This window comes from Pararge aegeria, chromosome 19, assembly GCF_905163445.1.
Source record: "Pararge aegeria chromosome 19, ilParAegt1.1, whole genome shotgun sequence".
Taxonomy (NCBI): domain Eukaryota; kingdom Metazoa; phylum Arthropoda; class Insecta; order Lepidoptera; family Nymphalidae; genus Pararge; species Pararge aegeria.
The window spans coordinates 16,850,935-16,923,023 of NC_053198.1; the positions used below are offsets into that span (position 1 = coordinate 16,850,935).

At 39.9% G+C, this 72,089-nt stretch overlaps 3 protein-coding genes and 1 pseudogene across 3 annotated transcripts; 3 read left to right on the plus strand and 1 right to left on the minus strand.

The window, feature by feature from the left end:
• The first annotated feature begins 19,967 nt into the window (after positions 1-19,967).
• LOC120632257 (protein serrate) lies at positions 19,968-53,590 on the plus strand. The gene is made up of 11 exons (XM_039902079.1): positions 19,968-20,319; positions 20,464-20,518; positions 20,586-20,837; positions 27,016-27,076; positions 28,666-29,494; positions 33,966-34,098; positions 43,717-43,812; positions 43,881-44,339; positions 50,892-51,115; positions 51,201-51,527; positions 52,906-53,590. Exons 1-11 carry the CDS (start codon positions 20,002-20,004, stop codon positions 53,410-53,412), a joined length of 3,261 nt encoding a protein of 1,086 aa, XP_039758013.1. The 5' UTR covers positions 19,968-20,001; the 3' UTR covers positions 53,413-53,590.
• Positions 53,591-54,352: 762 nt separating this feature from the next.
• On the plus strand, positions 54,353-54,504 carry LOC120632456 (annotated as a pseudogene).
• Positions 54,505-64,736: 10,232 nt separating this feature from the next.
• On the plus strand, positions 64,737-66,536 carry LOC120631952. The gene is made up of 2 exons (XM_039901662.1): positions 64,737-65,310; positions 65,855-66,536. The coding sequence occupies exons 1-2, from the start codon at positions 64,963-64,965 to the stop codon at positions 66,431-66,433; spliced, it is 927 nt and encodes a 308-aa protein (XP_039757596.1). The 5' UTR covers positions 64,737-64,962; the 3' UTR covers positions 66,434-66,536.
• A 10-nt stretch (positions 66,537-66,546) lies between these two features.
• LOC120631949 (protein ANTAGONIST OF LIKE HETEROCHROMATIN PROTEIN 1-like) lies at positions 66,547-68,082 on the minus strand. Its single transcript, XM_039901659.1, has 2 exons — positions 67,623-68,082; positions 66,547-67,458 (listed from the first exon to the last, which is right to left on the minus strand). Exons 1-2 carry the CDS (start codon positions 68,070-68,072, stop codon positions 66,637-66,639), a joined length of 1,272 nt encoding a protein of 423 aa, XP_039757593.1. The 5' UTR covers positions 68,073-68,082; the 3' UTR covers positions 66,547-66,636.
• Positions 68,083-72,089: the final 4,007 nt, after the last annotated feature.

A 72,089-nucleotide genomic window follows, 5' to 3' on the forward strand; every position in this document is an offset into this window, starting at 1 on the left:
CATCGTAATTATTAATAATTATTATTTAAAAAACATTACAAGTAGAGGTTTTTAGGATTTAGTAATTTAGCAGATTCATAAAATAACTGAAGGATATTTGGCTGACTTTACTTATTGTTTAAATCTACATTTTTGTAATAACTATTGTAGAGCAAGATCGCCAAGTCTTCTCTGTCTGCCTGTTCTCTCTGTTTTATATGTATAATATATATAATGTACGAGTTTCGGTAGTTTTAAATGACAAGGATTTCGTCGTATTATTGAATGAATTTAGAATATAACTTACAAACGTTAATCAAAATGTTGTCGAAGAGATTAAAAGGCGGAGTCTTAATGCATTCATTAATTATTAAATTGCCAGCAAAATTATTTATAAATAAAGTTCGATATTTTATATTTTAAGTAGGGTATTAATAAGCTATCTATTAGAAGCGACGACTTCTTGTTCTAACACTAATACAGTCCTAATTCTTATAATTCTCATAATACTCTCTTTACCACGAGCAATAAAATTCGACAAATATATCTATGTAGCCGCTGTCGATGTGCGTACTCCGAGGACATGATAAAATGTATCAAACTTCCTCGCGACAAATGAATCCTACGAAAATAAACGAGCGGAGAGTAGTAATGGACTCGTGAGTAGGGACTCTGCGCGCGGGAGGCGCCGCGGCAGCCGCCAGTCCCGGCCCGAGCCCCGCGCCGGCCACACGTGCGTGCCGCGAGCGACCCCAATACGGACAGTGCCGTGCAGACGACCGGCGCCCCCCGCCCCGCCCGCGCGCCATGCGGGCCCGCCGCTGAGCCCATGCGCGCGCGCGCCGCGCCGCCGCCGCTGCTGCTCGCGCTCGCCCTCGCCTGCTGCCTGCAAGTACGTGCCGCAGGCATCCGCCCGCCGCCACCGTCAGCCTATGTCTGACCGAAAAACCAAATAATCATTAAATAAAAACCGAAAATGTGAATTAAATCCGGTTTGGTGACGCTTAAATCGGATTTTTGGTTTTAAATACGTTAAGTCCTGAGTTTCTCCGGCTTTCCTTTTGCTATTTTTCCCCTTTGACTCTGTGAGACACAAAGTTTTTGAGAGAGAACATAGACAATGTCAGGCCTGAACATGGTCCAGCGCACTACCGTGGGCCTCCAATAGTAGAAAAACATAATTAATGTAGACAGGCAAGCAAACTAGATATAACTGTGACTGCTAAGTGCCACTTAAAGATGTTCAGCTTAAATTAATAAATTAGCATTAACAAGACTAGCGACATTCTAGTTTTAACACACCTTAATGTGAATCTATTCCGATCGATAATATTAGGGTTTAAAATGTCAGCCAGTATGTCTCGCATAACGTCTCTAATCTGTTCATTATAAATAAGAGATTGAGTTAAAGTATAGAAATTTTACTCTACTGTAACTCCCACCTATTTGACGAACCAAGTGCAGAAGGCGGATGGTCACCATAACACCAAATATTGGTGTTATTACTGATCTTGTTATTGTGAGTGTTGCGAAGAAGTTAAGTGGTTGAGATAATATACAAACGGTCAACACGGCCGAACTGGTTCGAGTGATGATGATAGGTAGATATTATGTAACTCAGGAAAATATTTATTTTCTCGGAATAAAGTTCTATAAAAATAAAGTCACTGAAAACGTGACACAAACATAACTTCATTTTTTTTAGCCAGCTGCCACAACAAAGTTAGTGTCATATTCATGGTAGATGCTGTTAAATTGTAACATTACGATTTTAAAAGTGAGACTGGTGAAGACAAAAAGTTTTGAATTAAATTAATTAACCTACGAGTATTGCAAGCTAGGAAGTTAAGAAACATTCAAAATTAGTTTTTTTTCATTATTGTGTGGTGACAGTGATAGCTACAACCGTTTACTTAACTATGAAAATACTAGAGTTCTAAATGCTCCCTGATCAGCCATCCATCGAATGTGGTCACTTTAAAGTAAAAAGTTCCATAGAGCAGAGTATTTTTCGTAAGTTTTATGCTATAAGTTTGATAATAATTGTAATAATAAAAGCCTTTATGAACTATCTCATGAATTACATTTCATCTTATTTCTACTTAGTACTACGTCATTAGTTTGGCAACCATTTTTCTTTCCTTAGATGGCTAGCCCATTTTCATCTCAGTTGTTTGATTCAGTATTTTATATTTTTCTTGGTTTGTTTTCTATTTGCATTAACCTAACTTAGGCTTACAAGTTTTTGTTAAGTATACTTATTTCCATTTTGAGTTTGCAAACTACTACGGATTTAATATTTTTGTTTTTAACCGAGTTTTTGATGACATATTTTGGATCAAAATCTAAAATCCTTTCCATCCTATAGTCATTCTATTTTGGATTTATTTCTATGATGAGTAATATGTAAGATGCAATTTAGGGCATTCTTCTTAATTAATTCATTTGCACTCTGAAAAGCTTACATAACATGCTTGTATAAATGACAATAAATAGTAGTTAGAAGCGGACCTCACTGTTTTACCTTTCATATACATAATTTTATGTACTTTTTGACAATATTTTATAACTATTTCAATAAAGCAACAAGAAATGCTGACACAACAACAACAAATGTTGAAACAAAAGTTGAAGCTTTTGATGTAAAGATGCTCTTGATAGATCTCAGCAAGTCTTTTGTACACCTCGGTTCTTTTCAATTCATAAGTATAGAAGACGAATGTGTCACCGAGACGACCTCCATTTCTTTTAACAAATCTCAAGTGGAATAATTCTAATCTAATAAGAAATATATGTTACCTTTCCAGCGGTGAATTCGAAATGGTTAAATAGTTTTGTTATTTCCTTCATATTGTGTTGATTTCCCGTTAACTATAAATAAGTAAAAGGATTGATTTGAACGTCAACAGAAAAAGAACTTTAAGAAGTAGAATAAGTAAAAGAACTTTAAGTCAAAAGGCGGCCTTATCGCTTATTTGTTATCTCTGCCAGGCAACCTAACAATAAGGAAAACAAAAACAAAGCAAAATGTTTGTAATAATCAAAATACATAATTCAAGTTCAAATTCAAAATTCATTTCAAAAATGGACTCTATCAATATAATAATAAATTTTTATATTTATAAACGCATACATAATAAAACAAATACCTGAAATATATGACCGAGAATAAACCACTAATAGTCGTCATTATTACGCTAAACAATAACTTTAAAATATATTTTTTAACATATCCATGTTACGAGTGTTAATTAGGAATGCATTCCACAGTTAACTACCTTGTATAGTAAATGTGAGCTTGTAAAACTTTACTCTTAGACACAAAGTACCATGTAAGCCAAGTTCAGAAAATCGAGCTGATGCCGCAGCAGCCGTATGCTGCGCATATCCGAGAATTATTTTGAACCACTTTTGGAGCCTTTGATAGCTGATCTATGTAACATAAACACGTGTTTAGTTTATTTTTATAAAAGTATTTAGATTTACTAAAGAACCTCAGTAATAAAAAAAGCTCAAGCGGTTGTAGAAATATAAATGTCCAAAAGTCAGCTATTTGATCAATGAGTGACATATTACAGATCGACAATCTGACTGATTGTCAATCTTCCTGATGACATACAAAGTAGGAATTTGTCATTCAACTGGGTAATTTTATGATTTGAATTATTTTTCAAGCAATTTTATTGAAGTGAAACTTCTTTATCGGGGTTGGAAAAAAATTTAGTGTAACATTTTTCGGTTACGCGTGACATTTTTTCGTTACGCGCCATATTTTTCTTGTCACTTTTCACTTTCAATTGTCAAAGTCTAAAATCTGAAACATGACTGTACAATGACAGTGAAGTAAATATTACTAACTTCAAATGCATCGCAAAATTTAAACGGCTGAATACGAGAGGAGGTGTAGGAATATATCATAATTCTAATGATTTTGTCAACATTGTAACTTCCACAATTGATTTTTCTGTTCTTTCTCCTAACTTTCATGGGTCAAGCTTCAGCATTTGGTGATTTATGTATGGCTCAATGGCAAGTGGAAAATGGGATGAAAATTTTGATCGTTGCACTATCTGTATCTCCTAATCAGAAGTTGGACGATATTATTAATATTCTTCATCATTCATTGTAGTCATACACAACTGGAGGTGCCTCTTTACTCGGTAACAATAATGATAAAACACCGATGATTTTAAGTGTGGACAATTGATAGAGTTTTTACTCGGTTACTAAATTTTGTGGAATGTAAACAATATATTACATACTAGCAGTTGCCCGCGACTTCGTCTGCGTTTGATTTTGTTTTTTGATGAGGCATTCAATTAAGTTTTAGTTCTAAAAAAATTTAAAGTATCGCTAAGCCTTAAATGAGGGGTTTGCTGCTGTCCGCTCAGGAGTTCTGTCCTCTATCTCCAACCACATTCATCAGATCTACACAAATTATGTCATTTTACTTTATTACTACTAAGATTATTACAGCTTTAATTTAATCGTAATATTATTATTATGGCTTATGGTAACTGAAATATGAAATATAAATATAAATAAATAAATATACTACGACAATACACACATCGCGATCTAGCCCTAAAGTAAGCTTGTGTTATGCGTACTAAGATGACTGAAGAATATTTTTATGAATAGGTAATATAAATAAAATACTTATAATATACATATAAACACCCAGACACTGAAAAACACTTATGTTTATCACACAAACATTTTCTCGTTGTGGGAATCGAACCCACGGCCTTGGACTCAGAAAGCAGGGTCGCTGCCCACTGCGCCAGTCGGCCGTCAAATATTGTTTACATTCCATAAAAACTCCAGCAATTTTAGTGCCGGATCTTGTTGTTAATGTTTGAGGACTTTTTTTTAATAATATATAAAATTCAAATAATCTTTCAAAAATTCAACTAGCTTCAAAGATTTTTCTGATGCAGATCGGTTTTTTATCATTATTGCAACCGAGTAAAGAGGCACGAAGAGGGAGGAGGAAGAAAAAAATTAATAATATCGTCCAACTTCTGATTTGGAGATATATAAAGTGCAACAATCAAAATATTCATCCTATTTTCCATTTGGCATTGAGCCATACATAAGTCAGGAGAAAGAACAGAAAAATCTATCGATGAAGTTACAATGTTAACAACGTCATTAGTATTATGATATAAGCTTACGTCTTCAGCCGTTTAAATTTTGCAATGCATTTGAAGTTCGAATAAACTCGAATCAACCGTGGTTGGGACAAGAAAAAGACGGCGCGTAACGAAAAAATGTGACGCGTAACTGAAAAACTAAACTAATTTCTTTCTTTTACTTTATTCATAATAGTTTGAAAGAAATCTGACCGTTTAAAGTGGGTCAAAATCGCGCCCAAAGAAGTCGGTTACAAACAAACATACAAGTGAAGCTAATATAAAGCGTGTAATAGAAGAATCAATTTGAATAATTTAAAAAGGCATTTGCAGTTATATAATCAAAATTAATATTTATAAAACTATTTATTTCGATAAAAGTTTATATCATGATAGGAATTTCAACATCTTACGAATACCTATACCTGTGTTTTGAACGAAATTATAGGAAAAGCAGTTATTGTGACTTAACCATAATAGTTTGACATATAGCCTCGTGGATTCTTTTGTAGATAATCATGATTACATAATTATCTACAAAAGAATCCAAAACTCTAAACATGTAGTACATTATTTTAATTTATCATCAATCATTTTCGCGGCGTTCGCCAGTAAAACTCTAAGTCGGTATGACATCTTTAGAAAACATGGTTATATTTCAGCCAATTTACAGAAAACCATAGTAAAATATACACTAAAACCATTTATACATCCATCCTCACAAACTTTCGCATTTATAATATTAGTAAGATGGTACACATGCATTCGATCGTTGTACCATATGCCTTGCGACTTGCTGGTATCTGCGAAGAGTTATGTCCTTCATCTTCGACAATATTTATCAGATCTTCATAAAAATAAGACAAAACATGCTTAATAATATACACTTTCATATATAAAAAGAATGATTAAAATTCGTTCAAATATAACGGAGCTATGTAGTAAAATTGATAAAAAATTTCATCCCGTTTCCCGGAAGAAACTTATTGTTTATCGAGATAAAAAGCATATACCAAATTGTATTTCAATCCGTTCAGTAGTTTTCACGAGATGCCCAGACAGACAGACAGACAGACAGATAGACAAAAATTATATAAAAATCTTTTTGGACTCAGTATCATAATTTTATTCAGTATTATAATTTGTGTTTAATTTTGCCCAAACTTTATGTAGATCTGAATGTGGTTGGAGATAGAGGACAGAAATCCTTAGCGGACGGCAGTAAACCCCTCATTTAAGGCTTAGCGATACTGAATACTTTAATTTATTTTAGAACTACATTTAAATTGAACGCCACATCAAAAAACAAAAATCAAACGCAGACGAAGTCGTGGGCAACAGCTAATTATTATATAATTTGCGATTTATTGCAAATTTTTAATAAATATAATATTTATATATTATATTTTTATATATATAACTATGAACGTACGGCGGACATCTCCCGTTACGTCTGACTCCGACTTACATGCGTTCCGCGATTGTTCTTATTTATTTTATAAATGGAAAGGGTGTCTGTTGCGTTCTTCTATTGCGAGGAAATAGAGCAACGATTTTTCGTAAGTGTGAATGAATGTATACACGTATATTATACACTACGGAAAAAAAAGGTGTGTGTACTTATATACACGCGTTAGAAGTTATACTTGTTTGGTGTAACAAAATAAAATCTTCAAAAATTTAACATTTCGCCGTATTCTACGTTTGTAGAAAAAACTAAACTAACAATAGAAAAAAGATATTTCATACATTGAAAGTTTATTATATCGCTCTATCTTGTTAAATAAAGTTTATTCAAATATCACAAATAAAAAATCTACATACTCGTAATTACAGAAATAGACATGATAAACATAATTAAATTTGGAATACTCTTAGACTCATTATCGGACAACCAACATTAAAATTTGAGATTTATGTACAAATGAATCAATTGGATCACCCGAATGTGCCCGCAGACTTTGACAATTGATAGTGAACACTGTCAAACTTTATAGCTAACTCCAGGGTGTCGATTTTTTGTGACAATATGCGCGCGCATCGTAGCAATTTACTCTCATCATTTTTCCCTAACGCGCCAAAATAATTATAACTTCAAAAAGTTATAGAGATATAAACATAATAGAGGAATATAGGGGGTACAATTTGGTGTACACAGTTCATAGTTTATGGACTGGAAAGTGTCATAGGCTACTTTCATAAATGCATTGTTCTTATGGGATAAATCTAAAGCGCAGTTCTATTAGTACTTTTTCATGCTAAAACGGCAGAAAAGATTTTGACTTAATTTGATATCAGGTATCTCAGGTCTATCAACTTTTTAGATCAATAATCTAAAGCCTAGCTAATCTCGCATTTACATTTAAAAACAAGTTTGTCAAATTAATCTTTCATTAGAATGTATCGTTGCAATTTAAACCTCAAAAGTTTTCGATTCCATTATGGAAATTGAAAATTAATCGATTATAAGTATTATGGGCTCATCATGCAGAGCTTTCTACAGCAGATACATGGAATTTAGAAGACCTTAACGGGTTTGATGTTGAGCGAAATTAATAATCATTATAATAAATGTTAAGTTATCATCATCGTCATTATCACCGTAATTAATGCTCTACAGCTGGGAGTATTCGGAGAGAGGGATATATATTTTACGCTCTTCGTGCAAACTAATTAAATACTTGATTGAGCTTTGGTGCCATCTGATTTCTGGAATAAAACATTGTGAAATAAGTGTCATTACGTACCTTATGAGTATTGCATCGTTTTCGTAATTAAGCTTTATTTGTTATACTCCGCGAATAGCAGGACAATCTGAATGTGTTATTTATAATTTCTTCAATCCTTATATTCCGGAGGAATGATGTTGACCTCCGGAGATGTTGACTTTACAAAGAATAATTGTTAAGAGCGAAACGTGCGTAGAGGGTACATTGCCGAAGATCTGTTTGGTGTGGAGTACAAGGATTGAAGAAATTATAAATTACATCATACAGATACTCCTGCTTTTCGCGGAGCTGAATTTTAATAATATATCATGGAATTCCGCAAAGTAACGCCTGCTTCTACCCAATACATTGTCTACTGCTTCTTGAAAACCTTTTTTGTAATGTTCACGCTATCTAATAATAACTATCCTTTGTGCCACCAATGTGGCCTTGTCTTGTCACTCTTATATGGTTAAATCTTGCGAAGCGTTCAAAACATTTGATAGCAGTAATTGAATCTTATCTTATATCTTTAAACGAGCAATTCTTGTATATATATAATTGGAATCTCGGAATCGGCTCCAACGATTTTCATGAAATTTAGTAGATAGGTGGTTTGGGGGCGATAAATCGATCTAGCTAGGATTCATTTATATTGGACATATGACTATTTTTTTAACTCGACTCATTCGCGGACGAAGTCACGCGGGTGCGCTAGTTACCTAATTAAAATAAAATGCTCCACATAGCATCTCGTTTAAGGTAACACTGGGCAGCGTATTTCTGTACTTCTACTATTCTTTCCCAATTTTACTTAATACGTACAGCTAATCTGTATGTTTTTCTTGACCTTGCCTCGTAAAATATTGTAATTGTTGTACAGACTGGTTCTTGCCCCCATGCCTGGAGTGTTTTCAATAGCAACGGCTTTATATCCACCAATTGGCCAGTTTGTCAACAACTTTTAACCAACGTCAATTCAAATGTGTAACGAATTAATACTACATACGGACTGTATTAGGAAAACTTCTTTTTGTTTAATGTGAGGTGGAAACCAACGTGGATTGAACAGAAATAACTTAATCAACTATTGATTTTAATCAAATGACCGCGTAAGCATTTCTTTGATTTGAAAGCTGCGCTTGTGTGCGCGCCGCGTGTCGTTTCAAGCTATTCTCAATAGAACCTTCGCACGAGACAAGCAGTAAGAGTCGCCGATGCTACTGCGGGTCAACGACGCGCGGGCGCAGCCACGGGCATACATTAGCATGCATTACCGCTCCGATCCAATACCTTACGCATTTGACCGAATGATCCAACAAAATCATATTTTTGTGCTGTGTCTTTTATTTAATAGTGAATTAAAAGAATCAACTCAATTCATATCATAAAACTATACTCGTTACCTAATAATTATTTGGACTTATAATTGAAATAATTAATGTTAGTTGAATTCAGTTAGAAAAACGGGCACCGCTTAGGGGGAAAATCTTCAGCCTCTCATCGGAGGTACCCAGTTCGATCCCCGGCACGCACCCTAATTTTTCGGAGGTATGTGCGTTTTAAGCAATTAAATATAACTTGATTTAACGGTAAAGGCAACAATTGTGATGATACCAGTATCCTGAGCGTGACGTATGCTATTTATACAAAAAATATCGTCAATATCTTTAGCTGCCAAGCAGTGAAGAAGCAGTCATATTTTGATGACTCCAGTGTGCTTATCCAGGACAATAAGTGTTCATTGCCATTCTTCAGAATGCTATTTCTGTGAAAAAAACTTTATCAAAATCAGTGCAACTGTTTAACCGAACATAGGTAGCAACAAAACAGACAGACTTGCATATATACTGGTACATCGATGTTCAAAAGCTTTTCAATTCACAATTGGACTTCAAGAGGGCAAGAATACCTATGAATTAGTTCGAGGAGAGGAACCTGAGAGGACATTAACACGGTGCCGTGTCAAAAAAGGTATTCCCTGGTTACATTGCTACGTCGGAAAACATTCAAGGGCGGGAGGGAGCGGGGTGACCGGCGATGGCGCTTCTGTCGGAGAAAGTCCATTAGCACTTCCTACGAACGCTAATTAACCGCGCGTCGCGTTGCGTCGGCTCCGCGAAGTCCTGCAAAGTTATTGTAGCTGATTGTCGCTCGACGTGTTATATTTGCTAGCGGTTCTTCCCAAAACGTCGCGAAGGCATTTAAATGAACTCGCGGCTCTCCATGCGCCGCCGACGACTTCCGGCGCACCAGCCCGCTGCTGGGGCGCCACCGCTTCCGCTCCCAGGCTCCTCGCGGCCACCCGGCCTGCCCATAAACAGTCCAAGCATTTACTCGCTTTACAGTAAATACTTATACGGACCTAGCGCGCGACACTATTAAACATCGCCTTCAAATAACCCCTCACCTTTAGTATAAAATGTTTGAAGTGAAACCTCTTTAGAATCTTTGTTATTTGAGGCAATGAATTTGAACTAGTTTATTTACCATGGAAACAAATTTGCAAATTATTTTAAAATATTAAATATTTTTTAAGCTTGGTTAAAAATAATAAACTTTACACTCATCCTAATACCAGGAGTATTAAGATAAATTTTAGGTTTATTATTTTATAAAATAGTCCCTACTAGAAGACTACTTTTTAGGAGTTTTAGTAGCTTTGTGTGTGAATTTCACACCAGGATTTACTTTTTTACTGTTGAGTTTGGGAATATTGTACGACTCATGATGCGAAGCATCACAGAGTGCTTTACGATCGAAAAATTTTTTTCGCCTCATTTCAGCGACTATTTTTATTATTATAGCCTTGTTAGTTCACGGAATCAAGATATTTTACTCGACTTTTGTCGAGATAATTTAATGGAGATTTATTCCATACTTTTAAAAAATTGATTTACTGCAATAGAATTGGAAAAAAACACCAAAATAGGTCAAAAAAATTTCCTGTCCGTCATGTGTGAAACCCGAAAACACTCTTAACTTGTGAAAAAATCCATTATTTTTATTTTTTCAGGCAGCGTTGCAGTTTTGAAATTAGTTATTTTAGCATCAATCAAAGCGTGTCACGAGTTTTAATCCTGAGTTACCTAAGCGCTTCTAGGTAGCTACTCGAATGCTTGCGTATCTTTACCAGTCATGATAACAGTTTGAGACGTAAAGATTTGTGTGAAAACTTCATAATTCTAATATCGGTAGTGATATCCGCGCCAGCTACCCCCTCACTGCGTCAGCAGCTCGATGCCGCGTCGCTGCCGCGTGGCCGCCGCGTGGGAACGTGCCGCATGCATAAGCGAGCGCGCACGCCGTCGCTAAGTCGAGGCTGCTATGCGCGCCTTATACAACCCGCGCAAAAACTGTGCGACACAGACCCTAAAGGAAACCCCTTAATTGAGAGAATTGAGCTTTGAACACATGTAATACTGAATGTAAAGCGAAAGCAGCTAAATAATAGCCAAAATAGAAGCCAATAGAACTGCTATATTTACGCCATTTTATGTTCATAACTGCATTCCTTTTTCATAAGAGTTTCACTTAATATACATTTAATTAGACATATCGTGACACGGAGGTTGCGTTAATGTGTAAAATTTTGTTGGCACATCATGTTTAACTATTAATACAAAATGTAACGTTTATGCCAATGTCACTTTTGTTTACTTCAAAACGTATACTACAGGGCGCAGGGTAAATAATTGTGACTAACACATGATTGCAAGAAAACTATGATTCGGGTATAATCTGTAGCACAAGATTTGCTCGCTCGCATCGCTCGAGGAGTCGTTTTCGAGTATTGAACTCTGTTTCGCCAAAGTAAAATGGACCTGATGGCAGTCGCTTTAGAGTCATAAATCGTGTTCTTCTGATGTTTATAATCCAACGCTATGTTAAAAGACAAAAGAATTGCAGGCAGAATATGAGCTTTAACACAATCTTAACAAAATCCATTATACTATGATGTCAAGTATTTCCATACTCGAGAACGACGCGATTGCGAGCTAGCAAATCTTCAACCTACTAAGGCTACTGTCACTTTGGGATTAGTCTTTCCAAAAGTATGCAAACAAAGCAGCCACCGGGCTCTGCTTAGAACCAGTATCGAACCAAAGCACCGTCGACTGAACCAACAACAAGATATGCTAGAACTGCTGGAGTCTTGAGTGACTCTCGAATACAGTCCATCTCACTGGGTCGGAATATCACAGGGACAAATTCAAATAATGATCGTAGTGCGTGCCTGTTATTTTATTAGGAAGATGTTGGAGAGTAAACATCTTGCCGCATCAACCCTAAATCCATTCAAACAGATCGTTTTCAAAACTTCAAACACATAGTAGTATTGTTGTTTAATCTGTCACTTATTGAAGAATTCGCTGTGGTGATCCATTTCAAAGGGACTTTCAACTATGTGTAGTTCACTCGCCGCATGTAATCTGCTTATAATTGCAGGTCGGTCTGCCGCTAACGGGCAGTCAGACTCATTTTTTGTTGCAATAAACGATTTGACTTACGCTATTATGTGTGCCACATAATAGCGTAAGTCAAATCACGCCATGTCACAAATTGCTACGAGATTATTAACTGCAGCGGTTGTTTTTAATCATAAACCTACACTTACGATTTAGTCTCTTAAAACTAACGATGTGCTACTGAAGTTTTAGTAGTTATAACTGTTGTATTTCAAAATTAACTGATATTTCATTGATCGATATCAACTCTAGTGCCACGTGGAAAATTCCCTTACACTTGCCTTCAAATTCAAATTCAAAATTCAAAAATATTTTATTCATGTACACCTTATTACCACAGGAACTTATGCAGCGTTACATACTCGTATAACATGTTACCACTAATTTTAGGTGATGGAGATTACTACATTCGCCAAACGCGCCTTGGTCTAAGAAGAGCCCACAACAATTTAGCCAGGTTTTTTTTTGTTTGACCATCTGACAACCACCCAAGCCTTTTGAAGTTATACTTCTTTTGGCGCGTTAGGGAAAAATTATGAGTGTAAATTTGTAAGATGCGCGCGCACACCGTCACAAATAACTGACACCCTGAAGTTCGTTATAGTCAACATTTTACAATCGTTTATCGGTCATTTTAGTTCGATATAGTTAACATTTTAGTTTTATTATAGCCAAGACTATAATAAAACTTTCAATGAATTAAATACCTTTTTCTATTTTTGTAAGTGTAATTTTTTCTACAAACGTAGAATAAGGCGAAATGTAAAATTTTTGAAAAGATTTTTATCTTGTTACGCCAAAGTATAACTTCTTACGCGTGTACATAAGTACACACACGTTTTTATTTTATTACATAATACTACTACGACTAGGTTGTTAAACTTATTTAAATGCTTCAATCTGAATAATGCTTTCGATGAACCTACTAGAATCACAGCAACTTCAGCATCTTGTTTAGATAAATTTTTTTTTAACTGTGATATCTTAGGTAAATCGATATTAAACAATTTAAGGTCAGATCATTGTGGCCAACAAATTACTGTTGTTGGTACAAATAGAAATAAAAATATTGCTAAGTGCAGGCCGATAACTCAGAGTAAACTGACGCGATTTAAAGGTGAAATATCAGCCAAAATTCCTGCTCTCTTTTTTGAAAACTGTCATCCCGACAATCTTTATCGTACGCTCTTCAGTGAAATAGAAAATAATAAAACATTTAATAAAGTATTTAATATTAAATACATAGATTTTAATAAAAAAATGAGGTTTAGTGATTGGGCGACTATAGGCATTCACAAAAGCAGGGATAAGTTGTATGAGCTATATGATGAAAAACAATACAACTTTCCTTGAATATGTAAAAAGTTACTCCAAAACATTTAAAAATGTTTGTAGACAAGCTAAGTCGCTATACATTAAAGATCGGATAGTAAAATCTGAAAACAAAATACAAACAACCTGGAAAATTGTTAATAATGAATCTGTTAAAACTAAATCTCGAGATGGAAATTTTGAATTAATTATTAATAATAATATGGTAACTACTGATACAGAAGTTGCAAGTAATGGTTTGAAAACTTTTTTCAGAATGTTCCTATTTTGTTAACAGATTCACTAAAATCCTCGCCTACTGCAGCTCAGAATTTATTAAGAGGTAACATTAATGAGTGCTACGTTTTATTTCATTTTAAACCTATCATTAAAAACTTCAAGTTGTTAAAGTTAAAGGAAACAGGTGATATAATGGGGAATGTCGGTAATTGTAAAATCTCATATTATTGACGTCATTGCTCCTCTTTTAGCCATAATTTTCAATGAATGTGTTGATTTAGGTACTTTCCCAAACCTAATGAAACATAGTAAACTCATTCCTCTATTTAAATCTGGTAATAAAAATGATATAAACAATTACCAGCTCTTAGTAAGATATTTGAAAAAAATATATTAAATCAACTTTAATATCACTTTAATGTAAATAGTGTAGTAAGTACTACACCCTGAGCAGTATGGCTTTACTAAAGGATGTAGGATAGCGGACGCGGGCGCTAAACTTATATAACATATTTATGATGCCTGGGAATGTTCACAGAACGCCATGGGGTTTTTTTGTTATTTATCTAAAGCTTTCGATTGTGTTGATCATAAACCTTGCTTCTTAAGCTAAGCCACTATGGTATCCAAAACGTTGCACTAAATTTGGTTGCCTCTTATCTCAGCAATAGAACCCAAAGAGTTTACATAAATGATGCAAAGTCTCAGGGTTCAAATACCTCAATGTGTGTCCCACAAGGCTCGATTTTGGGTTCCTTTCTATTTTTAGTGTATATAAATGATCTACCGTACCATGTCAGTGGAACATGCGACACTGTATTGTTTGCAGATGATACATCTCTAATTTTTAAGACTGATCGGAGTAAAGATAACTCTGACGAAGTAAACCGTGTTATGTGCCAACTGTGTAACAACTTACTTTTAAATGCAAAAAAACAAAGTGTGTCGAATTTATCTTACCAAATGTAAAGAAAATTGATAAAAATATAATGATAAATGGTGAATCACTAAAAATAGAGACATCCACAATTTTTCTGGGCGTGACCTTGGATAATAAGCTACAGTGGGGTGCCCCTATAGATTCACTAGCGGGTAAACAAAGCTCGGCTGCCTACGCAGTTAGAAAAATTAGACAGATTACTGACGTTGAAATAGCTAGGCTTGTTTATTTTGCGTACTTTCATAGTGTTATGTCCTATGGAATCTTGTTAGGGGGTAAAGCAGCTGATATCGAAACTATATTTATGTTGCAGAAAATAGCTGTACGGTCAATATATAAACTTAAATCACGCGAATCCCTCCGTGAGAAGTTTAAAGAAATAGGCATACTTACTGTAGCTTCACAATATATTTATAACAATATAGTATTTGTAAGACAACATATTAGTCTTTATAAACAAAAAGTGGACATAAACAGTCGACTTACAAGAAATGGTCATAAATTAGTGTCATCTGCATATCGTCTGCGTAAGGTACAGGGATCATTTGTGGGATTGAGTATACGCTTTTATAATATGATTCCTAAGGTGATTTAGGACCTGCCAATGCATAAGTTTAAGGAATTTGTTAAAACACATTTATTACAGCGAGGTTACTATACAATTGATGAATTTCTTAATGACAAGGTTGCTTGGAAGCATCCGGCTCCGCTTTCAGCTCTCACAAGATAGAAAAATGAATGTTAAAATGTAAAATGTAAATTGTTGATGTTGGAAAAGAGCAACTGCTGAGTTTCTTGTCGGCTTCTTCTCGGTAGAATCTGCCTTCTTGGAAGGCAGATTGACTCTAGTCAATACAAACAGACAGACTTGACGTTTCAAAAGTGCTTATATTAGGCCTACTTGAAATAAATGAATTTTGAATTTGAATACATTTATTGCAGTACTAGCGGACCCGCGCGACCTCGTCCGCGAATGAGTCGACTTAAAAAAATAGTCGTATGTTGTCGCGGACTGTTTTATAGAACTTTAAAGAAACAACAATTCTGACAATTCCGATATACTTACTACATACTTCCAAATTTAAAAGCTTTATAATATTTCAACTATGCCTATCCAAAAAACCACGTCCATCTAAAACTCCGTTGCGCCGATTTTGAAAGACAATTGCGGAAAAAATAGTGATGCTATCCTGTAGAAGCTGTTTACTTTTCCGGGATTAAAAAAAGCCTATGAGCTATTCCAGACTATATTGTAGGTGGTTGGGACAAGAAAAAGACGGCGCGTAACGAAAAAATGTGAGGCGTAACTGAAAAATGTTACACTAAATTTTTTTCCAACCCCGATAAATAAGTTTCACTTCAAAATTAAATAAAAATCTGTTTTGGACTCAGTATCGATTATAAAGCATCCCCCGGTCAACCAAATCGGTTCATTCGTTGTGGCGATAAAGCGTAACAAATATCCATACATACATCCATCCATCCATCCATCCATGCATCTATCTTTACAAACTTTCGCATTTATAATATTAGTAGGGATTACATGTATAATAAAAAAGCTGGGGTATGAATTGCTCTAACTTCATAGCTCAACATTAACTAGACTGTGAGATGGTGATAACAAAAAAAACCTGACTATGTTTGTTGTGGGCTCTTCTTAGACCAGGGCGCGTTTGGAACCCTCCGTTATCACCATTTCCCGCAGTTATCACCATTACTAACATTAGTGTAACATGTTAAATGTATGAATGCTTCATAAGTGCCTGTAATAAGGTCTACATGAATTAAATATTTTTGAATTTTGGTAAAATTCGAAATCTGGGGTCTTCGTTGGTTAACAGCACAATCGACTTATAAGCCTGGTCGCATTATTAAGCCTTCCGCCATCTTTAAATCATAAAATCTTATAAAAATATAATAACAGCTTAACGAAGCATGCAGCGCGTTGAAGTCTTTTGTTCCCCGCGCGGCCGCGCCCTGAGGACGCCTCTCGCACGCTCTACGCTCATGCACTAATTAAAGGAGCTGGCCATCGACATCTGGTGTAGCTGTAGACAACAACTGACGATAGATATACACAATGTGAACATTTCAATCCGCTTACAGACGGTAGGACCCGACTCACGCGTGGCCAATTTTTATATTTCTTTGTTAAGCTGTAATAACAGATATATTGTTACAATATTGGGTTAGGCTCACATAAATAAAATACAGTGCAAATATTTAAGAGTTATTTATCTACTTTGTACTTCGAGATTTATTTTAGTTAAAGGTAAACGTTTATAGCAGGTACTTATAATTTATCATAGTACCTGCCGAGTTAATCGGTTTGAATCTATCTATATATATAAAAGAGAAAGTGTGTGGGTATGTTCCGTATAGGCTCCGAAACGGCTGGCCCGATTTCAATGAAACTTTCAGGGACTTTCCGGATTGACCTGGCGAGTAATCCTGTAAAGTTTGGTGACGATCGGAGCACTCCTATATTTGAACCGTCAAACTGTCACATACAGCTTTTATTTACTATGATGATATTCTATTGTTGGGTGTACGTGGGTGTAGATAATGATCTTCACCCGCTCGAGAAGAGAATGAAAACGGAGAGAAATAAATGATTTAATATATTATGAGACTTAAATTAAAAATTTAATGATGTAAGTTTATTGTTTAAATGAAATAAAGCAAAATCTAGCCCGGCGAAGCGGGCTGGGAACGCTAGTAGTTTTATAAAGTTTAATTATCATGCCTTAACTTTAACCGTTATTATTATTTGGTCACAATGGTGCTTATAACAGCTTCTAGCAACTAGGTTTAATGTAAATGTGTTAATACTCATCTCCAATCTCGTTAGCAACTTGTGGTTTGTAAGAAAGTACGTTTCAATGACTCGCAATTAAACTAGTTGTTCGTTTTACTTTCCTTTATAAACAATTACTTCTTCTCATAATACGGTGTAAGAGAACAGAATGACCTTTTAAACTTCTACCAACTGTACTTTTAAATTTTAACCATGCTTGTTTTTCCACCATCACCTGTTAATTCTCCCTTATTTCACTTTTTTTCCCACCGTCATTGACATTCCTCCTACCAAGACCTACAATTTTCGTTCAGGAATCGGGAATACTCAACAACTGATGTCGTATCGATATTATTTATTTAATCCTAACTGATTCTTAGTGCCGTTTATTACAATTTGTTTGTTTGGATATTTTATTTATTTATATCTTTTCCAAATGTTAGTCCATATTATATTAATATACTTTTTGATGATTTAAACTGTCTACCTATTTAGATACATGAGAGACAGCTGGTCACAGACGGATAAACCCGACTCGCACTTGACCCATTTTCATTATATTTTGTTAAAGCGTGGTAGACATACACTGTGAATATTTTAGCCTCCTCTAGGGTTACCTAAGGGTTCATGACATACAGTTACTGACAGATGGACGAACGGACGGACAGCGGAGTCATAGTAAGAGGGTCCCGTTGGCACCCTTTGGACCACTTTGAAGTATTCTTCAGGTTTTCCCAACAGGTTCGAAGGTAATACTTGGTCGAGAAATGTTTCTTTTATCTAAAAAAACTATTTTAACGATATTGCAACTTCCAAGACACAATAATAAACATATATACTAACAATGTATACTCATTCTGTACAAAAAAAGAGTGTGTGTACTTATGTACACGCATTAGAAGTTACACTTCTTTGGCGTATGGAAAAAAAACAACTAAAATGTAGTGATTAACGATAAATATTAAAATTAATCAAAAAGATTTTATTTAAATAAAAAAGGTTTTATTTGAAATATATTAATAAATATTTCAAAAAAACTATTTTATATTCGTAGATTCTTCTCGTAGTGACTGAATAGGTACGTGAGTAACAAGAGGTTTGTGGTAGCTAAAATATGATATAAATGGTCTCGTAGAAACTGTGTAAATACACCATCAATAGTGGTGCCATGCCGTGTTGTTGAAACTGAAGAGTCATTATCTATACTTATAATAAAACTGTAACTGCAAGATTTCTGTACATTTAATATATTTTAAAAATGTTGACCGGGGGATGCTTTATAATCGACACCAAAATCGAGTCCAAAATAGATTTTTATTTAATTTTTTCTATCTGTCTGTCTGTCCGGGCATCACGTGGAAACTACTGAACGGATTTAAATACAATTTGGTATAGTGGTAGCTGATATTCCGGGTCAACATATAGGCTACTTTTTATCCCGATAAATAAAAAGTTTCCTGCGGGAAATGGGATAAAAGTTTTTATCAATTTTACTTCATAGCACCGTTAAATTTGAACCGATTTTAATAATTCTTTTTTTATTTGAAAGTGTTTATTATTATGCATGTATTGTCTAATTTTTAACTCTTCGCAGATACCAGCAAGTCGCAAGGCTTATGGTACAACGATCGAATGCATGCGTACCACCTTACTAATATTATAAATGCGAAAGTTTGTGAGGATGGATGTATGGATGGATGGTTTTAGTGTATATTTTCTGTAAATTGGTTAAAATACTGACTTAGAGTTTTACTGGCGTACGTCGCGAAAATGATTGATGATACATAAATATAATGTACTACATGTTTACAGTAAACGTGATTATCTACAAAAATATCCACGAGGCTATATGTCTAACTGTTATGGTTAAGTCACAATACCTACTTTCTTATAATTTTTCTTTCAAAACACTGGTATAATTGTAATACGTTGACATTCCTACCATGATATTAATCCTTATACAAATAAAGGTTTATAAATATTAATTTTGATTATATACCTGCAAATTCCTTTTTAAATTATTCAAATTGAACCTATCGCTTAGAAGTTGCGACGGGTATAGAAACGCAAAAAGCAAGCTAAATGCTGCAGCGGGCCGCCCGGAATTTTCTTGTAAATTTGACATGAAAACATTTCTTCTTATTTAACTACATTTGGTTATTTCACACCAAAGAATTCAATTCTTGAGATTTTCTTGAGGAAAACTTAAAGCAACTGGAGACATCGTTTATGAAAATATTAAATTAAATAGGGCCGAGATGATTTATGAAAGAGTGTAAATCATCAACGTTTAAAAGAAAGAGGAGTGGACAAGGTATACTTCCCTGTGATACCCCCTCTGGTATCGCAGGGGAGTATACCTTGAGGGGGTCAGCCCTGAATTGGCCTTTACATTAAACTGAAAATTCTTAATGGTGACACTATGATTCTATTTCATTTCAATTGCGACTGTCCGCAGGGCGCGGCGGGGGCGGGCGTGTTCGAGCTGCAGGTGCTGGAGTTCTCCAACTACCGGCTGCAGCTGGCGTCGGGCGCGTGCTGCGCGGGCGCGGCCGCGCGCGCCGCGTGCGCGCAGCCGTGCCGCACGCGCTTTGCGCTGTGCCTCAAGGAGTACCAGTCGGCCGCCGCGCCCGGCGCCTGCTCCTTCGGCCGCGCCGCCTCGCCCGTGCTGGGCACCGACTCGTTCACGCTGGCCGCGCCGTTGCACACGCTGGCGCTGCCCTTCTCCTTTCGCTGGACCGTGAGTACGCCTCTCACTGGAAACAATCCTCTAAATCAGTCATAGTCAGTTAAATCTAGCATCAATCGAGATTCTCCACTGTTGTTGCGGTAAGTATGTCAACCGTCTTTCGAGCGATCTAATATGGGTTCTGTTTGTCCGCAGCGATCGTTCACACTAATCCTGCAAGCCTACGACGACTATAACTACACGGAGCCAGGTGAGTGTGGCGGCGAGGCCGGGACGAGGCGCAAGCGGCGCGGTTCTACAGCGGCTGTGTGTTGCAGAGAGCGGGCTGATCGAGGAGGCGTGGTGGTCGGGCATCGTAGAGCCGGGCGCGGAGTGGCACGCGCTGCGGCACGCGGGCGCGGCCGCGTCCGTGGCGTACCGCGTGCGTGTCACGTGCCAGCCCAACTACTACAACGCCACGTGCACCACGTTCTGCCGCGCGCGCGACGACAAGTTCGGCCACTACGCCTGCAGCGCGCAGGGCGGCAAGCGCTGCCTGCCCGGCTGGCAGGGCGACAACTGCGAGAAGCGTACGTACCGCAGTACCCTGCAGCCCCCGTCCTACTGATTCTAAAGCATATTAAATAACGATATCAAGCTGGCATCATGGCTTAATCGAATAAAAAAATATCCCAACCAATAAAATTTGACCATCGGCCTAACGCTCAAGGTCTGAGAAGAACGCCGCCATTTTTAACAGTTGAGAGAGATAATTCTGAGATCTACAGATCTATCAAAAAAAAGTGTGTGTGTGCAATTCACGCACGGTAGAAGTTTAACTTCTGAAAAGTCCCTGATTAAAAAACTTATTGTAGAAATGAACAGTCACTTCATGTAAACTGTATATTTATAAGTACACTAGCTGTTGCCCGCGAGTTCGTCCGCTTTTGTTTTTGTTTATCGAAAGACATGTGCCTCATAAATGTGGCAGCACTTTATGTATTTAGGATAGCTAAGCTTGGTGTAGAATCGTCAAACATTTTCGTTCCCTCTCCCAAGAAAACTGAGCTTAATTTCGGAATAAAAAAGCATTCTATATTACTTCTAATACTTTCAGGAATATGTGTACAAAGTTTCGTGATGATCGGTTAGTAGTTTTTGTATGAAAGCGTAACAAACAAACTTACATTCACATTTATAATATTAGTAGGGATAGGGGTTGGGATAGCTAGATAGCTAGCTTATATGACACGTTTGTCGATTTACCATAGCAGTGCCATCTATTGATTACTTACTCAATCCAGTCGAAAAGTATCGATATCTGTTAGAATCTTTTGAAGTTAACAGATAATTGTGACTGTCAATTAATTATAGACAAATAATTTGCAATAAAATAAAATTGTGACTATAATTAAAGATCTAAGCTTACCTATCTCTTAAGTTGGACCAGACTGCTCACGGTGTGCCAATTTAATTTAAATCGATTAAGTAGTTTAGGAGTCCATCGCGGACAAATATCGTGACAGGAGATTTATATATATTAAGATAAAACTATACATATATATATACTAAAAGATATTTTGTAAAATACATTTTTCAAAAGAAGTATATTTGATAGTAATTTTCTGTTAATTCATTATATACATAATATAATAAGTATTCTATATTACTTCTAACACTTCCAAAAATATGTGTACAAAAGTTCATGAGGATTGGTTTAGTAGTTTTTGCGTGAAAGCGTAAAAACAAATTTACATTCACATTTAGTAGGGAAGTAGGGATAGGGATTTATTTATTAGGTACACCAACAGATTATACACTGACACAAACTTAAGAAACTAACTTAAGGAACTACAAAATTAAGAAACATAAAGTTGTAGTGTAAACCCAATTAATGGCAAACAGGCATGCGTCTGAAAAAAAAAACAAGTGCGGGTTCGCAAGTTTACAATAATATTATTGTTGTAACGAAGGAAACACTGTATGATGAAGTTGAAAACAGAAACCAAAACATAACTTAAATTTAAACAAAACAGAAATGTACGAGGCAATTATCAACTAGCTGTACTATATTGTTGCAGAATTTTATTGTATTGCTGAAGGGAACATGAGTGGATGTCGGCACGAGTAGCTTGGAATAGCTTGCTGTGCTCCCAGCAGATCCTAGCCCGGATACTGTGAGCGCCTAAATTCGTTTTATACAACTTGCCAACGAACGGTTTGAAGTTACCGAGGCGCGCATTTTTACGCAGAACAGTAAATTTAATTTTGGTTAAAATATTTGGACGGTTGATTTTATTATTTAAAATTTTGTAGAAAAATACTTGATCGGATACTCATGTTAATTTAAAAATGTTTAATCTTTCGTTAACACATGCATCAGCCCATGGAGTCCGAAAACGTCTAATGTGTTCTATCTCATTCTCTCGCCGGCTGAATCCTATACAATTATGTGTGTCTCTATGGACTTATTTTAGCGTTTCATCAAGTTTTAAATCACAACGATTCTAAAGAAGTTTAACTTCAAAAAAATTGGTTGTCTGTAAAGTCGGCTTACTGACGATAGTTGAATGTGACAACGTCGTAAGAAAATACTGATGGAATGGTTGCATTTTCCAAAAGAAAATTTTAATTTTATTTCTTTGCTATAAACAATTGACACCACATTCACTTTTCACTGCACTTCATCCTTGCCGAAAACATGTAAATGTATTATTGTATAGAAGCTGTCCACGCGGACGCATCGCTCACTCAAGTAGGAGAGAGACAGATGTCGAACGCGGAGGCCGACTGTGCCTCTTTGTCGCTCGTTCCGCGCTCTCGCTTGCACTTCAAGCCTTGAATGGAACTCCTCAGAGCGAGGTAACGCCGCATACGTCATGTTTTTTCGTGCGTGCAGCCGGCTCCATCGAATTATAAGACGTTGTCACGTCAAAAACTAAAGCGGCGCTAGTGTCGACAAGTACACATTAGCTCCGTGTAAAATAAAAATTAAGAATATAGTACATCGGAAATTTAACATATACATGTTTTGTTTTAACTCATAATAGTGCAAAGTAATCGTGAAAGTGTTTGTGAGAACAGTTATAAAGAAATTCCCGCATAAAACTGTATTAAAATCACTAATGGATATTAGCGCTTTTACAAATCAGTAACTCAAAAAAGCGAAGGAATAATCGACCGGAACACAGTGCTGTGCATATTTTATATTTTCTAGTTAGGCCCACTAAAAAAGATTTGGTTAAAAAGTGATAATAACTTCTCAGTAGTGTTTAACATGACCATATTATTCTACCTGGGTGGGTATAAAAATAATTACTGGCTGCGTCGTACAATCACACCTACTAATTCACCGATCCGGTAAGCATTCGGTGTCGCATTGGTTTACACGCAAACTTCGTGAGTAAGGTACCGGTTCGAAACCTACCACGGCTATTGGCTTTTCTTCATATTATTTTCATTCCTAAAGTATAAAATTAATTTATATTCATAATAGTTGGAATATGTGAGGCATGTCGTAAGAATATCACAGTAATTTTAAATCCAATCAAATGCAATATCTGTAACTGCATGTGTACCATTCCGAATGTTTCGGCTTCACTTGGGACACTCGTCGTCCGCACGAACACAATGGAAATGTCCAAACTGTGTAGCGAATGTGCGCAAAGGTAAAGACAACAGTAACACACCGGTACGGGTCGACAAACCACAAAAAATTCCGCGCTCCACATGCACTGATTCGGACTCTGCGATCGGATGCGATGTCAACGTAACCTCAATAGACAATAAAACCTTGTTTAGACGTTTCGAGAGCATTCCGGATGTCAAGCTTAAATCGATAAAATAAGTAATTATCGAAGAACTCAAGTCAACTGTTTTTGCCGAACTAAAAAACGAGATAGCAGTATTAACCTCAGAGTTCTCCCAGCTACAGATTTCCTATAGCCAGCTCCATTAGGAAAACGACCACCTTAAGAATAACTTGCGCTCATTGCAGGATCGTGTCACTGTAACTGAAGACCAAGTGATCGAGATGCACTCTTACCTTAGTAGACAGCAGCAGCAGGCGGGAATGAACAATTTAGAAATTGTAGGGCTGCCTCAAACTAGCAATGAGTCCCCTTCTGACTCATACTAAGAGTTGCGAAATACGCAGGCGTTGAACTTAAGCTCAACGACATTGACTTTGTGCACCGTGTCCAGCCTCAAAGACCCATAGCTGGTAGACCCAAGCCCATCGTAGTCAAGCTCAAAGACCGTCTTTGCAAGGATAGGATACTCTTAAGCCTGAAAAGGAAAAAAAGGCATCTTTACGAGAGATATTGGCATTGAAGGTCCGTTAAAAAAGTTTTTCGTCAACGAGCACCTGACTCCAGTAAATAAACAACTTTTAAGGCAGCTAAACTCTTGGCAACACAAAAAGCCTATAAATATGTCTGGGTTAGAAACTGCAGCATTTTTTTACGGAAAAATGAAGAATCGCAGGCTATATGCATACGTATGGAAAAAGACTTGGTCATGTTGAAATAAATTCATTTGAAAGGTTATCTTAGAGTTTTTGATAAATCTTCCATTTTGTTGATACACACCAATATAATACACAACATCAATACAATTTATGTTATTAACTCTTTTACATATTTATTAATTAAAAATACCTAATTGTTTTTATGTTAAATCCGAGACCGTACTATTTCAAAATGTTATGTTCATGTAATCTTTGTGGCCTTAGATTGAAGTGAAACTATTCATAAATATATTTTTATGATCTGTTGATTACGAATAAATAAAATAATAAAATTAACAACACGCCTGCCTTATCAATTTCTATTTCTCATTTTGCAAATTGAAAAATGGAATATTATTATCAAATTACTGTATTGCCATCGGTCCTCAATATATCTACAAAGTTTGGACGAAATCAGACCGTTTGAAGGGGGTCACAATCAAGTCCAAAAGAATTGGTTACAAATATACAAATAGACATACAGGTGAAGCTAATAAAAAGCGTGTAAAAATAATACAATTCTTTGCTTTACTTCACGGAACAAACCTAAATTTCTCCTGTAATAAATTTACTTAAATACTGCAACAATAACGACTTCTTTATATTATAACTAGCTGTTGCCCGCGACTTCGTCCGCGTTCGATTTTGTTTTTGGTTTTTGGCATTCAATTTAGTTGTAGTTCTAAAAAAAATTAAAGTATTCAGTATCGCTTAGCCTTAAATGAGGGGTTTGCTACTGTCCGCTGAGGAGTTCTGTCCTCTATCTCCAACCACATTCATCAGATCTACACAAAGTTTGGGCAAAATTAAAAATATATTATAACCTCTATGGTACAAAAATAATTATTTAAATCGGTTATAATTTGTCGGAGTTATGGTTTAAAATCGTCAAACACTCCCATCATCCCCTCTCCCAAAGGAACCGAGCTTAATGTCGGGATAAAAAGTATCCTATATTACTTCTAACACTTCCGAGAATATGTGTACAAAGTTTCATGAGGATTGGTTCAGTAGTTTTCGCGTGAAAGCGTAACAAACAAACTTACATTCACATTTATAATATTAGTAGGGATATATAATATATAATATATATAAAACTATAGAGTTTTTTACGGTTGTTCTGTTAAAACTATTAAACTATACATCCGATTGAATTGAAATTTTGCATCCATGTAGAGAATACATTGAGTTAATGGATAGAATATTAGAAAAAATTATAAAAAACTAAATTTTAAATTTTAACTCTTTTAGACATGAAATTTGGACAGAATTTTTTGGGCTATGTTACGAGCAAACAAGAATGTATTGAATGAAGTTTAAATCACAAAATCGGTTACGGGTGTGCTAATAAAAAAAAATGAATATTTTATACTAAAATTCCCACAGACTTAAAATTTAATAAAAGTTTCATGTTTGTCAAATTAAGGTCACTTACTATCAGATTTCGAAAAATTTTAGCCCTAGAGGAAATTGTGGGGGCGTTCAAATTATTTATTTAATTATAATTGTTGATAAAATCCTAAAGGTTTTTTTATACTTAGTAATAAATGATGGACCAAGCTTTGGTAACCTAATGGTTAGTGAAAAACCATAATTTGTTACATAAACAGAGGAACACTTTGAATGCCATGCCAGGAACACATCCTATGAAATGACACCCTTCGGACTGGAACGCAGCTTAGCAGGTTAAATAGGCATGGGGGTAGTAGGGACTTCCCTGGACAAGCTTGGCCACAAAATGCTTTAATAGGTACTACTACTAAAACTTTAAGTGCGGAAGAGTCTATGTAAGATTTGCAGTCAATGATTGCAACTAAGTATCTATAATTTCCAAATAATACTGGTTGCCTCTGGAAGTAGGAGGGACATCTTTAGTGCAAAAACACATATCTATATATATAAAAATGTTATGTTGGTTTGTGTACGGTTCAAAAACTCAAAAAGTTCTGCAATGATCGGGCCGAAATTTTAGCATGATATATAATACGCATTAAGGATTTTTAATCTATTTTTCTCAACCATTCAATCACAATGTGCCACAGCTAAGCGTGGCAGGGTACAACTAGTATTATTATATGTTCCGTTTCTTAAAATTTATAATAACCAGCTTTTAACAAATCAAAACTAGTGGCGACCCCTCTTGGTCCTTTTCGCACAGTACTGTGCCATTTTATCGGAACAAACCACAAAGGACGTCTGTCAACACCTCAGCTAAATGCAATTGGGTGCGAAATTTTATGTATGACTTGTGTTTGTTGCAGCGGTGTGCAAGGAGGGCTGCCACGCGACACACGGCCGCTGCGACCGCCCCGGCGAGTGCCTGTGAGTGTTGCTAGCCCTTGTGTAGCCCTTTGGGCACGTAAAGTGTCAATGAGTCAATAATAACTGTAGGCGTGTGCACACCACACTAGTGAGTGTGTGAGGATTTAGTCATTGATCTACTTAGGCTTTGAATAAAACCGAATTTTTTAGTATCGAAGACAGTCGACATCTCATAAAATAATAAAGCAAAGGTCGATACCTATACCGCCATCCGTACCATATTTCATACTATTCGTAACCATCGTCTTGTTTTTATCTGCTACCATCCGCAATAAAATAATTAAGAACCGTAACCTTTTGCTGTTGCTATATTAATAATAGCTGACCCGCGCAACTTCGACTGCATCAAATCGGTTATTATCTGTTTTAATATCTTACAAAAACTATATAATACGCGGCATTTTTCTTGCTTTTAGCATTTATATACCCGTCATTACTTCTAAACATAGGTCTAATTTAAATAATATAAAAATGAATCTGCAGGTACATAATCAATTTTAATTATAAAACTATTTATTTGGATTAGGATTAATATCATGATAGGATGGTGGATGGTGACATCACCATCTTTGAACTGTACCCATGTTTTGATTGACAAATAATAACAAAAAGCGGTTATTGGGACTTAACAGTTAGATATATAGCCTCCCGGACTTTTTTGTAGGTAATAATGATTACTTTAAACGTACATTATTTTTATACATTATCAATCATTTTCGCGGCGTACGCCAGTAAAGCTCCAAGTCACATCTTTAACATATATCGTTATATTTCAGCCAATATACAGAAAACCATAATAGAATACTTACACTAAAACCTTCCATATGAGTCACTCTGTTAATTAGAGCCAAATTTTGCCAAATCGGTTCTTTCGTTGTGGCGTTAAAATGTAACAAAAATCCATCCATCTATATATTTATCCATTTATCCACACATCCATTCTCACAAACTTTCGCATTTATAATATTAGTAGGACGGTACGCATGCATTCGTTGTCCTATTTGCCTTGCTACTTGCTGTTATCAGTAAGAGTTATGCCTTTTATCTCGAAGTATATTTATCAGATCTTTCTTAAAATTAGACAATGCATTCTTAATAATACACTTTCAAATAAATAAAGAATTATCAAAATCGGTTCAAATTTAACGGAGCTATGAAGTAAAATTAAGAAAAACTTTTATCTCATTTCCCGAAAGAAACTTTTTGTTTATCGGTATAAAAAGTAGCCTATATGTTGACCCGGAATATCAACTCCACTATACCAAATGTTATTTAAATCCGTCCAGTAGTTTTCACGTGATGCCCGGACAGACAGACAGACAGACAGACAGACAAAAATTTAATAAAAATCTGTTTTGGACTCAGTATCGATTATAAAGCATTCCCCGTAACGAAAGTTTTGTTGTCTTGATTACGACTACTGCAGTATGGCACCACATCAGCTTATTACCCACTTTCCCAGTCCTACGTAGATATCTGTAGGATATTTGCTTGAGATCTCTGGTATTTAGAGATGGAGCTCACCACCTGAGCACAAGTGACTCGCAATGCCCACTCGAGTGCAGCTGCTGACTGGCGGCGGGTTGCAGGTGCCGGCCCGGCTGGCGCGGCGAGCTCTGCGCCCAGTGCCAGCCCTACCCTGGCTGCAAGCACGGCTACTGCAACGGCTCCTCCTGGGACTGCACGTGCGACACCAACTGGGGCGGCATCCTGTGCGACCAGGACCTCAACTACTGCGGCACGCACGAGCCCTGCCAGAACGGTGGCACGTGCGAGAACACGGCACCCGACCAGTACCTGTGCTCGTGTGCCGAGGGTTTCTCGGGCGTGGACTGCGAGCGTGTGGACAACCCCTGCGCGCCGCAGCCATGTGCGCACGGCGCCTGCGCTCTGGCCACCGCGCCCGGCGCCGGCTTTACGTGCGCGTGCGAGCGCGGCTGGGCCGGCGCACGATGCGACGTAGACGACGACGACTGCGCCAGCGCGCCATGCCGCAACGGCGCCACGTGCCGCGACCGCCTTGCCGCCTTCCAGTGCGACTGCGCCGCTGGCTGGCGCGGGCCCACGTGCGTCGAAGACGTGGACGAGTGCGCGGCGGCGCCCGGCCCGTGCGTCAACGCGGCCGCCTGCAACAACACGGCGGGCGGCTACGCCTGCGTCTGCCTGGCGGGCTGGACGGGCCGCGACTGCGAGCTCAACGTGGACGACTGCGCAGGCCAGTGCCTGCACGGCGCCACGTGCATCGACCTGGTGGACGACTTCCACTGTGCCTGCGCAGCCGGTTACGCGGGCCGCACGTGCGCGCGCGACGTTGACGACTGCGCCTCGCACCCGTGCCGCCACGGCGGCGAGTGCGTGGACCTGCTGGACGCCTACCGCTGCATCTGCCCCGTGGGCTTCGAAGGCGCCGACTGCGAGGTGCGTTACCCCCGCCCCTTGCCGCCCCTAACCCACTAACGCGTCGCGGGCGCTGCCGGACCGCCATTTGTTGCGGAACCGGACGGGCTGTTGCCACTTCGTTTTCGTCTTCAATTGATGACGCCGTCAGATACTGATGCATTATTATTTCCGGGGACACTCGTACGTCACAATTCTTCTTTAAATGGAGACAAAACGAAATCTGACATATGTATAGGAACAGCCAATCCGGTGTGTTTATTACAGAGGTCAATGGCACTGATCGATAGGAGTGAGAATAGCCTGGGCAGACCTCAATCAACCTTTTCCTGCGACATAACATACATATATTTATTAATGTGACGTCTGCCATTGCCGGACGGGAAATATGTCCGATGGTCCTAATGACCATTCCACCTTAATATAACAGAAACACGTCTCTGGCAACCTTCACGGCAACATTACCATTCCATTCTAACTGACTCCGCACTAAACCACTAACCCGCCCTCTGCTTCTAGCTGCCCTCCTGCGCCGGACGCTACTGCCGGGTGAGTCTTCGTATTGTCATTTGTGTTGTGTGCGGCATGTAACGTGTACTCCTGTGTGTTCCATTCTGGTCTAAAGTGGTTACCCAGCCGACTTCACCGGAATTTGCATGTTCTTTGTATTTTCTAACCAGTTATATACACAATAACGATTAACCACAGTTGAACAAAATTAAACACATATTATAACCTCTATAGTACAAAAATAATTATTTAAATCGGTTATCATTTGACGGCGTTATGGCGTAAAATCGTCAAATACTTTCGTCCCCTCTCCCAAAAGAACTGAGCCTAATTTCGTAATAAAAATCATCGTCAATCATCAATTTCAATATGTGTACAAAGTTTCATGATGATCGGTTTACTTAGTAGTTTTTGCGTTAAAGCGTAACAAACAAACTTACTAATCATATACATTTATAATATTAGTAGAATAGGGACAGGGATAGGGATTCTCTACGCTTCTTGACTTATATGCCAGCTAGTAGCAGATATCATAATCAATTAGAATTATTTTTTCCAATTTTAAGACGGTTGTGTGGCTTGAGTTCCCGAACTCATTGAAGATTGGCCAAAAAATTCAAAGAGAAGTCGCTGGACATGTAGCTGCGCATCAAATTAGTAAAACAGCAGTGCCTATCACGAGAAGATCCTCTACTAAATAACAGTAAAACGATTAATGCTAAACGTTCGCATTTACCTTTAGTTTGTGCCTGTACAATAACTATTCATAAGTTGCAAGGGAATACATACCCAAATTATCTATGAATATGATAAAAAACATTCTTTATCATTAGGAAATGTCGTTTTATCACGCGTTACAAGTGTCGATGGGTTATACATTACTACAAGACAATGATAAAACATTTTTTCAAGGACGAAGACCTTCAACTGCAGTCGCCAATCTATGAACTGAATTTCAAAGACTCTCGAATAATACTTTGATTACTATCAATAACGATATCTTAAATTTCATTAGCCAAAGAAAATGATTGACAGTGTATACTTTCAACTGTCAAAGTTTACGCGCTCTCTCCATTGACTTAAATGATTCAGTTATACAAAATTCACAGATTTTGATGTTAAATGAAACTTGGCTGGATGACAATGAATCAGTTAGTATACCGCATTTTAATTGCATAATTGAATATAAAGGACCAAATCGTCGAGCTGGAGGAGTTGCTATTTATCACAATGCAAACGATACTACTCCTTGTATTAATATGACAGTCAGACCGTCCGAATTTGTAAGCTCATCAAAGACGTCAGTAGGTGGATTTTGTGTAGCGGAGTGTATAATGGAAGATGGTCACAAAATTGTTTTAAATGCAATTTATATTTCTACAAATCAAAAAATTTAAGACATTATTTATTTTTTGAAAAGAACATTATTTCCATCAACTGAAGCATCATATATGGTTAAAAATAAGGATACCCATGATTTGAGGTGGAGACTTTAATATAAACTTTAGTTCGGAGACTTCTGAGCCACTGATGAAATTTTTTATTGACGATTTTAATCTGTTAATTAATAATGACTCTTGAATTTCGACAACAAGGCATGGCACCACTGTTGATGGTGTATTTACAAGATGCTTATCTACAGTTTCAACGAGACCATTTATATCATATTTTAGCTACCACTAACCTCTTGTTACTCACGTGCCTATTCAGTCGCTACGAGAAGAATATACGAATATAAAATAGTTTATTTTAAATATTAATTCATATATTTGATTCATTACCTTAATGATTAATGATTGTATATTTTTACTGTGTTGTCATATTTTTACGTTAGTAGAACCTTTTTTAATTAAATAAAATCATTTTGATTAATTTTAATATTTATCGTTAATCACTACTGCATTTTAGTTATTCTTTTAGAAGAAAGAAGTATAACTTCTAACGCGTGTACATAAGTACACACACTCTTATTTTATCATCCCTTTTCTTTGTACAGGTATTCAGTTTTAAACTTTGCTTTGTTAGTTGATTAGCTTTTAGCTCTTAGATTATTGTATTTAAACATGCTGTGGTCATTTCTAAAAGATTGCAAATCCTATTCCTGTCTTTCACTTTTATTTATGTTATTCTCATGATAATCTCATTGATTGCTACCAGCTTAATGTTTGTTACCACTCTGGGACTGCTGCGGCAAAGCTATTGTGCAGTATGGAATTAGCGGGAAGTTGCAGGGATTGCCTTTAGGACAACCGTTTTCCTAATTTTTCTCTTATGTAATTATCAATTACAAAACTTAAGGAGTAAAGAAATACCAGAAAAAGAAGAAGTCTTCTGTCTCACAGAGCTGGATTAGGCTTTGTTCGGACTATTAAAAAGATAGTTTATGTGAAGTTTGCACAAAATCTGTTGAGCGGTTCTTTATTTATCTCCTTTTTTGTAACTAATTAATTCAATAAATGGCGGATCATTTTGTTACTAGGGCAAATTGACAAATTGAAATTTCAGATGGGGATTGTGCTGTCAAATTGGAACGTTTTTCAGTGTTGACAGTACCAGGATGTTGGTATGTTATTCATGCGGCCATTTAATTTTGGACATGCTTCGATTAAAGCAAATTGTTTTTAATATGATTTCAATAAGAAATTCATCAAGTAACCTCGCTGTATTAGATGTGTTTTTACACATTTTTAAAATTATGCATCGGTAGGTCTAGAATTACTTTAGGAATCATGTTGTAAAAGCGTATACTCAACCCCACAAAGAAGTTCTGTACCTTTCGCAGACGAGATGCAGATATCACTAATTTATGTCCGTTTCTGGTAACTCGATTCTTAATATCAGATTTTTGTTTATAAAGAGAATAATATTTTGTCTCACAAAGACTATCTAAACCTACTTATAATAAATCTGTAACTGGAAGATTTCTGTACATTTAACATATTTTGAAAATTTTGATTGGTCGATGCTTTTTTCGATAATGAGTCCAAAACAGATTTTTATTGAATTTTTGTCCGTCTGTTTGTCTGCCTTTCTGTCTGTTCGGGCATCACGTGAAAAATACTAAACGGATTTAAATAAAATTTGGTATAGTTGTACCTGATATTCCGGGTCAAACGGAATCCGGGTAAAACGTTTTATCCCGATAAACAGTAAGTTTCCTCCGGGAAATGGGATATTTTTTTTTATCAATTTTGAGTTTTTGAAGCGTACATAAACCAACATAACATTTTTATATATATAGATATGTGTTTTAGCACTAAAGATGTCCCTCCTACTTCCAGAGGCAACCAGTATTATTTGGAAATTATAGATAGTTGCAATCATTGACTGCAAATCTTACATAGACTCTTCCGCACTTAAAGTTTTAGTAGTAGTACCTATTAAAGCATTTTGTGGCCAAGCTAGTCCAGGGAAGTCCCTACTACCCCCATGCCTATTTAAGCTGCTAAGCTGCGTTCCAGTCCGAAGGGTGTCATTTCATAGGATGTGTTCCTGGCATGGCATTCAAAGTGTTCCTCTGTTTATGTAACAAATTATGGTTTTTCACTAACCATTAGGTTACCACAGCTTGGTCCATCATTTATTACTATAAAAAAACCTTGAGGATGTTATCAACAATTATAATTATATAAATAATTTGAACGCCCCCACAATCTCCTCTAGGGCTAAAATTTTTCGAAATCTGATAGTAGGTAAGTGACCTTAGTTTAACAAACATGAAACTTTTATTAAATTTTAAGTCTGTGGGAATTTTAGTATAAAATTTTAATTTTTTTTCATTTGCACCCCTGTAACCGATTTTGTGATTTAAACTTCATTTAATAAATTGTTTGCCCGTAACACAGCCCAAATTTTATATTTATATTTTTCACGCCATTGGCGCTATGAGGCGATAAGGCCGTAAAGTTGTGTACGCTATGTTGTTTTTCTGTTTTGTATTTATCGTGTTGTACAATATAAGTACGTTCATTGTTGCATTTAGGATGACCGCGACCACTGCGCCGGCGCGCCGTGCGGCAATGGCGCGCCCTGCTACACGGCGCAGAGCGACTACTACTGCCATTGCGCGCCCGGCTGGGCTGGCAAGAACTGCACTCAGCGTGCCAGCAGAGAGCGTGAGTGCCGCCCCAGTGTTTAATATGGGACCATTTTACACTGTTCAGAATCCAGTAAGATCTATGCACTATTTAATTGCTGGTGTCTTCGAAGATACATTTAATCATAATATACGAGTATCTATACTTATAATAAAACTAACTAGAAGATTTCTGTACATTTAATACAATTATCACCGGGTGATGCTTTATAATCGATTCTGATGAGTCCAAAACAGATTTTTATTAAATTTTTGTCTGTCTGTCTGTCTGTCCGGGCATCACGTGAAAACTTCTAAACGGATTAAAATAATATTTAAAAAGATAATTATGTCACAAAAATCTTTTATGTACAATAATAAATAGTACATAAAAAAAATATTTAACTATGCTAAATAATAACTTTTGGAAAGAAAATTTTATAAAAACATTATTATAATCAAATATTGTTGATTTTTCAGTTAATATTTTCAAATTATTGACTTGAATTATTAATATCTAAAAATTATTAATAAAATAAATCCTAATAACCTGGAGGAATATAGACATCGAAAACAAAATTTTTTTTTGTTTCGGTTAGAAATTGTCTATTTTACGTGGATGCGCTTGATAATTCATATTGGATTAAATATCTAATTTTATGTGTTGTTCTCAAATATGTATTTATACATCACACTACATCCATAATTATGCAATATTTAATAAATACAAATCGCACATGCTCATGCATATAATACAAGAATTATAACATATCTTGCACCCACGTGTTTGTTAGATGTTTCGGCAATATGTATTATCTAAAATGTATTATGTTTTTTATCTCACTCTGTCCTATACATTTAAGTGTTTGTTTCTTTATCTAGATATTATTCGGATTCCTTGGTAACTTCAATAGGAAAAATAAGTTAATTAAAAGAAAGTGACGTTTCATGTTCGCGCATCACAGTTGCCGGGCATGCAACGTCGCAAAGCGCCCGACTGAAATGGCACATTCTACCCAATTTTAGCAACCACCAATATGGCTTCATGCCACAAAAATGCACCGAAGACGCCCTCTATGCCCTAATGCAACATATTAATGGCAAACTTAAACAGAAGAAAATAGTAACTCTAATATCCCTGGACATAGAGGGTGCCTTCGATAGTGTTTGGTGGCCTGCCATTAAATTAAGACTGGCCGAGGAAAGGTGTCCCATAAATGTGAGGCGGGTCTTTGATAGCTATCTCCGGGATCGAAGAGTGCGAGTGCGGTATGCTGGCGAGGTGCATGTCAGGAGCACAACGAAAGGGTGCGTACAGGGTTCAATTGGGGGGCCGATCCTATGGAAACTGCTCCTAGACCCGCTCCTTAAAGGCCTAGAGCATAACACAAGCTTACTTTAGGCCTATATGGCGATGTGTGTATTGTCGTAGTATATTTATTTATTTATATTTATATTTCATATTTCAGTTACCATAAGCCATAATAATAATTTATTATGGCTTATGGCTTTTAGTGCCACCATCGGCCAGCTTGGGGCAACAGGAGCTACGGGCTCCCGCGAGTGCTCCCGTTGCCGGTGGTGTAGTGCATCGCATGAGATGGTCTCAATCCATCAATGAGAGCGTCATGCGTGCGTACTATGGGGCGACAGAGGGGGGAACTAACCTCACTTCGTACCGATCAAGGACGCTGTCTATGTTTCAGGCGCTTCAACCAACAATGACTGTGACTGCCCAACGATTGTCGGATCAGGTGTGGGCTATCCAGCGACGTCACCTGCTGGATGAGGCTCAACTTGAGCGGCTGCGCTTAGCCTTACCACAGATAAATGCCATCCGTAGCTTACCTCAGCAAACAGTGCAAACTAACATCCAAGAGGAGTTACAGGATGGTGTCGATCTAGCAGTAAGTACTGACCAGGATGATGAGCTTTTGAGGAGTGCTTTGCAAGATGCGATTTTGATGTATAGGTATAAACCTCTTTATTTAAGACCAAAACTGCCTCGGTTGCCCATACATAGACGAAATATGACGAAATATGGTGGGAGCTCTAGACCAGATATTAGGTGAATACCTCATAACATCTGAGGACCTAAGTGATACGCATTCGATTCTATTCTGCGGAGCCGTTACGGCGTGTCGTATTGCAGGTATTAAATTCCCTGAACCACGTACGACTCCGCAGCGGACGGATCAAGCTCCAGCTTGGCGGATCAGAATTGAAAGGCGTATCGCACTGGCTAGAACTCTCATTGCTAAGCTTATCTGCTTCAGGGAGGTTAATAATCGCCCTAGAGTCATGCGATTTGTGAACCAGGCTTTTGCTGGGAGTGACATACATCCGTCCCAGTACTTAGTCTGTGTTACAGATCGCATTGACTTCCTGAAGCAGAAAGTTTATGCATGGGCACAACGTATCAGGCGATACAAAGAACGTTATGACCGATACCATCAGAATAGTATTTTTCAAAGAGACCAACGGAAAGTGTACAGGAACTGGGAACAATCTGGTGCCAGTGTGTCAGATGGGGAACCACCGACTTCCGACACTATGTCAGACTTCTGGCGTAGTATCTGGTCGGCCCCTGTATGTCACACTAATGGTATTTGGATGAACGTTGTCAGGGAAAAATGTGCAGCGGTGGAACCAATGATTCCCATTACTATTACAGCGGATAACGTAAGTTGTGCAATTCGACTGGCATCAAACTGGAACTGTCCAGGTCCGGACGGATTGCACAACTTCTGGCTAAAATGGTTCCGTAGTGCGCATTTTGTCTTGGCAACGCAATTTCAAAATGCCATTGACACTAAGTCGTTACCGACATTTGTGACAACTGGTGTCACGTTCCTACTACACAAATCCGGAAATACCACGGACCCTAAAAACTACCGACCGATTACATGCTTACCCACCATCTATAAGCTACTAACATCCATTTTGACATCAAAAATAACGATGCATATCAATGCAAATAATATTTTGGCCAATACTCAGAATGGATGTAAGTCCCGGTCTCGTGGTACAAAGGAACTCCTCATCATTGATACTGCTATTTGCCAGCAGGTTCGGCGAAACAGAAAAAACCTCATGGCTGCTTGGATTGATTACAAGAAGGCCTATGATTCGGTGCCTCATTCGTGGCTCATGGAAGTCATTCGGTTGTATAAGGTCGATGCAACCCTATGCTCTTTTCTTGAGTCATGCATGAGGCAGTGGATGACAGTTCTTCGTCACCCAGGAGCTATTGAGAACTCTGAATCGACTGAACCGATAGGAATTAGGCGGGGTATTTTCCAGGGCGATAGTTTGAGTCCTCTATGGTTTTGCCTAGCCCTTAATCCTCTCAGTACCTTGCTGATGGACTCAGGACTAGGATTTCGTCTACGCAGGGGTGGTGTGCTCATATCTCACTTACTGTATATAGATGACCTCAACCACATGACGATAATCTGGTGAAAGCTGAAAAGGAAAAAGTATCTAAATACTTGGACCTTGCTCACGAGATTACCGCCATGTGGAATGTTGAGTCGACCGTTGTTGTTCCGATCGTTGTTTCAGTCAATGGTCTTCTCGCGAAAAGCTTCGACCAACATCTCAAGAAGCTTTCGCTTGGTTGTTGGATCAAGGGTCGGATACAGAAGGCAGTAGTCCTTGAAACGGCGCGTATTGTGAGGAGGTTTCTCACTCAGGAGCCCTGATCACCGGTTGCTTGGGTATTCAAAAGCCCCGCAAGCGGAGGGTGGCAGTTTTTTTTTTTTTTATAAATTTTTAATAGTGTTTTTTAATTTATTTTTAAGCATTGTTAATAATTTAAAAAAAAGAAAAAGAAAAATAATAAATGATAGAATATTACAATTAAATTAAAGCTGTAATAATCTTAGTAGTAATAAAGTAAAATGACATAATTGTATTATTTTTATTCATGTCCATGATAATAAAAGCCTTTTGTTAAACTTTATCTAATTTAACTTAATTTAACCAGTTTCTGTAAAGTTGCAGTAGATCATTTTTCGAAAAATAAGGTCTTTAAGAAGTTTAACTTTTTATGTGTGTAAAGTTAGCAGTAAAATCTACTGATGAATGACCTCGTTACGTTTTCGCTTTGCGACGTGAGACAGAGTGAGATAGAAAACATTATACATTTTTTTTCCTATTCTTGTTACCATGGAAACTAAATAATAAACATTACATTTATCCTAATAGTTCTGATACTCTACATCCACCTCAATCTCCCGTAGGCTACTTTCAAGAAGTTGCTATTCCGCCGTGTGTGAATAAATTGCACATGATTTTTAATTTACCCTTTCATATGTTATTAATCTTTATTCAGCTAAATAAATTATTTTGTGTATGTTTCGACAATCGTACTTAAGGAGTAAACTCCAGTCGTGCGTCGGACACACACTTTTTTATATATATAGATTAGGACTCCAGGTACAAAATCGTCTAATTGCATACCAAAAAAAGTGGTTATAGATACTTATTCTATATTATCATTAGCAAATGACACGGTATTATTAATTATAGTCATTTTTCTATTTCTAAGTGCCATAATTTTTTTTTTTTTTTAATTTACATATAGATTACTAGCTGTTGCCCGCGAGTTCGTCTGATTTTGTTTTTTGATGTAGCATTAAAATTAGTTGTAGATCTAAAAAAAATATGGTATTCAGTATCGCTAAGCCTTAAATGCGGGGTTTGCTGCTGTAAGCTGAGGAATTCTGTCCGCTGTTTCCTACCACAGTTTAGGCAAAATTACACACATATTATAACCTCTATAGTACAAAAATAATTATTTAAATCGGTTATACTTTGTTGGAATTATGGTGTAAAATCGTCAAACACTCATCCCCTCTCCCAAAGGAACCGAGCTTAATGTCGGGATAAAAAGTATCCTATATTACTCCTAACACTTCCAAGAATATGTTTACAAAATTTCATAAGGATCGGTTAAGTAGTTTTTGCGTGAAAGCGTAACAAACAAACTTACATTCACATTTATAATATTAAGGATTTCATAAAGGCCATTCATGTATGTCATTTAGAACTTTATTTTTTTTTTTGGCGAATTGTCAGTTTTTTATTAACATGGCACTATAACAGACACGTGATCTGCAAACATAAGAAAGAAAGAAAGAAAAAACATTTATTCATGTTAAGTGTTACAAACAGTACATCTTATAATAATAAAGTAACAACATAGTATGTAATAATTGGAGACCGTGGTTCAATAAAACTTTCACTATTGTTATCACTCATCACTATTTTATTATCAATCAACAATCAAAATTAACCAAAATAAACAAACAAGTAAATTAATTAGAGATGTTGTCACTTTAGTGTCCGTGGACCGAATGTGTCTCCACTGTACAACTCTGCTTATAAATACTCGCGTAGCGGTGGGATTCGGCAATTCGAAAACAACAATGTTGCGTCATTAATTGATGTGTATGAATCAACACTTTTTGATTTTCAGCTGAGACCCGAGTGACGATACGGCAAACTAAATAGATAAATAAAAATAATAAAATAAAAGTGATAAAAGCAGCAAAATTATGCTTATATTAAAAAATAATAAAAAATCAGAAATACTGTTAATTACATAATAAATAAATAAAATGTTGCAATTATATAATTAGTGTTAATATAGTAAAATATAAAATAATACGATTTGTATATAAAGATAACACTTATGCCCACCTCTATATAATTGACATACCAGTCGCACAGCCTTCAGATTCTAATTGTTTAGCCAAGATGATTTTTTTAATTTATGTTTGAATGAAAATTTTGCATACGAATTACGTATAGGCGGAGGAATGTTGTTCCAACACCGGGGTGCGGAATATTTGAAACTCCCTCTGGAGGAAGCAGAGCAATGACGTGTGACGCCCAGAAGTTTTCGTGTACACCTAAATTGTTCTCTATCTTCGTAAATCCTTCTGAGTTTGTTATACACATATGATGGTTTTCCACATTTGAAAAGTTCAAAGAGCAAACTAGCAAGGTGCACCTTCCTCCTAGAACTCATTTTTAACAAGCCATGCACGTTTAAAAAAGGCGTAACATGAGTTCTTGCAGGGATGCTAAAACAGAAGCGTGCACACGCGTTTTGGACCCCGCTGGATGAGTTTCCTTGTTCTAACTAAAAACCGAGGTCCGTAAACTACATCCGCGTAATTTAATTTGGACAAGACTAGGCTTTCTATCAACCCAATACGTACTTCTTGGCTAATATACTGGCGAATTTTATAAAATATCTTTAATCTGTAAAAACAGTTGCTTACAACTCCAACCTGTTAACCTTGAGACTAACCCTGGCAGATTCAAAGTTAACTTTGTCTAATTGCATCTTAGAGCCAAATACTATAAGCTTAGATTTGCAGGGATTGAGTACCAATGAATTACTATCAGACCAATCAGCTATTCGTTGAAGGTCCTCATTAACCTTTTGAACCGCTACCTGGTACTCATTAGGCTCAAAAGAGTAATAGACTTGAAAATCATCGGCATATAAATGAAATTTACAATTTTGAATTATGTTTAGTGCAATCAGGAAGATCGTTGATGTATATCAGGAATATTAGTGGCCCAAAAACCCTACGGTACACCAAACTAATTTATTTCCTGGTCTGAACAGAACTTTGTCAATACTTGTTTCAGCCTTGATATTTCAACAAGTTCCTATCTTTCAAATAACTTTGTAACCATGTAATACATAGCCCTCGTAGGCCATAATACTCGCATCTTTTCGAAAACCGAGTGATACATAATCAAAAGCCTTTGAGATATCATAGAAAATAGTACATACAGTATTTCCTTTATCAATTACAGACCCATTTCAATCTTACCAGCTCTTAGTAAGGTTTTTGAAAAAATTATATTAAATCGACTTTTGAATCACTTCAATGTAAATAGCTAACTACATCCGGAGCAGTACGGTTTAACTAAAGGTCGTAGCACTACGGATGCAGGCGCTAAATTTTTAAAACATGTGTACGATGCCTGGGAACGTTCGCAGAATGCCATTGGTGTTTTTTGTGATCTATCCAAAGCATTCGATTGTGTTGATCATAAAACATTGCTTCTTAAACTAGCCCATTATGGTATCAAAAACGTTGCACTAAATTTGGTTGCCTCTTATCTCAGTGACAGAACCCAAAGGGTTTGCATAAAAGACATTAAGTCGCAGGGGTCGGCTACGTCAATGGGTGTCCCACAGGGTTCAATCCTGGGTCCCTTTCTATTTTTGGTGTATATAAATGATCTACCAAACCATGTCAGTGAAACCTGTGACATTGTACTGTTTGCAGATGAAACATCTCTAATTTTTAAAACTGATAGAGGTAGAGACACGTCTGACGATGTAAGCCGTGCTATGTCGCATGTGTCGCACTGGTTTACTGTCAATAATTTACTTTTAAATGCAAAAAAAACTAAGTGTGTGGAATTTATTTTACCAAATGTAAAGAAAGTTAATAAAAATATAATAATAAATGGAGAATCACTAAAAATGGAAGATTCCACAGTTTTTCTGGGCATAATCTTGGATTGTAAGCTTCAGTGGGGTACCCATATAGATACACTAGCAGGTAAACTAAGTTCGGCTGCCTACGCCGTCAGGAAAATTAGACAGATTACTGACGTAGAAACAGCAAGACTTGTTTACTTCGCGTACTTTCATAGTGTGATGTCTTACGGGATCTTATTATGGGGCAAAGCTGCTGATATTGAAACTATATTCATATTGCAGAAAAGAGCTGTACGGTCAATATATAAACTTAAATCACGTGAATCCCTCCGTGAAAAATTTAAAGAAATAGGTATACTTACGGTAGCCTCACAATATAAATATATTGTTATAATATAACAATATAGTATTTGTAAGACAACATATTAGTCTTCATAAACAAAAAGTGGATATAAACAGTCGACTTACAAGAAATGCTCATAAATTAGTGACATCTGCATATCGTCTGCGAAAGGTGCAGAAGTCATTTGTGGGATTGAGTAAACGTTTTTATAATATGATTCCTAAGGTAATTTTGGACCTACCAATGCATAATTTTAAAGAATGTGTTAAAACACATTTATTACAGCGAGGTTACTATACAATTGATGAATTTCTTAATGACTAGGTTGCTTGGAAGCATCTTGCTCCGCTTTCAGCTCTCACAAGATAGAAAAATGAATGTTAAAATGTAAAATGTAAATTTTTGATGTTGGAAAAGAGCAACTGCTGAGTTTCTTGCCGGCTTCTTCTCGGTAGAATCTGCCTTCCGAACCGGTGGTAGAGTCACTACACACGGACAGACTTGACGTTTCAAAAGTGCTTGTATTAGGCCTACTTGAAATAAATAATTTTTTTTTTGAACAAAAAGTGAAATTATGTTCATAGTCAACATAAAAACTGCCATGTTGGTGGAATTCTCTTTTTGGAAATCATTTTGTTCATTCCTTTTAACTCTATGATTCATCATGAAGGAGCATAGTCCTTTATACATAACTTTTCCAAATATTCTAGAAATAAATTAAATCGCACAATAATTATTTATTTCAGTAAATAAATATGAATAATTTTTATCGAAGATCTTAAAATAATTCTGAGTATTTTATGGTAATACTAGCGCACCCGCGCGACTTCGTCCGCGAATGAGTCGACTTCAAAAAATAGTCGTATGTTGTCGCGGACTGTTTTATATAACTTTAAAGAATCAACGACATTTCCGATATACTTGCTACATACTCCGTCGTTTGTCGTAACGTTTACCGTTCACTCATCGCACGGATCAGAATCTCTCAAAACAAAATTTTATAGCTTTATAATATTTAAACTATGCCTATCCAAAAAACCACGTCCATCTAAAACTCCGTTGCGCCGATTTTGAAAGACAAATGCGGAAAAAATAGTGATGTTATCCTATAGAAGCTGTTTTCTTTTCCTGGATAAAAATAAACCTATAAGTTATTCCAGACTATATTGTAGGTGGTTGGGACAAGAAAAAGGCGGCGCGTAACGAAACAATGTGAGGCGTAACTGAAAAATGTAACATTAAATTTTTTTCCAACCCCGATAAAGAAGTTTCACTTCAAAATTAAATAAAAATCTGTTTTGGACTAAGTATCGATTATAAAGCATCCGCCGGTCAAATTTTCAAGATAAATTAAATGTACAAAAATCTTCCAGTTACAGTTTTATTATAAGTTTAGATTTGACGGACTAAGCAGATGGGCCGCCGGATGGCAAAAAGTTCTTTGCAATATTGTTAGACCTTGAAAAAATCTTGTTGACAAAGGTGCAAAAACTACCTTAAGATAGGCAATATGTGAAAGTATTTAATCAAGCTAGTAATATCAAGTGTGACATCACCTACGAAGTCTCTCAGGTTAGGAGATCTTGGGTCCAACCCTTTTCACACATACTCAAAGTTATTTTTTTCATTTAGCGTTAGTTAATTACTGTCAGTCTCTAAGTAGTCGACCAAGTTCAGCTTTTCGTACGGTACTATCATATTTGGATTCTGTAAATTACAAGACAGTACGTGTGGGTGTGAATGGGCATTGCATACGCCGTTGAGGAACACTTAACTTGATGTCTAACTTGTTCTCAATGTTCAATTGATTTCAAACTCACGTGTGCATTTTATCGCAGAGCTGGACGAGTGCTCACCCAACCCTTGCGTCAACAACGGCACCTGCGTCGCCACGCCCGCCGGCTTCTCCTGCATCTGCCCCGAAGGCTGGACCGGTGAGTGCGCCGGCGTCGGCCGTCTCCTGCGGACGGCCAAGCGGTACTGACGCCGCTCTCTGCTGCAGGCGAGGCGTGCGCGGCGCGCGACGAGGAGGCGTGTGAGCCGCCGTGCGTCAATGGCGGCAGCTGTGTGCGCGACGGGCCACGCGCGCACTGCGCCTGCGCGCCCGGCTGGGCGGGCGCCGCGTGCGATGCGGCCGCGCAGGCGCCGGCGTGCGCGTGTCAGCATGGCGGTTCGTGCGTGGGCGCCGCGTGCGCGTGCCGCGCGGGTTGGGAAGGCGCGCAGTGCGAGCGGGCGGCGCCGGGATGCGCGTCGGCGCCGTGCCGCAACGGCGCGCGGTGCGTGGGCGGTGCGGGCTGGTGGGCGTGCGAGTGCGCGCCGGGTTGGGCGGGCGCCAGCTGCAGTGAGCCAGCCTGCGATCCGCCGTGCCCCGCGCCGGCCGCGTGCCAGGCGGCGCCGGGCGGCGCGCCGCGCTGCGAGTGCCCCGCACCACCGGGCCGCGCCTCACGCCGCTGCCTGGAGCGTGAGTGCCGCTTCCGAGCGAATTTTTGTAGTCGAGCCAATGTCACATTAATCATCGTCCACTTACATACATTTACGACAAAAAATTAGCTATTTCCAAGTTCTTATGCATGCGGTGTTAAAAAGAACGTACTAGCGTCCGTAACGCTCAATGCCGTCAGTAGCGATGACATTGCCCGTAATATGCTGGTTCCTCTCCTTGATATTATGACTTATATATCACAAATTATTAAATAAACATAAAATTTTGTATCTCCTGAGGCCTAGAAGAGCGCAAATACTTCGTTTATATCTCCATCAGTGATTGACGGGTAGTTTTAACTTTCACGATCGTCGCCAGTCTGTTGCTTTTTGGCATTGCTTTGTAAAATCAGGAAGGACCTACCCTTTGTAACACAGGTTTTCCTTCCGGAAATGGGGCATTCATGCATATATTGTATCTATTATTTTTAGCCTGAATAAGTTATTAAAGTAAAACTTCGTTAGGCACGACTAGGGAGAAACTAAGATTTTTGAAGTTATACTTCTTTTGGCGCGATGGAGATAAATTATGAGAGTGAATTTTTACGATGCGCGCGCACACCGACACCTGAATTCTACATCCTAAAGTTAGTTCCAGTTGTCATAACTGGTGACACAAATCGAAAACTATGTTCAAGTTGTATATTCTAGTATTTTTATATTTAGAAGTTTTAGAATACGTGTTTCGTAACAGAACAAATAGTCGCTGACAACCGCAACAGTAATGGCGCAGTCACCTGAGAAACAATATTAAAAAACAACTAATGACCATAGAGAAATATCATAACTATTCTACTCATACCAACATTAAGAGTGCCAGAAGAAAAATAAAGAAATTATTTCAGTTGAATTTGCAACGATGTTTATTTTGTTCGGATGTCTTTTATTTAATTTTATCACGGTATATTTAATTTTATTCAGTGTTTTTGGGTACAAATTGAATGCAACATGATTGAAATGGGCAGCAAATACTCATTTACAATAGTTATTTATCCAAATTATAGTATAATTCTGACCTAAGTAATTATTCAAAAATACTAAAAAGTCTTGAGAAATATATACATATATATACTAGTTACCCTGCCACGCTTCGCTGTGATTGCATGGTTGAGAAAAATAGATAAAAATAATCCTTGATGCGTATTATATATCATGCTAAAATTTCAGCCCGATCATTGCAGAACTTTTTCACTTTTTGAAGCGTACACAAACCAACATAACATTTTTTTTATATATAGATATGTGTTTTAGCACTAAAGATGTCCCTCCTTTTTCCAGAGGCAACCAGTATTATTTGGAAATTATAGATAGTTGCAATCATTGCCTACAAATCTTACATAGACTCTTCCGCACTTGAAGTTTTAGTAGTAGTACCTATTAAAGCATTTTGTGGCCAAGCTAGTCCAGGGAAGTCCCTACTACCCCCATGCCTATTTAAGCTGCTAAGCTGCGTTCCAGTCCGAAGGGTGTCATTTCATAGGATGTGTTCCTGGCATGGCATTCAAAGTGTTCCTCTGTTTATGTAACAAATTATGGTTTTTCACTAACCATTAGGTTACCACAGCTTGGTCCATCATTTATTACTATAAAAAAACCTCTCGGATGTTATCAACAATTATATTTATATAAATAATTTTAACGCCCCCACAATCTCCTCTAGGGCTAAAATTATTCGAAATTATGATAGTAAGAAACCTTTATTTAACAAACAAGAAACTTTTATTAAATTTTAAGTCTATGGGAATTTTAGTATAAAATTTTCATTTTTTTTTTCATAAGCACCCCCGTAACCGATTTTGTGATTGAAACTTAATTCAATACATTCTTGTTTGCTCGTAACATAGCCCAAAAAAAATCTGTCCAAATTTCATGTCTAAAAGAGTTAAAATTCAAAATTTAGTTTTTTATGATTTTATCTAATCATTAACTCCCCCGCTATACACTTCGGAGATTTAAAACTTATAAAAAAGTTAGCCTATCCATTAAGTCAATGTATCTTCTACATGGATGCAAAATTTCAATTCAATCGGATGTATAGTTTAATAGTTTTAACGGAACAACCGTAAAAAACTCTATAGATTTATATATTAGTATAGATATAGATATTAGTATAGAGTATAGACGATATATACTAGCTATACCCTGCCACGCTTCGCTGTGGCACATTTTGTGGCAAATTGGGAATGGTGAACAACTTCACGATTTCGAGTTAAACTTATTAGAATAACGTATTGTAACTATTCAACTAGCTGAAACTAAATGTCGACATGGGATCCGATTATTAAATACAAATGAAGCTGTAACAAGATATAGTAGTAAAATTTAAAATCTTGCACAAGAAAAGACAATCTCAATAGCGAAAGATGTATTCACTGGTTGTACTTTGGCAGAGCAAACTACTTTTTTCCTTCAAAAACTACACAAAAGGTCATCAATTGATACTGGAGGTTACCTTACGAAACTGCATTCGTGGTAAACGAACTTCTACATGATAACAACAAATATAGACTTGTCTGATGGCTTAGCAAATGGGGCTGTTGATAGGCTAGTTTATATTCTATATAATGATGATAGACACGTAAATGTTGTGTGGCTTGAGTTCCCGAACTCATTGAAGATTGGTCAAAAAATTCGAAGAAAAGTCGCTGCGCATCAAATAAGTAAAACAGCAGTGCCTATCACGAGAAGATCCTCCACTATTTCTCTAAAAAATTAGGTAACGCCGCATACGTCATGTTTTTTCGTGCGTGCAGCCGGCTCCATCGAATTATAAGACGTTGTCACGAAAAAACATCCTTTATCATTAGGTTACGTCGCTATATCACGCGTTACAAGTGTTAGATGGGTTAGTAGTTTTTGATGTTAAATGAAACTTGGCTGGATGACAATGACTCAGTTAGTATACCACATTTTAATTGTATAATTCAATATAAACGACCAAATCTTCAAGCTGTAGGAGTTGCTATTTATCCCAATGCAAACGATACTACTAGTATTATTACTCCTTGCATTAATATGACAGTTAGATAGTCCGAATTTGTAAGTTCATAAAAGACAACAGTAGGTGAATTTCGTGTAGCGGAGTGTATAATGGAAGATGGTCACAAAAGTGTTTTAAATGCAATTTATATTTCTACAAATCAAAAAATTTAAGACATTATTTATTTTTTGAAAAGAACATTATTTCCATACACAACAAATTTTTTTTTTTGATGTGGCATTAAATTTAGTTGTAGAACAAAAAAAATTAAAGTGTGTAGTATCGCTAAGCCTTAAATGAGGGGTTTGCTGCTGTCCGCTGAGGAGTTCTGTCCTCTATCTCCAACCACAGTTTGGGCAAAATTAAACACATATTATAACCTCTATAGTACAAATATAAGTACTCTATAGTGTAAAATCGTCAAACACTCATCCCCTCTCCCAAAGGAACCGAACTTAATGTCGGGATAAAAAGTATCGTATATTACTTCTCACACTTCCAAGAATATGTGTACAAAGTTTCATGACGATCGATCAAGTAGTTTTTGCGTGAAAGCGTAACAAACAAACTTACATTCAATTTTATAATATTAGTAGGGATAGGGATTTTAGCACGTGAGTACCAAGAGGTTTGTGGTAACAAACCTCTTGGTACTCACGTGCGATGTATTCAGTCACTACGAGAAGAATCTACGAATATAAAATAGTTTATTTGAAATATTTATTAATAATATTTAATTCCTTGCCTTAATGATTAATGATTTGTAACGGATACGCAAATAAAAACAATATTAGTACAACAAAATATTTTAATACTTTTCAAAAAAATGGCGGGCTTTGGCTAGCTTGACGTACCAAACCTGGCTTGGCTTTGACAAATTGTCTATCTATAATCTGTGGTCGGTGCACTGGCTGACGTCTTATTCGTTACAGATTGCATATTTTTACTGTCATGTCATATTTTTACGTTCGTAAAACCTTTGTTATTTGAATAAAATCTTTTTTTAAATAAAAGAGAGGAGTGGCGACGAATAGTCAAGCGTGCTTGACTATTCGTCGCCACTCCTCTCTTAAGTGCCCTAAAGTGACGACCAAAACCGCTCTGACAAGAGCGAACCGACTGAGAAGAAGAATATTTATAGTTAATCACTACTGCATTTTAGTTTTATCATAATACTAATGATGTTGTTAACATTGTAACTTAATCGGTAGATTTTTATGTTCTTTCTCCTGACTTATGTATGGCTCAATGCCAAATGGAAAATAGGATGAATATTTTGATTGTTGCACTTTATATATCTCCAAATCAGAAGTTGGACGATATTATTAATTTTTTTCTTCCTCCTCCCTCTTCGTGCCTCTTTACTCGGTTGCAATAGTGATAAAAAACCGATCTGCATCAGAAAAATCTTTGAAGCTAGTTGAATTTTTGAAAGATTATTTGAATTTTATATATTATTAAAAAAAAGTCCTCAAACATTAACAACAAGATCCGGCACTAAAATTGCTGGAGTTTTTATGGAATGTAAACAATATTTGACGGCCGACTGGCGCAGTTGGCAGCGACACTGCTTTCTGAGTCCAAGGCCGTGGGTTCGATTCCCACGTTTGCGTGATAAACATAAGTGTTTTTCAGTGTCTGGGTGTTTATATGTATATTATAAGTATTTTATTTATATTAGCTATTCATAAAAATATTGTTCAGTCTTCTTAGTACGCATAACACAAACTTACTTTAGGGCTAGATCGCGATGTGTGTATTGTCGTAGTATATTTATTTATTTATATTTATATTTCATATTTCAGTTACCATAAGCCATAATAATAATATTACAATTAAATTAAAGCTGTAATAATCTTAGTAGTAATAAAGTTAAATGACATAATTGTATTATTTGTATTCATGTCCATGATAATAAAAGCCTTTTGTTAAACTTTATCTAATTTAACTTTATTTAACCAGTCTCTGTAAAGTTGCAGTAGATCATTTATCGAAAAATAAGGTCTTTAAGAAGTTTCACTTTTTACGTGTGTACACTAGTACACGCACATATTTTTTTTTTAATATTTATCGTTAATCACTACTGCATTTTAGTTTTAGTTTTACCATACGCCAAAGAAGTATAACTTCTAACGCGTGTACATAAGTACACACACTTTTTTTTTTGACGGAAGTAACGTTTACGTCAGACGTCTGCGTAGTTTCCGCTATTTAAAAATTGGTTGCCTGTAAAGTCGGTATACGGGCGAAAGTTTTACGTGACAACGACTTTGAGTGGTAAAATAATTTTAATGAGAATATTCATTCGTATAGTAGGAAGAAGGATGAAATAATAGTAACAATTTAAAACATTTATTTATACAAAGAATTATATTTAAAACATTAATTTATACAAAGAATCTCGCACTGAATTTCATATTAACAAAATTTTATTTTTACCTTTACACATACATACGTATTTATATACAAATATACATACAATAACTTGCAATACATTTGCGTACAATGAAACAGCGTTTACTACAAAGGGACGCGTGCCTTTCACTTTTTATGTCTGTCTCTCTCGCTCTTAGGCGGGCTAACCATGCCCGAGTGGAAGGGACGCGTGCCTCTCACTCGCTCTCATTGTGAGCGCATAACGTGAGCGGAGCGTAACGCAGTTTCTTGAAGTGTCACCCGGCAAACCAATTTATAAGACGTTGTCACGTCAAAAATAATAATTTGGATCAGTCGTAAGTATATGTCAGCTAGTGGCAAATATCATTATCAAGTAGGATTATTTATTTCCAATATTTTTTGTTTATATCAATTGTGAATAGCATAGTGAATAAAAATTCAATAACTTTAAAAAATAAATTTAAAATTGCAAGGTTTTTTGAAAATCTCTAAATATACTTGTTTATTTGTTACTTTTGTAATAAATAAATTATTAATAAATTAATAACGATTGCGACATTCTATTATATTTAATGACAAGGTTATATTGACATGTGCTGATCTATGTGAACAAATTTCTATTTAACAAATGAAAATATTTATAAAATGTTATAGTGATATTAATGAATTTTAAATAGAAAATTAAATGAAATAGTGAATATTAAATAAAATGGCGGAATCCCAGGCATATTTTACTCTTTCATCAAAGAATAATAATAAAAGTTATACCTCAATCGCACGTAAAGTACTAGTTTTTACTTTTATAATTTTACACGCACTAAGGAAACTCACTCCTCTTGTTACTCCTACTGGCGTAGCACAAGGCAGCGTGTTGTCGTCGATACTTTTTTCACCAATTCAAATATAATAGCCTTTCTGTACCACATGTGTGTCGACGACATCCAGATATACACCTTTATTAAATCTTAGTGAATCTTTCGATAGCTATAGCTAATATGAATGCACATCACTTAGGCTCAATGCGAATCAGAAAAATCGCAAACAATGATTGGTGCGCAAATTTCAAAAACTGATTGGCTATCAGTTTTGTGGCAGTTTTAAAAACCTAGGCATCTACCTACCAACAATATGTTGATCTAAGCCTCGTTCTCGCAGTGCTGGCCGGGCTCGGCGCGGAGAGCGGTGCGGCGCCCGAGCCCGACGCCACCGAGCGTGCCGAGCCGGCCGAGGCGCCGGGCGCGTGCGGCGCACACAACGGCACGTGGTGGTGGGGCTGCAACGCGTGCCGCTGCGCCGCGGGCGCGCCCGCTTGCACACGTCTGTGGTGCGGCCTGCCCGATTGCCTTGCGCCGCAGGCGCTGCCGTGCCGCGCCGACGAGGTACGCAGCAGAACTGCACACCATCAACTGTTCATGAACAAAGACTCCCTCCGCCACACGATGTAACGCAATGCGTTCGCTGCAGGTGTGCGTCCCCGCCGCGCCCGCGTTGTGCCTGCGCGCGCCGTGCGCCGCGCTGGGCGAGTGCCGGCGCGTGGCGGGGCGGCGCGTGGAGGCGCCGGCGCTGCGCGCGCCCGCTGCATGCTGGCCGGGCGGCGCGGCGCCGGGCCCGGGCTGCGCGCGCGCGCGGCTGCGGCTGGCGCGCGAGCGGTTGGCGCCCGGCGCCCACGTGGAGCGCGCGTGCGCGGCGCTGCGGCGCGCGCTGGCGGCGGCGCTGGCGGGCGCGCCGCCCGCGCCGCTGTCTCTGCTGTGCGACGCCGCGCCCGACGACGACGCGCTCGACCTCGCGCTGGTCAGTTGCCTTTTTGTTATTCCGCATACCTGTTAGCTATTATTCCTTTTGCCTATATATTATCTACTGAACTTGGCACCCGTATTCTTCATATGGATCATGGCTTTCTATTTTTACATACGTATAACTTTTATAAATTAAAGTCTAGTTTCAAAGAAAACCGTCAAAATGAGGCAAGGATAGGATAAACATCAATTTATCGTAATTTTCCTCAGGCAGCTCTTACCAGCTCTCCTGAAGATTACGTACATTATACCGCTTGCGACACGGCTGCAGCGCTAGCATATCTAAAGAAATCAATAATTTCTGCCCATATTGTTGGCGTCCTCACGGCCGCTTTGATGTGTATATAAATGAAACTAAGTGGACTGTATATAAAGCTGGTTATAATGAGAATAACAACGTTGGTAACAATTGTCTATAAAATCGTTGATCGCGTCGTCGGTGGTCCGTTTGCGAGTGCCTTTCGCCGTCGTGACCGTGCAATGTCCCCGTCGACCCGCCTGGCCCCCCGCGCGTCTCGTCCCGTGCATTACAAACGAGTATATCGTTCCCGCACACATATCAAAGAGTTCAGAGCAGGCGCGAGACTTGACAGGCAACAGCATTACTTTTGTAAATAAAGACCGCGCCAACCTAGCCCACTTGAGACAGAGTTTTCAAAATCTTTCACCGATGTTTTCAATAAGGTTACTGAATATATTCGGCTCGTCCTCGAGAATTCTTATGCCAGCGTAGATTTAATCGGCGAAACTGTTATAGGCCACGAGCCTTTGCCGGCGCTGTTTTCCAAAGTTTTCTAAAGTCTGTGTGTGTCCTTCGTGGAGTGATGATAAATGAATGATAAAGTCCAATTTATGACATAAAATATGTAATATGACTGGATACCACGTGCTGATGTTCTTTTTTGGTTTTTATGGCATTTGAAGTTTCTAAGGTGACGTCATGCATCTGATATATATAAAAGCGACTGATAGTTGGATGTTGGAAAATTTAATAGAATATTTATATGCGATGTAAAAATAAGTTTTTTGTTATTATATATTATACCTGCGTTAACCTACCTCACCTTTTATTTTACCCTTAAGGCATTGCATTCTTGCGCTTTTGATAACGCTGGATTTGAATGTATCGCTTCCTTAAATAAATCCCTGAAGAATACCCATCGGTACTCATTGATAATGCCCGTGAATATGGAATGGAAATTGGGAATCCTTAAAAAAGACCTATGTCCAGCTGTGGATGTCTATCGGTTCATATGATGATGATGATGATGGAATATATGTATATACTTTTGGTTTTCTTCTGGAAGATTTTCTATCCGAATGTAGTCAATTAGGCAAGTATGAGCACTCAGCTCAATCGTTTCTCTGCGCAGTGGGCCGGCGACGAGGACGACAGTGCCGCCGCGCTGGCGGGCGCCGTCCGCGCGCTGGGCGAGCTGGTGGCGCGGCGCCGCCTGGCGCAGCACCCGCTGCTGGGCGCCGCGCTGCGCTTGCGCGTGCTACCCGCCGCGGAGCCCGCGCCCGCCACGCCCGGCGCCGCGGGCGGGGCGGGCGCGCTGCTAGCGCTGGCGGCCGGCGCGCCGTTGCTGTTGCTGGGTGCGGGTGCAGGCGCGCTGCTGCTGCGCCGCCGCCGCCGCGCCGCCGCGCGCGCACGCCGCAGCCGCGACGAGGAGAAGTCCAACAACCTGCAGAACGAGGAGAACCTGCGGCGGTACGCCAACCCGCTACGCGCCGACGAGCCGCTGCGCGCGCACTCGCTGTACAAGGCGCAGAACGCGGACGCGCGCAACCTGACGCCGCGCGACGAGCCCGCCAAGCGCGCACCGCCCGCGCCCGCCGCGCGCCACCCGCCGCCCGAGCGCCTCACCGTGCTGGTGTAGCCAGCCCGCCGCCGGCGCCTCACCGTGCTAGTGTGCGGGTTTATTTATTGTGTTTAGAATGCTCGTGTCTTGTAAATATGTATTTTTGTAAATAGTGTTAAAAAAGTGATCTAACTGAGAGTTAATAGTTTTATATGTCATATTGAGAGATTGGTGGATACGATTTTATATTTTGTAAAGAAGGTTGTAAAAATTAAAAGAAAGAAATTGTTGTAATAAAACAATAAAAATGTTTTGTTTTTTAATTTCCGATTTCCTTTACAGTTTTCAGTGTAGTAAAATATGTTTACATGCAGTGGCGTGCATAGGGGGTATACATAGGGTATACAATCAATGTAAAATGAAGAAAATCTCCAGCACGAGTTATAAAAAACTTAAGGATGATGTAGTTATAAAAAGCTTTCCCTTAAGGATTTATAACTCGTACTGGAGATTTTCTTCATTTTATATCATTTGCATACCCTGTGTACCCTCTATGCACGCCACTGCTTCGATGCCATTTCATCGCGAGTCATGAATGCAAAATTATAATATTCCAGATTTCCCGGATTCAGAAGCGTGGATACCCAGTTCCCACGAACTAAGAGACCACATAATATATCCAATCCGAGGTCGCCGCGGTAAAACGCGCATGCGCACCCATGTTTGTACGATTATGTTAAAGACCAAACCAAAACAAAAACAAAAACCCGTCTAGTATAAGGATGACCGTCGCGATCGGTCCGCCGGACTGTCGGTTGCGTTCAGCTGTCGCCACAATGACACTAGCCAATATAATCGACGACACGGCGCGGTCCGTCGGTTGTCTTTACTCGGACACCCCAATATTGTTATCTTTATATCCGTTAAGATGAGAGTCGTTATGTTACGATCGCATTGGATATATATGATGACAAAAACGTTGTATATAATATACCATGAAACAGAAATGTTAAACTATTACCCTGGACGGTGGATCACTTGGCTCGCGGGTCAATGAAGAACGCGCTGCGCGTCATAGTGTGAACTGCAGGACACATTTGAACATCGACATTTCGAACGCACATTGCGGTCCGTGGAGAAATATCCCGGACCACTCCTGTCTGAGGGCCGGCTGCATAAAAACGAATACCACACTGTTCGTGGGCGCGACTCAACAACCTTTCATTAGGGCGAGACGCGCGCACGGACACATGGCGGCTCCGTGAGGCTTAGCGCCAATCGGTCCGTTTAAATATAACGAATGAAATAATGTGTGCGTGTCGTTCGAGGCGCGTCAAGCTCTCGCCGGCTCGGCGCCGTTGCCGCTAGCCCGTAGCAGCAGCCGTGGGTGCAGTAGCAGCGTCGCTACGCGCGCGCACGATCTCTTCGATCGATCGACCCTTCCGTTAACGGTTAATCGATCTAGTGTCGAACGCGATACGTGCGCTATGCGTGGCGTACGCCTGCGACGCACGCACGGTGCGGGCATGCGAAACGTGCGCTAAGACGCCTACGAGAGAGACGCGTCGCGTTAACGACACGCTCTGCGCATTATTTCGACAATGAGTTTTCGGTGTGAAGACCAATTCATTTGATAACCGCACCCATAACCACTACACAACACTACACTACACCACTTTGTTGTTGATATTGTTGTTGTTGTTGTTGCCGTTAGTCGTATGTCGTTGTTTGTAGCTTGTAGTAGTCTAATCGAATCAGTAATCTAATCTGAAAACTCCGTAGGCGGACTCGACGTCCGGACTCGCGAGGCGGAGTCGCGGCGCCGGCGCGAGAGCGAGCGGCGCCGTCTAGCTGACGCATATCGCGTCTGCCTCCACTTTTATCGTTGGCCTCAGATCAGGGAGGATCACCCGCCGAATTTAAGCATATTAGTAAGCGGAGGGAAAGAAACTAACCAGGATTTCCTTAGTAGCGGCGAGCGAACAGGAATGAGCCCAGCACTGAATCGCGCGGTTTTATTGATCGCGGGAGATGTGGTGTTCGGGAGGTTCCGCTATCTCGTCGTCGCCGCTCCTGTCCAAGTTCGTCTTGAACGGGGCCGTTTTCCCGTAGAGGGTGCCAGGCCCGTAGCGACGGAGCGAGGCGGCGAGAGGGACACTCCTCAGAGTCGGGTTGCTTGAGAGTGCAGCCCTAAGTGGGTGGTAAACTCCATCTAAGGCTAAATATTACCGCGAGACCAATAGCGAACAAGTACCGTGAGGGAAAGTTGAAAAGAACTTTGAAGAGAGAGTCTTGAAACACGGACCAAGGAGTCTAGCATGTGTGCGAGTCATTGAGTTGTCTTTGTCACAAAACTGAAAGGCGCAACGAAAATGAATGTAGGGAGGATGGAGCGCCGGTCCCGATCGGCCTCCCGCACTTCCGAGGCGTCTCGTTTCCAATCCGTGAATGCAGGCGCGCTCCGAGCACAGATGCTGGGACCCGAAAGATGGTGAACTATGCCTGGTCAGGTCGAAGTCAGGGGAAACCCTGATGGAGGACCGTAGCGATTCTGACGTGCAAATCGATCGTCGGAACTGGGTATAGGGGCGAAAGACTAATCGAACCATCTAGTAGCTGGTTCCGTCCGAAGTTTCCCTCAGGATAGCTGGCGTCGATACAACAGTCCCATCCGGTAAAGCGAATGATTAGAGGCATTGGGGCCGAAACGACCTCAACCTATTCTCAAAGTTTAAATGGGTGAGAACTCCGTCTTACTCGAACGATGAAGCCGGAGATCTGATGACGGTGCCAAGTGGGCCAATTTTGGTAAGCAGAACTGGCGCTATGGGCTGAACCAAACGTAGTGTTAAGGCGCCTAAAAAACGCTCATGGGACACCATGAAAGACGTTGGTCGCTCATGACAGCAGGACGGTGGCCATGGAAGTCGGAATCCGCTAAGGAGTGTGCACCTGCCGAAGCAACCAGCCCTGAAAAAGGATGGCGCTGAAGCGTTTTGCCTATACAATACCGGTACGGGCACGTGCGACGCGCTAAGACGCATCATTATGCCGTAACGAGTAGGACGTGCGCGGCGGAGAGCGCAGAAGGGTCTGGGCGTGAGCCCGCCTGGAGCCTCCTTCGGTGCAGATCGTGGTGGTAGTAGCAAATACTCCAGCGAGGCCCTGGAGGACTGACGTGGAGAAGGGTTTCGCGTGAACAGTAGTTGCTCGCGAGTCAGTCGATCCTAAGCTCAAGGAGAGATCTTATGTCGATGCGGCGTGTTACTTTTACTTTATTGTGAAAAGCAACGCCCATTGAGCGAAAGGGAATCCGGTTCCTATTCCGGAACCCGGCAGCGGAACCGTTTCAATAATCGTTCCCTCGTTTCAAAGCGAGTGTTCGACGGGGTAACCCAAAGTGGCCTGAAGACGCCGCCGAGGGGTCCGGGAAGAGTTTTCTTTTCTGCCTGAGTGTTCGAGTTCCATGGAATCCTATAGAAGGGAGATATGGTTCGGAACGCGAAGAGCATCGCATTTGCGGCGGTGTCTCTGCGGACCTTGAAAATTCAGGTACATCCTGTACGTGGAGATGTCGCGCCGGTTCGTACCCATATCCACAGCAGGTCTCCAAGGTGAAAGAAAGAAAGAAAGAAAGAAAGAAAGAAACATTTATTTTTTACATTGCGCCACACATTACAATATTCACAACACCACATATGTTATGTGTGGCACAACCTAGAAAAAAGGTGCCAGCTCAGCATTGTGCTGCATGCGCTAGTGGGAGCATACAGCGCTGATTTTCAGTTGGCACCTTGTACCAGGTAACACCACGGAAATACGTAGCCATCTACTGACCACATTTTAAGCTTAGTTTAAAAAAAAAAAACTAACTAAATAAATCCACAACAATAATAATAATAAACTAAAGTAACATATATTTATATAAACTTGAAAATAAAAACGTACATATATCATAAACTTATTAAGATACACAGTGTAATATAATAGTGATAATATTATTAAGTGGTAAAGTAAAGTATAGTAAAGTATACAGACTGTCTCTAGAGAAAAGATGACTCCGCCACATGTTCTTGGAATTCCACCTGTTTGGCCAATAAATATTGTTTAATTTGGTTCTTAAATCCAAACTTACTTTTAAAGTTCTTGATTGGCGGAGGAATATTATTCCAACACTTCGTGGCGGAGTACGTGAACGAGCCCCTAAACGCAGCAGTACGATGAAGTGGGATGCGAAGCTGGTTTCGACTGCTTCGAAGCTTCCTTTCATCGTCACTAACCCAATTCAGTTTATTTATTAAATACAAAGGCTTACCTTGCTTTATTACGCCATAGAGAAGACCTGCAAGATGCAACTTCCTTCTAGAACCCATTTTTAACAAGTGATGATTGTTTAAGAAAGGCGTTACATGGGTTCTAGGAGGTATGTCGAAACAAAACCTCGCACATGCATTCTGCACTCTCTGGATGAGACGCTTCGTACGGCACAGCAATCGAGGACCGAACACAACATCCGCGTAGTTTAGTTTAGACAGCACCAAAGCCTCTACTAGCTGTAAGCGCACTTCTACTGAAAGATACTGACGGACCTTGTAGAGTATCTTTAGTCTGTAGATACAATTGCGAACTACTTCTGCTAAGTGTTCCTCGAACCTCAAATCTGCATCCATGAGCAATCCCAAATTTCGAGCTTTGCAGACTCTCTCTATGGCGCAGCCCTCAATATCTATACTAACACCGGAACGAAGCTTATATAGTTGCTTTGCAGAACCGAATAGTATATACTTTGACTTTGACGGATTAAGTACAAGAGAATTACGGTCTGCCCAAGCCCCTATTCGGCCCAAGTCTGCATTAACAAAACGAACAGCGTCATCGAGGTTTTCTGCCTTGAAATGGTAGTAGAGTTGCAAATCATCTGCATACATATGATATTTACAGTGTAAGATCTGCTTAGCAACATCAGCAGAATACAATATAAAAAGAAGAGGACCAAGGACTGAGCCCTGTGGCACGCCTCTATTGACTGGCACCGGCGCCGAACGATGCACCTTACCATCCTCGAGTACAATTTCCACAATTTGTGCTCTTTTGCTAAGATAACTCTCAAACCACTTGACAGTATCAACAGTAAAGCCATAATGCGATAACTTTGATAATAAAAGTGCTGTATTGATACTGTCAAATGCCCGAGAGAAGTCAAGAAGCACCAACAGTGTGCACATACCCAAATCCTGTGCTCTAAGAATGTTGTCAGTCACATCCAACAGTGCCGTAACAGTACCACGACCAGCCCTAAAACCTGATTGATAATCCGGCAAAATTTTTTGCTTCTCAATATAAGCCGACACCTGAGAACACACAACTTTTTCTAATACCTTCGATAAGCAAGGCAAAATACTTATAGGACGAAGATCCTTTGGCGTGAGAGGGTTAGAAATTTTCGGGAGTGGACGAATTAGTGCAACTTTCCAGTCATTCGGAAAAACAGAAGTAGTTATAGACGCGTTAACAATGGATCGAATGCTATCTAAACTTTGAGGAAGTGACATAAAAATCATATCTAATGTTATTTTATCTATACCCTCAGCATTAGAATGTAACCGCTTAAGTATTTCAAAGATTACGGTATCAGAGACTGTGTTAAGAGAAAAAGTGTCCTCATATAGTTTATTGAACTCATAAAAAGTTAATTGAGAGAAAGAGACGTGATTCGATCCTGGGACATTAAGAAAATGTGCATTAATAGCATCTGCATTAGTGAAATGTGCCGGCAATTGGTTCGGATTATTAGGCAAGACTGTCCTTTTTAAATTTTGCCATAGGACCTTTGGATATTTAAGCTTACTGTTAATGTTTTGTTTAAAAAAAGAACATTTCTCATTATGTATAGCCTCCACAGCCAAATGCTTGTATTGTTTATAAGATGTTTTATTAACGTCTGATTTATCATACTGCCACCGAATATGCGCATCATCTCGCAATTTCATCATAAGTTTTACGTTAGATGTAATCCAAGGACTGTATCTCTCTCTGAAAACTCTTGTTTTTTTTGGTGCATGTTTATCAAACAATTCATTTAAACAATTATTAAAAACCGATAGCATGTCATTGACGCAGTCCGCAGACGAAACGTCAACCCATGGTATAGCATCGAGATCCCTATTAAAAGTATCCATGCATACACTCTTAAGAGGCCTATACACAACAGTTTTTGGGCGAATTTTTCTCTTCTTGATACACAAAACACAGTCTAGAAGGGCGTGACTACTCAAAGACGGGATAGATGTTACATTTACACTTCTAACAGGGAGATCCGTAACTATAATATCTATAAGTGTTTCACTAGAATCAGTAAAATGTGTCGGGGAAGTAATTAATTGTGTCAATTGCAAATAATTAAAAAAGTCTGTCAGCTTAATGCTTTTAGTTTCATTACTGTTCAATAAGTTAATATTAAAATCTCCTAGCAGTATAATATGCTCATAGCTAGACAATGCCTGAATAGTATCTGTAAGGACGTCCAAGAAAAGATCAACATTTAACCACGGGGGCCTGTAGGCTGTACCAATAGCAATATTAAGCGAGTTGACGGCGAGACCTAGCCACATTTGCTCAACAGTTTCGTGCCTGGGGAACGGACAGGGCCTCAACTTGAGTCCCTTTCTGATATAAAAACCAACGCCTCCACCACGGCCACTGCGCACTGTGACCGGACGAGGAATATGCAAAAGTCTATAGTCGGGGACAGAGGGCGCACGGCCTTCCTCGCCATCATGAAGCCAGGTTTCATTGATTGCCATGATGTCAACCTGAACACGACCCATAGCAACTAAGAATTCATCGTGCATAGTTCCTAAAGACCCCGCATTGAGGAAACCTATTTTTAAAAAATTATTATGGTATTTCAAAACATTTATAAGAATATATTACGTATACAAGCATTGTCATCCTATAAGCACACAAAAATAAAATAATGTAATATATTGTAAAATGTAGATTCATATAATAGAAAATAAAAAATAAAATACAATTATTATTACTTCCGATCATTTTACACCCACTCTCACACATAATATATACCGTTATAATATAAATAAAATCAGGCATTGCTGCTTTACTATACTCATAGGTTTTAAAATATTCATAATAATTAATAGATACTTTTGTAAAAAACAACAATTGTGGATTGTTATTATCTAAAAATGAAAAAACACGCCATAGTCTATTTATATACAATGATATAGCCTTATCGCATCCTAAAATCAAATAGATACGCTTCCAAAAAAACGCTCAATATCTGCTTCAGTGCGAACACGATGTACGGGCGCTGAACTCGTATGCCGAATATATATACATCCCCCCTTGGTCCACACATATTTCCAGTTATTTTTGCGGGCTTCCTCGCGTGCTTTATAAAATAGTTGCCTGTTCATTCGGCTAAGATGCTCATTAACATAAAAACGTCGTGGAGCGGAGTCAGATATAATGCCCGAGGTATCAGCCCCTCTGCGCACGCGGGCCGCGTGCAACAAGTTGTCTCGCACCGCGCGCCGAGCGAGACGCACGACTACGGGCCGCGGCCGCTGGCGCAACTGCCCGTCCGCATCGCCGACGCCGGAGCCTACTGAGACGCGCCGCGGGCCCACGCGCTCCGCAGAGACCACATCACGATCATCCACGTCGACTCCTAATTTTTTTCCTACCAGGCTAATTAGGTTTATAAGGTTCTCACCGGCAATTTCTTGCAAACCCGATATTTCCACATTATTTGATAGTAAGTCTTGATCCCTTTCATTTAGTTGTTCTTGAAGATGTGAAATAACAGATTGCACATTATCCTGGTCACCTAATTCGCGCGACGTAGATTGCGCCTCCAATTGTGAGAGCCTAGCCTCCATTTTCTCCACCCGACAGTTAAACTCGATTATACTAGCATTCAGTTGTGCCATCTCCCCTCTGAAGCAGGAGATTTCACTTCGCAAAAGTCTGAGCTCGGCCACTATGCTACTTGCAACATCATCGTGCATACTAGGGTTCCCAACGGCCTGGGCTACGGCAGCCGCAGCCTGCGATGGATTAGGGGAGCATGGCAATTGATGGTTCGGAGTGTCTGGAATTCTTGAGGTCGCCACTTTTCCCTTGCCTTTAATACAGGGACAACAAATCCATTTCCTGGGAATGGGGCCGCTAGGGCTTAATTTTGCGCATTCCCGATGGAACAAAGAAGAACACTTCGTACATTTTGCTACGACATCTGACGTTGGGGCTACAAAACGCCCGCACTGGACACAGTTCTTGCTCATATTAATAGCCAACTCTTTTAGTAGTACAGAGCTGAACTAATAGATGGCGCTATAACCAATTATTGATTATAATATTGACTTAATGCGTGAATAAATAACCCACACACTCCAAATTTGGCCAATTCCATTTTTAGAAACTATAATATGATAGCCAGCCACTAAACGCAACACTTTTTATTGGCACTGATGAGTTGAGGGTATGCAACTAATCACTTCTCACGTTACGTGAAATTTCGTCAAATTTTTCCAAAAAAACGCCACAAAAACCTCACTTAAGATCACTTCACGTCAAGACAGACTCAGACTATACTTTAAGAAAATTTCCTGAGCCTAAATCAGTGTAAAGCAATTTTATTTTAGTAAAAACCTCGCAATGCAAATCAGAAACTAGCTACGTCCGTGACGTCACCTTGACGTATGTAGGTGAAGAGCCTCTAGTCGATAGAATAATGTAGGTAAGGGAAGTCGGCAAATTGGATCCGTAACTTCGGAATAAGGATTGGCTCTGAGGACCGGGGCGTGTCGGGTTTGGACGGGAAGCGGATGCGGCCGGTGCCGGGCCTGGTCGATGCTCGTGCGTCTCTCGGGGCGCGCGGGCGGAATTCGGACCCGCGTTCCGGCCTTCCGCGGATCTTCCTAGCCGTAAGGCCGCGTCGGTTTCGTCTCGTGCGCGATCGGCGCGGTTCTGTACGACCGCCGTTCAACGGTCAGCTCAGAACTGGCACGGACAAGGGGAATCCGACTGTCTAATTAAAACAAAGCATTGCGATGGCCCTCGCGGGTGTTGACGCAATGTGATTTCTGCCCAGTGCTCTGAATGTCAACGTGAAGAGATTCAAGCAAGCGCGGGTAAACGGCGGGAGTAACTATGACTCTCTTGGTTGCTCACGGGTCGGTCGACGTGCGTGTTTCCGGCGACAGCGGCTACTCGCTGGGGATACGACGTGGAGCGCGATCGGCTCGTCAACGGGGAAGAGTGGTCTCGGCCACGACGCCCAACTCCTATCCACAGCCTGCTCGTGGCGCCGCTGCGATCGCTAATGGGGGGGGGGGGGACACGCGTCTTTAACATCATGCGACCCTACACTGGCCGTTAAGGTGTCCATCGCCTCGGTGGCGCGTGTCCTTCGAACGACTGCGAGGCCAAGCACGTTTCCACTATGGTCTGTGCCGCCGGTGTGCCTCTCCTTTTTTGGATCGTACGCCGGTGGCGCAGGACGTAGTCAGGCTTGTCACTGGATTCTCTACGGAGTGTGCGGCGCCCCCCCTACCATCTTTGGGGGCGTAATCCAGGTGAGGTTGGAGCTGAGACGCTGCAACAGTCCTTCAGGGAGGTTTTTTCAGCCGTTTTCACGGCTTTTTCCTCCAAGTCCAATAGCTTCCTTCGGGTGGGACCTTTGCGAAAGCTATGGGCGAATCCCAGTGGTAGGGTTTGCGGCCCGCCACAAAGGGAAAATTGATTATTGCAAAAAGTCCGATCAGAAAATGTGAGGGCCACCCTGACCTCCCACAGGAGTCGGGGAGCATGGTCAATTCTTCCTCGGCGGCTCAGCCTGGCGCGTCCGGCGAAAGTGTCGGGAGTGCTGGGCGGCCATCTGAATGGAACTGCCCGTCATGTGGACGGGGGTTCGGAACGAAGACGGGGTTGGGTGTCCACAGACGTAGGGCCCACCCTGTCGAGGCTAATGCGGAGGCTGCTCCAAGCCAAGTGAAGCGACGTTGGCTCGATGAAGAACTGAACCTCCTTGCGCGCACCGAGGCCTTGTTGACGCTAAAGGCGAGCGGCCCTTGCACGAATGTCGCCTTAGCTGCCCGATTGCCCCAGCTCCATCGGACGCTGGAAGCAATCAAGGGCCAGCGGCGAGCCGCGAAATACAAAGGGATGGTTAAAACCCACCTGGCGTACCTAGTGGCTCAGAAGGCGGCAGACGATGCGGGCGCGTCGTCCTCGGTTGATGCAAGTGTGAGTGCACAGGAGAGTGGTGAAGTCGAGTCGGCCGATGCTGATGATCAGGCACCCGTGGTTCAATCTCCAATCAGTGTAGACGCTGTGCGAGCGCACTCGGACCTCGTTGCGGGGGCCGAGGCGCGCATACGACGCGGCGGACTGGGAGCGAGGGCTGCGAGGCACCTCCGCCATACTAAAAGACATGGCTTTTCAAACGAACCGATTGCGCTAGACTCATTGTCGAACCGCAAGCGGAGACGAATGGAGTACGCACGCGTACAGGAACTCTTTCGGAAGTGTCCGGGGAGAGCAGCAGCCGAAGTAATAGACGGGCACTGCCGGGAAACAAAGCACAGCCTAGAGGAAATGGAAGCCTACTGGCGACCTATTCTCGAAGCTGTGTCCAACGCCCCGGGGCCTACGCCGGAATCTCTGCGCGAGTTGAGACCTCCGAGCGATGGCACGCACGACTATTCTAGGCTGTGGGCGCCGATAATCGAGCAGGAGGTGAAAGCGTCCCGCGTCGACCCGAAGACGGCTCCGGGGCCGGACGGTATCCGTGCGGCAGACTGGAGTCGAGTTTCCTTCGCCTTGAAAGCGGAAATATTCAACCATTGGATGACATCTGGCGAGATTCCAGAACCACTGCGGCAATGTCGAACAGTTTTCGTGCCGAAAAGTGATGCTCCGCAGAACCCTGGCGAGTACCGGCCGATATATATCGCGTCGGTGCCGCTCAGGCACATGCACAGCGTCCTAGCACGGAGACTGCTAGACTGCTGCCCACCCGACACGCGACAACGCGGTTTTGTCTGTGCGGACGCAGTGTTGGGGGATAGCAGGAAAAAGCTCAGGGAGTGTCACATGGCGGTCCTCGATTTTTCCAAGGCGTTCGATACAGTGTCGCATGCGGCGCTGGTCGAGCTGCTGAGGGCTCGGGGGTTGCCGGGTGCTTTCTGCAGCTACATCGCTCGTCTGTACGAAACGGCGCATACCACCTTAGCCGTAAAAATAAATTAAGCGAACCTGTAAAAGTGGGAAGGGGTGAACGCCAGGGAGACCCCCTATCTCCGATACTGTTCAATATGGCGATGGATCTAATCCTCGCAAATCTGCCGTCCGGTGTCGGTTACGGGTTATGCCGCATTTTCATTAGGGGACATTTGTAGCGCGACTCTGTCGCTCGACACGAAATTCACGTGTCTCGCGCGATGTCGCCCGACGTCGTCCGACGTCGCTTGGGACATTTACGGGTCGCGCAACTTGTCGCTAGTCGATGGTCTGCGAGCGTCGACGCGCGCGACTTTCGTGTCCCTCGACAGTCGCCGGACAGGCTTTGAGTGGTGAAAACGTGTGTCGCTTTGTGTTGCGAAAATGGCAGTAGTGTGGTCCAACGAGAATATATTGACCCTGATCGAGATGTATCAAAATTCGCAATTATTGTGGGACACTTCACATCGTGATTATAAAAACAAAATTAAAAAAAATGATGCATGGGAATCTATCGCGACTACATTAGATATACCTAGAAAAGACGTCGAGGGAAAAATGCATAACTTAAGGTCTCAGTTTCTCAGGGAGAGAAAAAAAATTGCAAGCTCAAAATCCACTGGAAGTGGAAGTGGGGATGTTCACAAAAGTACCTGGTTTGCGTATGATTCGCTGCTTTTCCTAGTAAAAGGGTCGACAAGTTCAGGCAGTATGGACACTATGAATACTCAGGTAAGCTCCCGTTAATATTGTTTCTATTTTTTTTATTTTGTACCAGTTTACAAATCATTTTTTTTTGTGCATCACTGGATATTGAACTATAGTGTTATATATTTTTGGAATCTACTCATCATTTTCTAGTTGATGATAGTATACTTAATCTCATTTTCGAAAAATTTTTTCAACTTCAGTCTTTAATGCGGGACCATAGTCACCCCATCAATTTTTTTTTAATTTTACTAGCCTATGTAATAAGCTAAGGATTCTAACAATACCTCATTCATAAAAACCGTTCAGGCGTATAGAAGTTATGGTGGAATATAGGAACTCACATACATACATACATACTTGAACCCTGAAAACAATATACTCCTTTTTTCAAGCAGTCGTATAAAAATACAGCTTATATTCTATAGATAATCTTCCTTTGGTAATAAATGCACAATTAAAATCTCTGTAGTTTTTTATACAATTTATTTTTATTTCTTGTCTTTTGTTCTTCGCCTGCGAAACTGTGATTTAATGTTTGTTTTACACTGATTTTTTCCTTTTATAGTCATCCGAAAGTTCGGTGGCACTCGAAGAAATACCAGTGGCATCGCAAGTATTAACGCAACCACCAGAGGCATCAACGTCGCCGCCATTACCAACTCAACCAATACCGGTGCCGCTTCCAAATACTCAAAATAAAAGGAAAAAAGATGATCTGAGTGAGGTATATGAAATAATGAAGAGCGCAAAAGCCAGGATGGATCAACCAAAAGACGAATTTCAAGTTTACGCCGACTATGTAGCTTCTGAGTTAAGAAATATAAAGAATGAACATGCTGTGCTACAGGCGAAGTACTTTATTAATAATATCTTATTAGAGGCTAGGATGGGAAAATACAACTATGCAGAATACCAAACGGGAAGTAATTCAAGCCATACTCAAAGTTATGGATACCGTTCTGCTCCTCAACAGTCATCCTATTCGACAAATTCTGTTAATGATGATATAGTAACTGCTAATGCTTCTCATGTTAATAATGATAATGAAGCACCAACTGCACCAACTTTCACAGAATTACGACAAATTGAGAATATTGAAGAACTAGTTTCCCACTTTGAATCAGAAACGCAGAACAAAGAATAATTATAATACTTATAATAATACTAATAACGTTGATTTTCTGTCACTTAAACATAGATTTTTAAAAAATAATAGTTAATAAATACTTAAAAATAATGAAAACTTATTAGTTAGTAGTTTTTTTTATATGATGCTAAGTTTATTATCATTTATTCCTTGGTCTTTAGCCCAAAGCTATAAAAAACATCATTCAAATTTCTTGCAGCCTATGATTGAATAGTTTGCCATGGGACACTTCCTTGAGCACTGCAGAAATATTCAGCAAAGAGGTTTCTTATTGTCTGAGCGGATTGAGGAGGAGGTCTGCCTTGCCTACTTAAGTTCCTCATATTATTATTTGTCAACTCCCTTCGCCACGAACCTTCCACAACATTATGACCAGCGTCTTCTAAATCAAATGTGGTATTTGGTGTATACCTCGCGGTTGAAGTTGTATTACGTCTCAGGAAATTATGTAGGTACACGCAAGCCATTACAACTAATTCAGCATTTACTGGACGTAATGGGATAGCTTTACGAAATACGCGAAACACTACAGACATAATGCCAAAAACATTTTCAACAATTCTTCTTGCTCTTGACAGCCTGTAGTTGAAAATCCGCTTTAAGCTTCCCTTTTCATGAATGCCGGGGTAGGGCCTCATCATGTTTTCAGAAAGTGCAAATGCACTATCTCCCACTAGAACGTATGGTATTTTCGGACCACCTTGGACCAGTGGCTCAGGATCTGGTAAATTCAGTTGCTCTTCATTAAGTGCTTTATAAAATGTAGTCTCCTGGAATACTCCACTGTCAGACGACTTCCCTTTTGCACCACAATTAACATATACAAAGTTATACTCAGCATCCACAATTGCTAAGAGAACTAAGCTAAAATTCTCTTTGTAATTATAATAATCACTGCCAGAATTGGGTGGCGCTTCTAGTAACACATGCTTTCCATCTATCGCTCCGATGCAGTGAGGAAAATTCCATAATATTTCAAAATTACGAGATTTCTCTTTCCATTCATTTACATCGGTTGGCGTCTGAAATACAAGAATAATATTAATAAATTAACATACAATATTAAGTATCAATATAAAATTTAAAATACCAATATAGTTTACCGTAACCCTTACTTACGGTAAACGTTTATGGTATTATTACTGTAAGTAAGGGTACATGAGATTAAATAATATTAAATACTTACTTTAACAAAAGAATTTAATGCCTTTATCAATTCTTTGCAAACTTCTGGTATAGTATGACAAATTACTGATTTTGACACTCTAAAAGTATAGGACAATGAACCATAACTATCGCCAGTTGCCAAGTATCTCAATGTTATAGCGAGTCTGATGTGAGGGTCGATAGATTTCCGAAACTTTGTATCTTGCTTGACTACGGCCGGCCCAACCATATTTAAAAGTATCTCAAAATCGGTTCTAGACATTCTAGTAAAATTTTCGAAAGATCCATCGCGCATTCGAAGACTGGTTATTAAACTTGAACTTTCCCTTTGGAGCAAATATTCCCGGACCCACCACCTCTTTTTTTTACGTTTTGCTAATGTCTTCCGAATAATTATGTAAGCTGCACTGAACAACACTACTTCCTCGGGCGACATACTGATCACGACTGGCCAATGTGAACGAGTCATATGTCGCGGGACATTGTCCCACAACTTTTGCAGAGACAACTACGTGAATGTCGAGCGACAAGTATCTGCGACATGTCGCCTAGTGAAAATGCGCCTTTAGAGTCCGAGCGCGTCTCGGCTCTGGCCTACGCCGACGACCTAGTCCTGCTTGCAGGCTCGAAGGTGGGGATGCAGGAGTCCATAGATTGTGTTGCTCGGTTCGGGGATATGGTGGGGCTCAGAATCAACTTTGTTAAGAGCTCCTTCTTGTCGATGGTGCCAGACGGCCACCGCAAGAAACACCACTACCTGACTGAGAAAACTTTCTCGATTGGCAGGAGGAAGCTTCGGCAGGTGTCTTGCGTGGAAAGATGGCGCTATCTCGGCGTAGACTTTGAGGCGTCCGGGTCGAAGACGATAGAGCAAGACGTAAAAATCGCGCTTAACAACATTTCCAAAGCCCCCCTCAAGCCGCAACAGCGGCTCGAAATCCTGAGGGGTCACCTCGTTCCGAGGTTCATGCACGGTTTCGTGCTAGGAACGATTTCGGACGATAGGCTGAGGAGGTTGGACCTGCAGATTCGGGGCGCAGTGAGGAAATGGTTGCGGCTTCCGCACGACGTGCCGGTTGCCTACTACCATGCTGCGATTAAGGACGGCGGCCTGGCGATCCCATCGCTTCGGACGGTCGTTCCGGATCTGATTGTACGCAGGTTCGGGGCGCTCGACTCGTCGCGGTGGGTTGCTGCCAGGGCCGCCGCCAGATCCATCAGGATCCGTAACAAATTGCGCTGGGCTAGAAGGCAACAAGAGAAATTCACCAGAAAAGCTTCGGAGCGAGACACACCCTGTGTGGCACAGTATTGGCGTGAAGGTCTGCACGCATCGACGGACGGTCTCGAACTTCGGGAGTCGACTCGGAATCCGGCATCCACTAAGTGGATTAGGGAGCGATGCATGGAGTACAGTGGCCGGGACTTCGTGCAGTTCGTGCACTGCCATATTAATGGGCTTCCCTCACGGGTCCGAGTAACGCGTGGGCGACGTGAGGGGCGTGAGTCGCAGTTGATCTGTCGCGCTGGTTGCGTGGTCAGAGAGACTACGGCCCACACCATTCAGCAGTGTTTCAGAACGCATGGCGGCCGCATTGAGCGTCATAACTGTGTCGCCAGGTTCGTTGCGAATGCGATGACCCAGCAGGGCTGGAAGGTGGAGCACGAGCCGCGATTTGTTACCGCTCTAGGTGTACGGAAACCCGACATCATTGCCGTTAGGACATATTGGAGTCATATTGGACGCACAGGTGGTCTCGGGCCAGCGGTCGCTGGACGAAGCTCATCGGGCGAAACGTAGTAAATACGGTTTGAGCTCGTCCGGTTGGTTGCAGATAGACTGGGACTGCCCGGCCCAGAATGCGTCCGTACGACGACATGTACGATCTCCTGGCGAGGTGTGTGGAGTCACTCGTCCGTCAAGGAGATGAAAGACATCCTCGGGTTACCGTGCCATGTCTTCGAACGAGTACCGGGCCTAGTTCTGAGGGGTTCCCACATGAACTGGGCTCGTTTTAATCAGATGACCGCCGTTTCGACGGCATCGCCTCACTGAGCAGCCGAGGTCCTGTGGATATCTGGGTCTCTACAGGGCCCGTTGTGATACGGGACCACACCGCACTCTGTTGTACAGAAGGCGCGATACAGCCGTTACTGAACATCTAGTATCACACCCCAACATCAACCTGTACAATACTGACAGCCAATTAACAACTGAGACTGAATGTGGTCAATCTCAAAGGCTTTACATATAACATCTTTATGTAAGCGATGGCATGTCGGCGAAAATAGCCAAATGCCTCGTCATCTAATTAGTGACGCGCATGAATGGATTAACGAGATTCCCGCTGTCCCTATCTACTATCTAGCGAAACCACAGCCAAGGGAACGGGCTTGGGAGAATCAGCGGGGAAAGAAGACCCTGTTGAGCTAGACTCTAGTCTGGCATTGTAAGGAGACATGAGAGGTGTAGCATAAGTGGGAGAACGCTTGCGGTCGTCGCTGAAAAACCACTACTTTCATTGTTTCATTACTTACTCGGTTGGCCGGAAGCGGTGCGCGGTCGATTATATCGGCGGGCGTACGGTGTTTCGTTCCAAGCGTGCAGAGTGAGTGAGAGCCTCAAAACTCCCGCGTGATCCGGTTCGAGGACACTGCCAGGCGGGGAGTTTGACTGGGGCGGTACATCTGTCAAAGAATAACGCAGGTGTCCTTAGGTCAGGTCAGCGAGGACAGAAACCTCGCGTGGAGCAAAAGGGCAAAAGCTGGCTTGATCCAGATGTTCAGTACGCATAGGGATTTCGTCTTGGTCATAGTCATAGTACGGTTACAGCATTAGTTGAAGTGACCGATGACATTCGGCTGGCGATGGATAATAAGCAGGTTACAGTTTTGACTCTGCTTGACTTTAGCAACGCTTTCAATACTGTTGACTATGACATCTTGCTTAGTCTGATGTGCTCTATTAACATATCTCCATCTGTGATAGACTGGTTTCGGAGTTACCTCTATGGTCGTCGACAACGCATTCGCTTGGATGAGTCTATGTCTTCTTGGTGTGATGTTACGGCCGGGGTACCTCAGGGTGGCGTGTTATCTCCCTTACTCTTTGCTATATTCAGCAATTCCATTACTCAAAATATATCTTCTCTCTACCACATGTACGCAGATGATATCCAAATTTATCGCCACTCAAGCATTGAAAATCTTGGTTCTGCTGTCTCTGCTATAAATTTGGATCTTGGGGTTATTTATGAGTGGAGCAAGCAATATGGTCTAAAAGTTAATCCTGTGAAGTCTAAATCAATCATCATTGGCAGCCCTGGAATGATTTCGAAAGTTGATGGACGTAACTTATGGCCTATTCTTTATAACGGTGTAGGTATACCTTTTTGTGCTACCGTTAAAGACCTTGGCTTATATTTAGATCAGGATTTGTCTTGGTCCACACATATAAAAGAAATGAGTAGACGTATGTTTGTCACCATGGGCTCGCTGCGACGCCTAAGATCTATTCTCCCAATCCCGACTAAAGTTATGTTGGCACATTCCCTCCTTCTATCTATTCTTGACTATGCGGACGCAAGCTATCTTAATTTGACTGAGGACCAGCTTAACAAACTTGAGCGTCTCCAAAATCTTGCTATTCGGTTCATATTTGGCCTACGCAAGTATGACCACGTATCTGAATTTCGACAAAAGCTCAAGTGGCTCCCTATTCGCCGTCGCCGAGATATGCATGTCCTTTCACTTCTGTACTGTGTGTTATTTAATCCTAAAACACCTTCGTACTTGAAGGAAAAATTTGATTTTGTAGGATTGCCTGCTGATTTGAGATCATGTCGTATGCTGACACTTCACATGCCTTTTCACAAGACGAAGTGTTGTCGCACTTCTGGTTGCCGCTGTTCGGAACGGAAACGGTGGCGCCACGTGACAACTATAGCGAAGTTTTACGAATGCCACCGAAGCGCCATCATGAAAAACAAGGACTTGAGATCAGAGGGTCGTGAGGTTAAATACTTTTTGCGGAACGGACGTCTGGCAGGCAAGAAATATGCTTGTCAGGCGAAAAAGAGTGACAGAGTGGAATTATTGGACAAGCGAGGAATATGAGATATACTTTCTAAAGAATGTAAAGGTATTGTTCTAATTTATGGTTTGGTGATAGTAAATGTAAATGCTTATACGATGATAACCCATGTGTACTTTTTTATCAGAAGTGTTCGAAATACGCCTACAAAATGCCACGTGGACGCAAACGAAGATCGCGGAAATCTTCTACGAGTTCTAGTTCATCGAGTTCCAGCTCCAGTAGCAATGAAAGTGATCAGAGACGACGCCGTAAAAACAAACTGTTAGTCAGAATGTAGTATTATCATCAGTGATTCCCGAATTTGACCCTCTCGTAGACAGTATAGATATGTGGATTAACGTAGTTGAGTCGAATGCCCGCGCGTTCGGCTGGTCTGACAACATGACGAAG

Bases quoted from the DNA above. Each gene is read 5' to 3' on its own strand.
- LOC120632257 (XM_039902079.1), top strand. From the start codon at position 20,002: ATGATTCTATTTCATTTCAATTGCGACTGTCCGCAGGGCGCGGCGGGG. The intron at 20,519-20,585 runs GTGAGTGTGGCG...TGTGTGTTGCAG, and splicing joins CTATAACTACACGGAGCCAG to AGAGCGGGCTGATCGAGGAG. The intron at 27,077-28,665 runs GTGAGTGTTGCT...GGCGGGTTGCAG, and splicing joins GACCGCCCCGGCGAGTGCCT to GTGCCGGCCCGGCTGGCGCG.
- LOC120631952 (XM_039901662.1), top strand. From the start codon at position 64,963: ATGGCAGTAGTGTGGTCCAACGAGAATATATTGACCCTGATCGAGATG. The intron at 65,311-65,854 runs GTAAGCTCCCGT...TTCCTTTTATAG, and splicing joins TGGACACTATGAATACTCAG to TCATCCGAAAGTTCGGTGGC.
- LOC120631949 (XM_039901659.1), bottom strand. From the start codon at position 68,072: ATGACTCGTTCACATTGGCCAGTCGTGATCAGTATGTCGCCCGAGGAA. The intron at 67,459-67,622 runs GTAAGTATTTAA...CTTGTATTTCAG, and splicing joins CATTAAATTCTTTTGTTAAA to ACGCCAACCGATGTAAATGA.